This window comes from Mugil cephalus, chromosome 4, assembly GCF_022458985.1.
Source record: "Mugil cephalus isolate CIBA_MC_2020 chromosome 4, CIBA_Mcephalus_1.1, whole genome shotgun sequence".
In the NCBI taxonomy this organism is placed as follows: domain Eukaryota; kingdom Metazoa; phylum Chordata; class Actinopteri; order Mugiliformes; family Mugilidae; genus Mugil; species Mugil cephalus.
Genome location: NC_061773.1, coordinates 4,988,732 through 5,045,020, shown reverse-complemented (window position 1 = coordinate 5,045,020; position 56,289 = coordinate 4,988,732). Strand labels below are relative to the sequence as shown.

Genomic DNA, 56,289 nt, shown 5'->3' with positions numbered 1-56,289 from the left:
AGAAACCAGTCGCATACGCATCCAAAGCACTGAACAAGACAGGAGAAAACTATGCTAGAGCTATGTGCAGTGCTTTTTGGATGCAAACGGTTTCATCAGTACATGTATGGTCGCCAGGTAGTCGTCGAATCGGACCAGATCAGCTCCCCTAAAACTCCACGCGAAGGTATGGACTTACAAGCACTTGTAAGTCCATGTGTTAGTAACGCACCAGTAAGTGACAAAAAAATGGCAGAGATCAGAGCTACCACAGCCCAAGATGAGCAACTCTCAGTGTTGAGACAGGTCATCACCTTGGGGTGGCCAGAGCAAAAAATGTCCACCTGCTATTTCAGCATACTGTAACCACAGGGACAAGATCAGAGAATGTCCTGACACACAGAAGACATCCACAAGCAGCAATGAAACCCTGGACCACGATGAAGCAGTTTCTTACATGGCACAGACAGAATCGTCCCTCAACAAAAAAACAGTCATAATAGTTCTAACAGTTCTGGAAGACACTCCGACGACCGATTCTGCGCCCATGAGGTAGGTGCTTGTTCGCACAAACCCTTAATGATGTCACCCATTGGATACTTGGATACTCCAAATATGGACAAGGAGGTTTTGTGTCAGACATTGAGACCTGTCCACTCACTCTCCACTACCCGTTAGCTCCCTTAATTATGACAAACTTTAAACCTTAAAAAATAAACTAATGAGTTAGGGAAAAAAATCATCCTCTGTACAGTTGTCATGAATAGTGAAATAAACTATTGAGGCCAAAACAGTGTTTTTGTACCAGGCTGTAATATTACTGTAAAGTTTGGCTTCTTAACATGGGGGTCTATGAGGATTTTCTCCCTTTTGGAACCAGCCTCAAGTGGCCACTTAAAGAACTGCAATTTTGCACTTCCACATGGGCTTCATCGCTCCAACTTAGAGGTAGCCGGTAGCTATGAGGACGTTTGAGGAAGTACAAGCAGATGGGAGCAGCACGCTGCAGTTGACCTGAGTTATAAGAGCTGTAGTGTTTTTAGTGTTTCATTGTAAATTTATTTTCGGGTGGTACCATCCATGTTTTATTGCAGTATATCTAGTTTTAATTGGAAGTTCTGTCTCCTGCTTGGTTCTTAACTCTTGTCCCCTGATTTAAAAAAAACAAAAACAAACTATGAGCCTTTTTACAAAGTCCAAGGGCTCTTTTAATTATCCCTAGTGGTATCTGTTTGTTATTATTTTAGAGTGCTGCCTATTGCCTGGCCACAAACATATTCTCTCATGTTTCCAGGTAAATAAAAACATGTACAGTATATTTCATCAAATTATTTTATTAAGCATCCAAGTAACACTTCAGTTAAAATTTCGGATCTGAATGTTTTCAATTGGGTTGTAAAAAATATTGTCGATGCAAACGTAGCCATTGACTGAGACTGCAGTTATGTAAAGCCATTACACTATTCTAAGAACTAGCATGCAAGAAAAATAATGATTTGGAGAGATGTGCAATAAATCTGGAGCTGGTCCAAAGGGCAGAGGGTCTGAGGTACTGCTGCTGTCACACTACAGAGAAGAAACAAAAAGAAATAAATGGACTTCCATTAGTGCCCTCAGTCATTTCATTGATTTGGAGCTGTAATGACATGTTATGTGTTTCTGTTTAACTTCAAGCCACTGTAAATTTCAGCAGACGTTTCACCACCAAGTGAATAATCTCCTTGACTGTTACATCCAGAGAATGAAGCAACTCACCATTTTTGCACTCATAGGTGACAATACTGTAGGTTTCATCATAATCAGCCTGCAAATGATTTATTAAGATGTTAGATGGAAGGAAGAGTGAGGACAGTCTTATCTACAGACAGAATAATTATTGTATGAAGATAAATCTGTCAGTAGAAGCAGGATTACTGAAATCACTGCTTGTTGTGAGACTTACCAAAGATTTCCAGTCATCTAAAAGATAAACAACATCTTTAATAATCACATATAAATAAACAACTGTTATATATTGTGCACTGATAACATAATGTATTTGGATTGGAGTGGAATGATAGCAGTGAATGGAGATGAGCAACATATGTCTTGTTACCTACGACGCTGACTTTTGCTCTAAAGGTAAAAAGAAGGACAGTTTATTAGTAGTCTTGTGTCTTTTAAAAGCACATCTATTGTCCATATTATTTTCCATAGGCATCTATGAATTATGAAGCCTAAAACTCAGACTTTGATTTTTGGTTAACAGTTGTCATTAATATTCAGAATCAGAATTGCTTTATTGATCCCAGGGGGAAATTACTTTTCATTACAGCAGCAGCTCCTACCCAAAGTGCACCAGTGTTAATAACAAGAGCAATGTAGGCAATAAGAATTTTTGTAAAAATATAAGAAATATAAATATGTAACAATATGTACGGGGCCTGAATGAACCATTGTTGTTGCTCATATATATATATATATATATAGAAGTTATTGCTAGTTATTGCACAGTATCAGCATAAATATATTTATAAATATGGATAATTGATGATTGATTATAAGTCCAATAGTATACAAAAAATATGTACTAGTATATAAAATGAAGTGAACATGAGTTAAGATTCTTCTGAAATTAAAATATTTACATTTATGAGAAACTAATTTTCCTTTCATTTAGTCATTAGATGACAGTGTTTGGTTTTGAAGAATGAATGCAAAGCATAGTAATATTCCAAAAGAAGTGGCAAACTAGCACTCATGTATTTAAGATCTAAAAAGCCTTACCCCGTGGAAGCACATTTACCTAAAATAAAATAAAAACAATGATATTTAGAAAACTTCATTAATGCACCATAGAACACAGACTGATAATAATATATATATTAAATATATATATATATTTTATATATATATATATATATATATATATATATATATACATTATATATATATATATACATATATATATATATGTATATATATATATATATACATATATATATATATATATATGTATATATATATATATATATTATATATATATATATATATATATATATATACATATATATACATTAAATATATAGGCTATATATAATGAAGCCTCCAAAAAATGAATTCAGTTTTTTACTCTTACCAATCCTGCTCTGGTGAGAGAGAAGTGCAAATCCAAGAAAGACGACACTCAGGGTGACAACTGTTCCGACCGTCCACACTATCTCACCTGATTAAGAAAAAAGGTCATTGACAAGTTCAGCAGACAGACAGACAGACAGACAGAAAGATAGCAACACAACACAGTAAACAAGACAAAACAAACAAAAACAGTTATAAACAGTAAAACCTTAACTATTAAAACCTTAAAGGATACACAGTAAAATCAGCATACCCAAATTAACACTGTAAGAGTTGATCTTAACACTTGTCTGTATGGGTCCACACCTCAGAGTGTTAATTTAACACTTTTTCGAGTGTTGGTGCCTTTAACTAAGTTAGAGTAAATTTGACTCTTCTCGTAGTAAATTTAACACACTGCTTAACACCAACCAGTGTTAGTTTTTTAATTAACTCTACTGGTGTATGTCTAGTTTAAAACCAAGAATTCAACTCGTCTTGATTTGCTGTGTAACAACTATAAGAATAAGATACAGTTAAAATGTTAAAATAAATAAATACACAGGTAACATGTAGATATGAAGCTAGGTCACAGGGGACTATGGCTTGGAGTTCAGTGGTCTAATGATAGCTGGCATTTAGGACCTCCTGTGGCGCTCTGTCCAGGAGTGGATTGTGAGGAGCCATAGCGGCTGCTGGTCTGCCCCACCAGGACATGGTGGAGGGGATGGTTTGCATTTCCCCTGATGGACAAGAACTTGCTCCTCGTCTGTCTCTCCACCAGACTGATAAAACATGACCAGCATTTCATCAAAAGACCAGAGCCTCTCCAAGAAGAAAAGCCTACTCTGACCCATCTGCAGATGCACCCCCAGGAATTTGTAGGTCTTTACCACCTCAATATCCTCGCCCAGGATGTTAATAGGCAGCAGAGGAGGCTTGGACCTACAGAAGTCGATGACCAGCTCCTTGGTCTTGGCCGTTCTTTTTACTCCAGACACTGAAAGGTCCTATTAGGTCCTTATATCCCCCATCCTGCCCTACCCTCACACACGCCACTATGGATGTGTCGTCAGAGTATTTCTGCATGTGACAGTGATCTGAGTTCAACCAGTTAAATGTCGTATATTAGCAATAGATAGATGAATATCCCTATCTAAGAATCTCAGCAGTTTGATGCAAAGATTAAAAATCTGTTTCTACCTCTTAGTTCATCACCAGATGCTGGATTCTTTGGGTCTGCAGAGGTCAAACTATCTGCAGCAGAGAAAGTTATATCAGTAACAGAAGACAAAAAACATTACAAATGTCAAGTATCTCAAGAATCACAGACAATATGACACAATTACCTTTTGTTGTTTTCACTGATGCTGAGAGGAAAGTAGCTACAGAAGAACGACCAGTGTCATCACTCATGATTGCTAAAAGTAAAATGTTACCATGTAAATAAAAGGAGAGACGGAGAACAGTTTCTCACTTCCTGGATTGTCACCTAATGTTGGCTTCACTGATGTAAGAGAAGCAGAGCGTGGCTTCATAGTCATTCTTGGCCTTCTGAGAGTCAGAGCTAGTGCATGTAAAGAGATGTTAAAAATAACATTTTCAGTAACTGGTTTGGAGTAATGTTATGAATGTTTGTTTAAACGTGTGTCCCACCTGTGGTCATTCTGAAAGATGTGATTGTCTGGGTTGTCATCTCCTGGGTTGTTGTGGATGGACGTGTGCCTGTCAGTTCTACGTGAACACAAGCAAATTAAAATTTGTCCTAATAAGTACAGTAGCAACTTTTCTTTTTCACCAAACCCCAATTCAGAGAATTTGCTGCACTGGTTAAGCTCTCATAAAACATCACAGTCTCCAGCTATGTATCATTGTAACATTTTAAAAAGGATTTTTTCCATTATTTCTGGTTTGCAACATTGACAATACATTGACTTAGTGATACAACCAAGAACATGGTAGCATGGCCACTTACTCAGTATGCTGATGGAGGCTCTGTTACTGTGTGGAGATGGATGTTGTTCTCCTCTACGCTCCACTGTATAATAACATGTTACTTCAACCTCAGCAGGTGAACTCTGCTGTGACATCGACAGAAGCTCAGTTCCTGTCAGTGGCTTCAGACAAGAGACAGCTCTGGACGTGTTTGTTCTCATAAAGAACAAAAAACACTGAGACACAGAAACTGATGATGGAGTCTCACAGATCAATGCCACTGACTCTGTCTCTGTGATCAGCTGTGGAGTCACTGTCAGTTTAGGTGGAAGAACCTCTGAAAAATAAAAGTACATCAGATACAGATTTTAAACTATGAATAATTTCTCAGTAGTTTGGACTCACTGTGTATGGTGATGGTCAACATGTTACTCTCTGGAGATGAAAACATATCAAGGTAAAAACATGTCACTTCAACTGTAGCAGGTGAACGTTGCTGTGTCAGTGACAGAAGTCCAGTTGCTGAAAGTGTCTTCAGACAGGAGAAAGACTTGGCTGGTTTGTCTCTTAAAAACTTGAAATAACACTGAGACACAGAAACAGATGATGGAGTCTGACAGTTGAGAAAGACTGAATCGGTTTCTTCAATCTCCTGTGGATTCACCATCAAATTAGGAGGAGGAAGGTCTGAAATGTTAGAGGTAAATGTATGTTACATTAATTACATTTACTAATGATCCATGATGAGACATGAAAAGTTTTTCAAAATGATTAAAAATACTTTTAAACTGCTCTTCCAATGAAAAGAGAAAACATTAAACTCAGAGACTGACCTTGTGCTTTGAGCTCAAGAAAGAAACCTGGTGGAGGAAATATTAAAAATTGAAAACAGATTCAACAATAGTTCATCAGCAACTCTAATTTGTTATAGTGGTGTAAGACAACACATCAGTAACAGAAGTCAGTGACATGAGTGTCATCACATGGCTGAGTATCCTACATTAAACATTAGGCAACATTAACAAGAAAAGAAGCTGAGAATAAGTTTTAACTCACACATGAGGATGAGTAGCTGCAGGTTCCCAGCCATGATGAAGCTGAACTATGTGATGGACTACACTACTCTATAGTCTGACTACTGTGACCTCCACCTGCATTAAGAGAAGTTGTTCTCAGGAACACCACAAGAACAGAAGCCAGTCACATGAACAAGCCACAGCAGGGCAGACGTTTGTTAAACTCGCTTTTGAGACATGAGCACACAAAGGCGAGGATATCTTTATCGAGTATATTTTGATCAACTCTACCACAGTGAAGTGGTTTGAGATGAGTCAAGAAACTGAGACATACAGGGAACAGTAGCACTCTCATTGAAAATACAAAACATTTACTGAATTATTTTGGTTTAGTGTGAAAATTTGTTATTGTGTTGGTATGAATGGAGAATTTGTTGACGTGTGGAGTTTGTTCCTCCTGACACAGAGTCTTCATCGAGGCTAACACGTCTCTAAGACCAACCAACAACTGGAGACCAGCTGGTCTTTGACTTGAATACTAATAGAGACATGCTAACATGGCCACAGTGACGACACTAACACAGTTACTGAATTTTTGCAGGAACTCTTCTCTTTAGCCAAATGTTTGAAATCCAGTATCTTTTACTCTCACATGTCATTTATACTCTTGTGATGCATTTTGAACCCTCTGGACACCTTTGTGGTAAAAATGTACAGGCATAAAGAAACTGCCATAAAATCCTCATACTTCAATATTTTTTTCTACTTTTTTTCATGAATCATTTAAACAACTTCAGACGTGCTGAAAAGTGCCACAATTTCAATCATTTTCAGGATTTTCATCTTTTAAATGCCACTGAACAAAGTTTTAAATGTTGTTTACAAAAAAAATGAATTATTTTTCATAAAATAACAGGAGATTGATGGGACTTTGGTGGTAATTATAGTCTTGGATATGTCAAAGATTAGCAATAAAATTGATTTCAATTGCATTAGTATTTTTATGTAGTGTCAGATACTCCCTCTGGATACCTTTGTGGCCAAAAATTCCCCATAGACTTCCATCATAACTACAGTTTTTAATCTGACTGCCATTCCAGTATAAAACCATGCATTCTGTGATGTTAACATTTCATTTAGAAGAAAACTATCAATCATTTTCTCATTGTAGGTTGATGCATGAAATTCTTGTAATTTTCCCATTTATTATAATGGAGCCACATGACAACCAAGGACCACAAGTGTGAGTGTGTCTGTGTATGAGTGTGGTTTGTTTACATGTGCAAGGGAGACAGTATGTAGCATGACCTGATGATGTCATTGTTGATAAAGAACATCCTCCTTTGATGGATGTTTTTCATGAGTCTTGCATGAACTTTTATGGTGAAATAACTTTTAAATCAACATCTGATTCATCAATGGACAACATTAAAACAACAACAAAAGAGAACACAACAGAACACATGACCTGGAAACAAAGGTATATGTGATGTACATGTGTGTATTTTAGAGAAACATATTTTTAGCCCATACTCCGCTGGATTGTTAGGGAACGTCTCTATTTGTAGGGGCCTCTAAAGGTACCAGCTTTCTCTCATCCACCTCATGCCGAGACGTTGTGCTATGTTGTGGTCTGTGGCATCAAGCCGGTGGTGCTGAATGCAGACTTGTCCATTTTTTGCTGTCCACTCACTGTTAGGATGGGCAGGATCCACAGTGTCAGAGGAATGGTTCAGAGGAAAGGTCAGAGACACTCTCAGGAGTAAAGGGCTCCAGTGATCTTTCCATGTCAGACTCCCCCTGAAGCTTGTGTCTTATTCAGATAAGTCCTGATAAAGGCTGCGTGACCATTTCTAAGACCTCCTCTGCACTGAAATGCTTCATAATTTTTGCTCCTTCTCTTCACTCCAGGTCATTCTCCGCTCACTAATGAAATGTCCCCCACCATCTCTGCTGATGAGCAGCTGATACCTTCAGAGGCTGCTCCAAATTCAGATAGTACGTTCCCAGCAAGCCAGCTGGAGATGTGAGGATGGCTTGCTAAAAATCAGTTTCTGTAAAATACATACATCACATATCGCATATAACTTTTGATTCCAGGTCATATGTTCTGTTGTGTTCTCTTTTGTTGTTTTCAGTGTTGTTGCAGTTTGCATAATAAATGTTCATATTGATGAATCGGATGTTGATTTAAAAGTTATTTCACCATAAAAGGTGGTAGAAATAAAAGAATTTCACGCAAGACTCATTAAAAACATCCCTCACGGGAGGATGTTCTTGATCAACAAGGAAATGATCTATTCATGCTACACACTGTCTCTCTTGGACATGCACACAAAACCACACACTCACACACAGACACACACAGACAGATAGACAGACACACAAACGCATACAGTGAGAGGGGAGCATTACTGCCAACGACTCAAGGCCGTAACATAGTAGTTGGCCTGATGAGTGCTAAACTTTTTGGAGACATGCTGGATGGTCAACCCCCTCTGCAATGCAGAGCTGGAACCAGCGCCCACTGCACTGGCATCCACCTCAGGTTTGAAATGTTTTGTGAAGTCGGGAGTGGCAAGCACAGTGAGCATGTTGGTTAAGGGATGGACCACGGAGGAGAAGTTAATAGTCGAACACTATGCAGGGCTTTCCTGACAGAGGCGACAGGATATTTTGAACCAGCAGAGACCTTGGCTTCAACCAGGCGCACTTGCCCCAGTCCCACCTGTCAACCTAGATAAGTGACAGTGGGTTCACGAAAGTCACATTTGGCCAGATTGAGGGTGAGGTTGCCGCTAGTAGACACCTGGTTGACAACCTGCACATGCTCTTTCCAGGAGTGAGCACACACAATGTGATCATCCAAATAAGCATGGCAGTTTGACAGACCCGACAACACATGGTTCATAAGGCGCTGGATGGTGGCAGACACGTTGCACATGACAAAAGCCATGACCGTGTACTGAAGGAAATAATGGGGAGAGATGAATACGGATATTCTGGATGCTCTCTCTGTCAATGGTAATTGCCAGTATTCTTTTAACAGGTCTAGTTTAGTAATGTATTTGGTGTAGCCCAAGTTGTCAATGCAGTCTTCCATACGCGGCAGCGTAATCAGTGAGAAACCGCATTGGAACGAAACCAATCTAACATGTTTGTAGCAGACGCGGCACCAGTGGATAAAACCTTCTCCTACAAGGTTTGCAACGGGCCGCGTGGGGTTTGGCAAAGACGAGTTGGGCCAGACTGAACCCTAACGATTCCTGAACAGCATCACAGGCTGCAAAAAAAAACACAAAAGGGACACCGTCATCCTAGCTTCTTTGCTTTTCCAAGTAGTATTTACGCAGCATGGACTTTAACATTTGATGCCACCGTTGTAGGGCAACCTGCGACTCCAGGTATGCACTAGAGACAGCGTGCACCTATTCAAACAGTTTTGACTGAAAGTCAGTCCCTTGGTCAGTACGAATGGTGCGAGGGAGTCCGAATGTGGAGAAGAACTTTGTGAGTGTCTTCACCACCTTCACACCTCCAGTGAAAGAGTCACTTTTCCTCCAGCTATGTCTTTACCCATCAGAAAATCAATGCCTTTGATGGGCAAATCTGGACAGACAGACATGGGGGAAATCACCACAAATTAATTTAGACTGGACATAAACCCGGTGGACAGATCGGAGTATGTACCCCATTTCCACACCGCACAGCACAGAACTGTAACCACATGAAGACCGGTTAGAAAATGGCAGGGCAAAGGAAAGGATTACGGACTTCGAACAACCCAGGATCACAAGCCAGAGACACCAAACCATTGAAAGTGAAGGGTTTAAAACACTCATCGAGGGCGTCGCTGGAACTGAAAGTTTGAGGTGAGTTTTATTAGACAAATTTTAACTGATGAATACTAATATATACATTCTAACGTGCCCACAGTGACGACACTAACACAGTGACATTAAGCAGGTTTATGTTCATTATCTTAGCAGCTGAGCCTGATGGTGTCAGATGTTTGATCATTAACCAAATATGTATTTATGGCAGATTAGACACTGTCAGTGTGTTCGTTAATTCCTCTGGAAAAAACACTATAACAACTTCTTGTTGTTAACCTATTTATTCAAATATATAGAATATAGAAATACATGCACATGGACCTCATCTAATTGTTTCAACAAAATGAATATGTTCGGTTGTCTACAGGTGGGGAGGAGTCGTGTTTTAGACTTAACTTTCCCATCGTTGGTGGATGTGTTGGTCCCGACCCCTGTCCACTTAGGTCCTCCAATCCCCTGGGATGGCACCCTAGAAAGAAAGAAAGTTCCTACCTGATCCTCCCTGACATAGGCCTCACATGCCTCTCTCACATGCTCATCCCCCTCTGCCTGACCCTTGCAGCTGTGTGACTCCCTCCTTTGCAGCTTTTATTACACAGTCCCCCTCCTTAACAACGGGTAAGTACCCAGCCGTTAATGGAAATTTGTGGCACCAGTTTCTGGTTATTACAGAAACAAGTCAAGCAAGTTTCTGATGGCTTTTATCCACAGAGTTTTCCTATTTAAACCTCAACTTTCCACCAGTCTCTCAGAACTGAAGACGCTACTTGTCATTACCTCATAGTCTGCTATGGGAAGCTTTTGACTTCATTAGAGTCCCAGGTAGTATCAAGGGCCTAGTCAAAATCTATTTTTCAGATGTACAGCTCTGCTTTACCACAGCAGAGTACTCTACAGTTGCGGCAGCTGGAGGTAGGCATAACAGCAGGATGTGCAATCTCTCCACAAGCTTTTACAGTGACAATGGAGGTGACTATTAGGGCTTGGAGATGCTGTAGGGAGGTGTTATGACTGTAGTGGTCATAATTTGCATTTTGTTTTGTTCTTTCTGTTGTGTTGTCCCTCCCTGTCCAGGGGGGGAGCTGTGTCCTTGTGTTTTCCAGGATGGGCGCGTGCAGCTGGAGGCCGCTGATTGGAGGAAGTCCGGAGGCCGCGATTTGTAAATATTGTAAATAGTAGTAATAGTTCGCAGTACCATATTAGTAGGGGTGAGTAGCCTTTTACTTTTGACCATCTTTTCTCTTGTTTTGTTGTTAGGGAGTGAGGGTAGAAAACCTGTTGTTTTGTTGAAACCTTTTTCTTTTGGCTAGGCAAGTCAGTTTTCAAACCCAGCTCGTTTTGTTCATTTAAATACACAACAATGCGCTCTGGCAGGCACCTTTTGAACTCCTCTAGAAGCACCAGCTCTCTCAGCTGCACAAAATCCTTCGTCTTGCTGGCGTGACACCACTTATCAAAACGCACGCCTTTTCCACGTGCAAACTCAACATAGAGGACTTTGTCTCCCCCCAATTAGGGCCTACATGGGTGACATGACGACTGCTATGTCAACCACTCCATGTACTTGCAGACTGTTGGATAAGTTAAACAGCAACCTGCAGTGGGCTAGGATGAAAGTGAAGCCAAGTAAATCTAGTATTTCAATAGGTAAAGGAAATGGTGTAGATAAGAGTTTTGTTATAAATGATGAGGTGGTTCCCACAGTGTTAGAGAAGCCAGTGAAGAGTTTAGGAAGATGGTATGATGCAAGTCTCAGTGATAAATTGCAGTTTCAATGGTTGAGGCAAGACATGATTCAAGGCACTTCAAGAATAGGCCAATCAGGGCTCCCAGGAAAGTTAAGGTCATTGCTATTTGGTTTATTGCCCGAGCTAATGTGGCCACAGACAGTGTATGAGATTCCTCTTTCAAAGGTTCAAAGCTAGAAAGTATGATTAATGTATCTATCAGAAAATGGCTTAGTGTCCCACGCTGCAGCACAGCCTTGTATGTGTGATGGGTAGAGCTGCCCCTCCCTTCTCTGCCTGTTCGGCCACACCCCCTCAAATCAGTGTTTCCAAATAGGTGAGGCTATTGTCTCCTGGCAATATATATATATAAATATATATAAATTACGGAGGTAGCAGAGCAGAGCAAGTGATCATGAGCAGATTAAGAATAGGGCACAGTAGATTGAATAACACACTCAATATATTAGGGAAACATCCAGCTGGTCTGTGTAGCTGTGCAGAGAGGGAGACAGTGGAGCATGTGATTGCTGCTTGTCATGGATATGAAAGGGAGAGGGAAGAGATGTATGCAGGGTTGCAGAAGGCAGGAACAGGGAGAATAGTTTTAAGAGTGTAACAGAAAGTGGGAAATCTAAGGAACGGAGGAAAATCATTATGAGATATAATAATATCAATATCTAGTGAGGTTATGCTCTTTGTCTTTTTTTTAAACATACTTCTGGCACATGCACCTAGTACTTCCCTTGCTTCTGTGTAGGACCAGTTAGTCAGTTTAGTTTTCTTTGTTCCCTTCTTCTTATTTTCGTAAATTAACTCTGATCCTCTTAATCCTATTCTGGGGTTCTGTCAGTGCCAGTACAGGTGGGATGGTCATAGGTGTGCAAGTGGTGGCTCACTGGGTGGAGTGTTTCCTCATTTTAGTTTTATTTGCATGTTTAATATTTGTTGAGCCCTAATTTGTGTCTTTTGTTTTGCAGTGTGTGTGTGAACCCCCTTTGGATAGTTGCTAGTGGTGGCTCCTCTCCCCTTCGCTCCCCCACCCCTGTAGGTCTCTCTGACAGTCACCCTGTGCTCGTAAATGTTTCAGTGTAGTGACATTTTGGCATATAGAAATATTTTTGCAATAATATAGCTTTACTTTTAGGCTAAGTCCTCCTACCATTTAGCTGATGTGAGATTTACTTGTAAATAAAAACTGAAAGTTGTTCAATACTAGCAATGCACCTCTCCTTTTTTTTTTTTTTTACATAAGAACCTGTATTCAGTGTGGTATTCTCTGGGTGAAAGTCCCAGAGTGGCATTGTCGCATTGTCAGAGGTGTACAGCTGCCCCGGTTACAAATGGGAAAGGATACTGGAGCTCCCAGTAACTAGACTCTCACTCAGTCAAAGGATCCAGTAGTCAGGTGTTCCACACCCACAGTGATACAGGGAGGAAGTGGAATCTGAAAGGTGCAGTACAGCAAGGACAGGCTGCCCTCAGGCATGGGGATATCATGGGTCATGTACAGCAAGGGTATTGAGGCCTAGAGCTGTGGCGCAAGGCAGAAAGAGAAAGATGATAGTGGAGGAGATTCATCAGCAAGAGGAAGCAGTAAGATGAACTAAGGCTAAGCAAGGACAGTGGCTGAACTGGGAGAGTGTAGAGAAAAGGAAGTTTAAGTGGAGAGAGCTGTGGAGCATGGAGACTAGCAGGATTAGATTTATAATGATGTCCTGACATCTCCCCAGAACCTGGGGAGGATGCTGCCTTTCCACTGTGTTCTTGTGTATGTACACTTAGCCATATTCTGACAGGTTGCAGTCTTTCTCAAGGCTGATATACCTGCCGTCACAACCAGGTTCTGAAATGCTTAGTAGCTGCAATTGGACAAACTATGGACAAATCCATCGTGACCTCACCCATTGGATTTTGAACCTCAACAATGAAGCCTGAAGTGGGTCGCCATGTTGGATGAGCATTGCTCCGCCCACACTCGGATACCAGCTGCTGGCTCAAGCTACAGCCTGTCACTTAAAGCAGGAACATCCTTTATCATGCAAAAATTTGAACTTTAATTAAAAATAAACGAGAGTTAGAAAAAAATCATCCCATGTACAGTTGTCATGAATAGTGAAATACACTATTGAGACCAAAAATGGGGTTTTTAACATGGGGGTTGATGGGGATTTGCTCCCTTCTGGAGCCACCCCAAGTGGCCGCTCGATGAACTGCAGTTTTTTGCACTTGCACATTGGCTTCATCGCTCCGACCTGGAGGTTGCTGCCTGGGAAGAACTGGTATTCCTTTGCTGCTAGAAAGGAGAATAGGCATATTAGCCAGCACCTGTAAAAGAAAACATACAGACAAACGTCACAATGTGTAAATGAGGGAGAAAGGATCAGACATAAGGCAGGACAGCTAAGGGTAGGAGGAGCCTGGGAGTTAGTGTTGCCCCCATGGACGGAGGTACTGTTTTGGACAGCAGTAGCTCAGGAGGTAGAGCGGCCGTCCAATAACCAAAATAAAATGAATAAAGAATGAAACATTAAGTGGATAAAACCTGTTCAGTACAAATTAACAAAGTCAATGACACAGCCTGTTCCTTTAACCAAATGCTACAACATCATTAATTAAGCACAAAAAACAACAACTCCAAATACTTAGTGAACCAAGTCGTGAATTCACAGCCTTATTAAGAGATGCAGATTAGCTTGTTAGCATCTTCAATGTAAAGCAATGTGTCCACTAGTTTAGCATATTAGCATGTTATTGAATGGTCCAATAAATCACACAATACTACTACATAAACTCTGACACTGTTACTTTTATACAAACCAATACTTATATACGACATCAACAACATGGTTATCTTTAAGACTGTGATGTGCATGTGCATTCTGGAGGAACAATAACCCACCTGTCTGATGAAAAAAAAGACACACATGAAGAGCTCACGTTAGTAGCTTCACTGTAGAATTTATTCTGTGGTGCGTAGCTCAGACCTTAACCTCCCTAGTGCAGTGTGTGCGCCCCCTAGCAACAAACATGAGTAGCATTTTGAAGACATTTGTGATGAAATGACATTTACAGTTTTCCTCAATTGCTAAAACACTAGAAGCCATTGGCCGAACAAAGTTCGCAGTTGCCTGAACTCATTTAGCTAATTGTGCAGTCTGTTATCAATACCTTAAATCATTTCACATGATAAAACACAATATTGCAGATCTCACTTAAGACTTTTCAGCAGAACTCTAAACACATTCTCATTCTCAAAACACATTCTGCACTTTAATGCACATGTCATCCGTACTGGTAAACACAAGTGGCAACAATCAAATGCAAATAGAGAACAAATGTTATTGATTAAACACAACCACTCAAAATTGATTTCACTTGTTTCAAATCATGTGACACAACCAATATAGGCCAGGTCAGAGAGCAAACAGGTTGTTGAAGGTGGGAAGGAGAAAGTCGTATGCGAGCGCTCCCAGTGCCTGCGCCCCGGACCTGGCTGCCCGCAGCACCACACGTTACTGTTCCTGAGGAACGTTGTCCACGTTCCTGGGGAGCCGTTTACTCCGGAAGTCCATGTCCCCGATCCTGAGGAGCTGTTGACTCCGACAGACCACGTTCCAGAGCCGGTCGCTGCACCAGCAGCCCACGTATACGTGTCTGTGTCATGTTGTTCCGTCAAGGTTCCACGTCTGTCCATGTCATGTTGTGTTTTCTGTTTTATTTTGTTAAGTTGCTGGATTTCCTGTTTTGTTTCTCCTTGTCTCTTGATTGTTTATTTGTGTCACCTGCGTTGATTGTCATCATGTGTTTCACCTGTGTCTTGTCATCCCTCAGTCCTCATGTGTATAGATAGCCCTGCCTTTCCCTTTGTTCCTTGTCGCGTCGTTTATGTTACCTTTACGTCTCCACGCCATGTTCCATGTTTCCTCGTCCTTGGTCCACGTCATGTCTTTTGTATTTTTGGTTTTCCTGCCGTGCGCAGCGCTTTTTGTTAATTATTAAAAACCTTTTTGTTTGAGATCCTGCTTCATCAGTAGTCCTGCATGTGGATCCTCACCTACAACTACCCCAACTCCAGTGTTTTACATTGATCCTGTGTCGGATTTCCTCTCCTGGTGCAATGATGCATGTCGCTCGCATCGAGCGTCAAAAATAGAACAGAGGCGTAATGCCTGCGTGGTCGAGCATTGAGACGCTTCTGGGACGCGTCTGAAACGGAGCACTACGGAGCCGGTGGAGGTCGATGCATTTACTTTAATGGGCGCGTATTACTCGCGATGACACGACGCTTCCAATACTCAACGCGGACGGACCTGGTGGATTTTAGGGGTAAACCTGAGCCAAAGCATCTTGTTTTAACGTATAGCAATGGTTGGGTTACGGAGAGACAGAAGCTGGGCAAGTGCAATAGACTTTGATTTGCATGGTTTAATGAATAGTGTGTTTTAATTGCATGGAGTGTTCTGCATTTAGTGTTCTTTTATTGTTCTACTGCCCAGCTGAGTCTATTTGACCCATGTTCTGTCAGATCACCTACAGAATGTCCTCTTTGTTACAGGCCGTACCGGGGGTTAGTAAGCCTTGTTAGCCACAGCTACTACAGATATATAAAATAATTTGATAGGATTGTAATTTGATTAACATATTACAGCAATGTCTGGCGCATTAATAGTTTTAAACATCTCACTCAACCTCGGCAGGTGAACTATTTGTACATATTCTGCAGGTTTAAGATACATTAATCTGAAAAAGGCTGGGAGAAAGGTGCTGTTTTTCTATGAGGCGATGATGAGAGAATGGAAAGCGGATTTCCTGGATAATAAACTGACTTGGAGCACTGATTTAATATTATTAGAAATTAATGAAGAATCAGAGCAACATTTATACACACTCTCTATGGCCAGTGTAAATCTTATACATTTTCATCCCTTTATTGTCAGTTTTGCCAACACTCTGTGTCTGTCTGTTCTATCGCATGATAACGTCTTTTATAAATCAGAAATGCCCAGAAGGGTGTGTGCTCACTGGAATGAGGACATAACTGCTGTTTTTTTTTTTTTTTTTTTTTTCTGTCAGCGTTGGTTGTACACAGTCGAACCTCTGATGTCTGATCACTGATGAGGTGCACTAAGGAATTGTCCAGATACAGTAAGCGGCATGCTCAGAGGAAGTTAATGTACAGTATGTATGCCCCACTGTCTTTAACAACATTAAAGTATATGTAACACAGACACAGTCTCTTATATCCCTCAAGGAAACCATGGCTCCCCCTGGCTGTGATATCAGAGAAGAGACAGGTTGAAATACATTAGGTCAGTTTGATGAAAATTACAAAAATGATGACAATTATTTGCAGAGCACTATGCTACACTTTGATGTTGTGCAATTATGACTATTTCTGATTATTTATAAATTACGATACATTGTATATGCAAACCAAGATTCTGAATCTGAAAAGCAGCATAAATCCTTATTTCAAATAAAGTCATCCAGTATAAAGAGCACAAGACTTAATCCTAGATAGATGAATCTAAATGAACCTATACACTCCTGCATAATACAGTATAAATTCATGCGTCGAAAGGAAATGTTTTACATTTATTCAGACCATTTCATTTGTACAGTGCCAAATTAACCATATATAGTGGTTACATTTTGTTAGTTGTCTTACTATTGATTGACAAAACTCAAAATCAAATCAATAATTAATACGTAACATAATAACAATAATATATACACATATCCTCTTAAGTAGCTCTAGTTACTATTTATTAGGATTGGCCTGCATCTTAGCTAAAGAAGGATGCTATTCTGTTACAGCAGCATACAATAAGAATCCTCATGAAACTCCGATCAGTCACAACATTAAAAGCACTGGCAGCAGAAATAACATTGACCATCTGGTGACAATTCAAAGTTCTGCTGGGAAACCTTTGGACCTGGCATTTATGTGGATGTCACTTGGACTTATACCATCCACCTAGAGCAGACCAGACACTCCCACCCAATAACAATGACGCTCGCCTGCAGGATGCAGCCTGATACAGACACACACAGACAAACAGTTTAGGAACAATTAAAAAAAACCTGAAGAACAGCACAAGGTATTAATCTGGCCTCCAAATTCACTAGATCTCAAATTGATCAAGTATCTGTGGGATGATCCACAGAGACCCCTCCCCTCAACCCATAGGACCCAAAGACCCCACTAACAACATCCTGTTACCAGACACAGGACACCCTCAGAAGACACATGTCCATTCTCTGATGAGTCACAACTGTTTTGGAGGCACAAGGGAGACCTACACAGTATTAGGAAGGTGGTCATAATGTTATGTCTGATCACTGTTTCAGTGTGGCTGCAGGAGGCTGTACACTCCATCCTGCTGGGCAGATGGAGCTGGCTCCTCTGAAATGGTCGCATACATATGATATATGTCTGACTGGAAAAGAAAGACAGCAAATGTCAGAGTCTATTAATAAAGTTACATAGCAAAAACTATTTATAATGATGGGCTTTTCCCTCACTTACATGTTCATTCTGAGACTCTTCCCTTTGCAGCTTGTCAGAACCTGCAGGTAAGAAATATAACACACATTGAAACTACAGTAGGATTCGGGTTAAGTACTTGTTTCCGTATTTATTACTGTACTTTATTAAGCTTAAAATAATTATTAACAAGAAACAGAAAGTAATTTCACTTTTTTTGTCATTTTGCAATGAAGTAGCACTGACGATAAACTAAAAATGAGTTGTTGACGATAATATTGAATGAACACCATGAATCCTGTTCTAAATGTGCATCACACTACACTCAGGTCTGGGAAAACAAATGGCTCACCAGCAGTAACACCAGCATCACGTTCTGAGGTGATCTCACTGTAGGTTTCATCATTACCTGCAGGCAACTTAAGGCAACAAAAAGAGAGAGATTAAGAGAGAGAAAGTAATGAATAATAATCTATGACACTCTAATTTCTCTTTATTTGCCTTATTATGTTCATATTTCATCTCAGAGTAGAATATGTTCAATTACCTGTCTTCCATCATAAGTAGTCCTCATGCATATATAGTCTACGAGAGAAAGTAACACAAACCTTAATAAATAAAAATAAATGCAATATAGTGAACTATTTGAATGAACAGCACTTTATACATAATTTATACATTACCTGGTTTAATATTGGCTTGTGATCTGTACAGAAATAAATTAAATGTTTTAATAAAGATAAAGAAATAAAGAAAAGTTTTTCCATCAAAACTGGTGAGTTAGCTGCTGTAATGATTGAATTAGGGCTGTCACATCATCAGATTTTCACTTCTCGATTATCGTGGGCAAAAAAAAATCGATATTATCACGATATCAACAAAAATGCATCCTGAAATCCATCTTCCACTTGATGTAATTTTCTCTCTTTTTGGAGATGAATTGCATTGAAAATAACAATTTTAAAACAATATTGATATTTCATTGGTACTACAATTATTGTCAATACTGGTGCACCGTGACAGCCCTAGATTTAATATAAGACGCATCATATGCAGGTTTGAGAATGAGAGTTTTTTTTTTTCTCATTGGGCAGGAAAACCTACAGGAAACCTCAAATCCACAGTCAGACTGTGAGATCGTTATCACATGGAGGAGATTTAAAACAAACTGTGACAGACAGAGATCAGGAAGGAAGACTAACAAACTGAAAACAGCTGCAGTAATGGTCTGGCAAAGCATTACAATGGCGGAAACCCAGCGTTTGGTGAACCTGAAAGTCTGCTTCAACTTCAACTGCATCTTAGTTGTTTAATATACAGTTAACAAATCCAATATGGTAGCATGTAGTCCAAATCATGAAGACTGTGTCACTCCAAAAATGCCTTGTTGATGTGAGAGGAGATGATGGAAAGGCAACAATAACTCAACAAACTGGTTACAACCAAGGAATGCGGAATATCATCTCTGAACGCACAACATGTCCAGCCCTACCTGAGTATTGTTGCTGACCATGTCCGTCCCTTTATGACCACAGTGGACCCATCTTCTGACGGCTACTTCCAGCAGGATAATGCACCATGTCACAAAGCTCATATCATCTCAAACTGGTTTCTTGAACATGACAATGAGTTCACTGAACTTCAATAACCTCCACAGTCACCAGACCTCAATCTAATGGAGCACCTTTGGGATGTGGTGGAATGGGAGATCGGCATCATAGATGTGCAACCGACAAATCTGCAGCAACTGCGTGATGCTATCATGGGCCTTACTGTATCTCAGAAAAGAAACAGTTCTGTACTGAGTAATGGCCCAAAATCCCTCCAAGCTGCTGTAGACGGCTGAGATTTAGTTGTGTTACTGCTGCACAAGTGGGTCACACCCTCCAAACAAGGGTTGATTTACTTTTGTAACTCACAGATATGTACAAATGATTAGTAAATCAGTAGCAAAGTCAGAAGGACATAAAGTATGTCCTCAGATTCTTTCTTTGACTTGTGTGAGTTTAAAGCCCAGAGATTAATGACAAATTAAGAGCTTCTCCTGAAGCTAAACTTCTGTATGTATGTATATATGTTAGTTTTTTACCTTGTGTGTGAAGACGTCCCTGAAACATGAAATACAAAGTAGAGAGGAGAGATGTCAGACTGAGTAATAAAGTTGTTTTGCTTTACAGTCACAAGGTGCTATATCACAAACACCCAACCACGTTAATGCAGAAGTAAAGCACAGAGATTGTAAAGTGATAATACTTAGTAAAACTAAAACCAGCCCAATAGACAATTATGTGACATTCCCTGATATATAATAAAGACATACAGTGTACATGACATTATATGACACACTGCTCTCACCACTTCTTTCGGTTCCAAGAATTACCAGCACCACTAAGATGACAGTCACAGCCGTTCCAAAACAAGCCACAACTATTATCAACTTCCTAGTCTGTGTTTCTGTTTTGAGTGGTTAATGGAACAAACAGACTCACAATCAAAGCATCTCAGCTTTTTCTTAAAATAATACAAATGTTCCCTACCTGTTTGTACATCACCAGGAGCTGGATTCATAGTGGTTGTGTTAGTTGAGGTCAAAATATCTGGAGTTATGACTAAGTTATATCCGGAAGAGAAAACACAAAAATATCAAAAGTTATTAACATTACAAACTTTCAGAAAACGAAGTGAATCTCTGAGAACGTAACATGTCACCTGTTGTTGGTTTCTCTGATGTGACCGAGACAGAAGAACTATCAGTGTTTTCAGTCTGACCTGATGGAGCAACTGAAGCATATTACAAAATGTGAATACAAAGAAAAAACGACTTGGTTTTACCTGAGTTATTCGTAACATAATGAAAATTCGTACGAGTTGATTTTGTGGATTGCTCTTTACATGTTGTATATAACATAACAGTAATACCTGTGGTCTTATTATTTGTTGTGTGGTTCATGTTATCTATAGTATCTACAAAGAAAGAAGTCAATTTTAAAAAATGAATAAAATATGTCAATTTCATGTAAAAATATAAATAAATAAATAAATAAATAAATAAATAAATAAATAAAATAATAATAATAACCAACCTTTGGGCACTAAACTATTTCCTGTCATATTCAGAGTATACCATTTGTTACCTGATGTAACTTTTGTTACAGTAGTGGAAGCAGTCGAGTCTGAAGAGTAAAAGAAAAAAAAAGAGAGAAGAGTGTAAGACAACAGTTAAACACTATGACCATCTTTTATTATTTGGTTTATTCTTAAACACATCAGCTTTAATTTAAATTGATTCAGGTCAATATGGTGTGCTACGTACTGTCTTTTTAAATCCAGAGTCCTTAAATAAAAGGTTTCAAAAGTAACTGGATGACTCTGCTTCCTTCATTGATGAAGTGACTGAGAAATATCAGCGTGTCAGATAAAACTAGCAGCCGTATGTGGCCAAGACAAAACCGAAGCGCCACCACGTTTGAACGCAGAGGTGAGGTCACAGTGTTCCTTTTTTTGTGTTGAGCTTTTTATTTCTCTTACTTAAGCATGACTACCTGATATCTCGTTGTCAGAGGTGGTAGGAGTGGTTTCTCTTGACATGTTAACAGCTGAACTTTCTGTGTTAATGCAAAACAACAATTTGCAGTCCTTTTACAAAAGTAACAAGTTCAGATGTTCTCGTCTGTTTGGATATTTTCCTACCTGTGGTCATCGTGGTCACACGTCGTCTTTCATTTGATTCTTTTTGGAAAAGTCTACAATAAAGAAAACAGATTTGCATTAAGAATAAACACTGATGATATTTCTGCCCAGACAAACACAGAACATTCAATACAATACAATAGACTTCATTGTCATTGTCCATCTCAACATACAGTGAAATTGGAGAGAGAATCTCCCCTCCAGTGAAATAACACAAACATCCTTACAGTAAAAGAGTAAATAATAGACTAAAAAACTGTGTGACAGTGATATTGTATGTGTATAATATATTGCACTTGGATTGTAGAAAAAATTATTGTTACATGGTCGTGAAATGTGTTCATTCACAACAAGACGACACTAAAGGTTAGTTTGTGACATTTCTCAGCATCTATAGGTGTATTCTGACGTTCATGGTTCCCAGGAAAGTAAAGTTAATGAAGAACTGACCCACTACTGGACGTCTACCCACTACCGGGCGTCTGGTAAGATCGAAACTACCAATGTTGAAGTAGAGTCCAGGATTATTTCGTGAAAAAATAACAAATAAAGGCAGCAGTTAATATGTGGTTATTGAAAAGCTTTAACTTAAGGAATGAATGAAACAATAACATGATAAATCCATGAATTCAGTTTAACAGTGACACAAACTGGAGCTTCTAAACAGCTGATGCAGTCAAAACGTGTCATTGTAAAACTATTTTCAAAACCCTGGTGGTGGTAATATTTGTTGTTAACTATCAACTAACTGGTGTATCAGGAAATTAAAGAAATATGAACAATAATACACAGATACTGTATGAAAACAGTGTCTGTGTAAAGTGTTTCATATGTTGCTGGAGAGAATAAGGCCCTTCCCTGAACATACATGATCACTCAGCCCCCTCTGAGAGTTCATGTTTCTCTGTGTACACAAGTACACAGAGAAACATGACAATAAAAATAATCTGGAATATAGAAATAAATATTTCTCTCAATACTTAACCTGGCCACAAGTAACAATTTTATGAAGATAAAACACTGACTATAATAAATAAAATATTCTAAGTCATGACTCACAGGATACTCTATAAACTATTAACAAGTACATTAAGAGAGAAGCATTTTAGTTCATATTGAACAGACAGTGAGCGAATAAGTAAGAGAGAGACGAGTTTATTTTGACTTCAGCATGTTTGACTGTATGACTGTCTCATTAACATGCAAATAATATGCTTGTTCAATTGATTAGCAGTTGATTTGACATTTGTTTGATAAATTTCAAAGAACATGTGGTCATTTACTGTAAACTAGTATCGTTGACTTACCACTCAGGTTGTATCTATCACTACGAGGAGCCAGAGACAGAGTTGAGTTGGCTTCATATTCCAGTCTGTAGTCACAGCTGACATCCTTTTGTTGAACTGAGCATAGATGCCTCCACAAATAATCAGTCTTAACAGTAAACTGACAGAACAGCTGGTTGGTTTTTGAGCTCCTTGTCTTCCAGGTTTTAGCTGTTACTACTGGACGACTCTCTTCTCCACAGTACAGGTTACATTGTTGTATCATGTTCCACAGATGCAGGCAGAGAACAAGTGAAGATATAATCATCTTCAGTAGGATGAAGACTCAACTCTGGTCTTTGACCTACGTACATGAAGATTATTAGAAGTCAGGAAATATAACATGAATCTGAAGTCAAGTGTAACTGTCTGAATCTGTGTTGACATTCACAGAAGTTCTAGTTTCACACTCATTATATCTTAAAATTAACATTCAACATAGTGATCATAGTGATACGTCTGAGTCATCTTTAATGTTCGAGTTAGACTGTTATGGGAATAATTAATCTGAATGATGTTTTGTTAAACTGACAAAGCTACAAAAACTAAATGCAACACGTTGTCCTTCTAAAGTTTGATTACACAAGAAAGAACTGGAAAGATTATAACTCACAGACTGACCTTGTACTTGAATCTTATGAAAGGAACCTGTTAGAAGTAAAATATATCAGCAATGTAAATCCATGTAATAATAACTCATTATTAAATTATTGAATAAGATTTGGACTGAACAGTGAAGTTCCTTATCACAGTAACAAATACACAATTATAGACAGAATGGACAGTTTGTCTCACTACGGTAATTAGTTTGTGATGACACACCGCACTTCCTCAACAAATGAACACAATAACAGCATGCAAAAAAAATCACCAACCATAAAAAGACCAAATGTGGCTTAACATTTACACAATGCCTGATGTTATGTTAACATATGCTGCTCACTGACTAAATCTAAAGGAAGTTTTCAACTTACACATGAGGATGATGAACAACATGCGTCCAGCCATGATGAAGCTGTTAAAGCAGATAACTGAGTGTGTGACTGCAGACGTTGACCAAGTAGCAGAAACTGTTCACAGGAAAACCACAACAGCTATCAGAAGTGAATCTACAGGCCAGAGAAACATGCATAATGGGAGTGTGTGCGTGTGTAAAGCTCTTCACATTTAAACCCACAAAACTGCTATTCTGACAAGTAAACTGTATTTCTCACGTCTATGTTGAACCCACAAATGTATGTAAAGAGCAGGTACAAGCATATGTTTTGTGTTACACTGTGAACAAGAAACTGAACTTCAACTTTTGTGTTTATAGTTTTTATTTTTTCACTGTAACACAGTAAAAGTATATACTCAGCTACATAGTACATGAGAAATCAGAGCAGATGCCAGAAAAACAACAGCTGAACTTTAACACTGCAAAGCTGTACACTTTATCTCTCAGGGCTGATGCAGCTGTTGTCACTCTATGAGAAGTAAAAACATGAATATGATTTAGATTTATATGTGTAAATGTTCATTTCATAATGCACACATTTCATTATTGAACCAGTAACAACAAGGATGTCTAGTCTTTAGCAGTTTTCAGCAGAATGTGCACCACCAAGTGGCTGATCAGTATTTAATCAGCTCAGTGTGTTTTTCAGTTGTTCCTCTACAACAGTCATTGTATTCAGCATAGTAGTAACATGTCACAACAAAGACAGAAACGTAGAAAAACACAGAGCAAATGAATTCATTGCACTTGTTCACAGTCTGTCTATGAACCCTGGTCTATGTATTCAGAAATAAAACCACGGCTCACCATTTGTGAACTCATAGGTGACAATACTGTAGGTTTCATCAAAGCCAGCCTGCAGATGATTTAATAAGGTGTTAGACTGAAGCGAGAGCGAGTGAGGACAGTTAGTGGAAGGAGTGTCTATCGTTGAGACTTACCAAATACTTTCCATCATCTGAAACAGAAACCAAAGCACAACTTCAGAAATAAATGCAAATTAAACATCCATGTATAAATAAAAGTGATGTAGAGAATAAGCCTGATCAGTCACAAGTGTCAGAAATGCTTACAGCTATGGAAGTAACATTAGTAATTTATTTAAAAATACTTTTAATAATGTTCAGTGTGTATATACTGCACAAATACATTAACACAGGTATTCCCCACTAATTCCTTTGGTCCTTAGTCATGTCAATTCCTTGACATCCCCTCATGTATCTTTTTTCAATGTAATCCCAGCCCAAACTGACAATAAACACTTTGTTATGTTATGAAACATCTGGAACTGTGTGCCTAAGCTACTTACCCTATGAATAAAGCTCTAACGAGGCTATTGTCGATGGGAGCCTGGAGGCTCAAAGTGTGAATGTTGTTGAAACTTCTTGGGGACAGAAGACAAGTCAGGAGGGAAAACACATTAAACAAACCCTCAAAACATGGTGATATTCCAACTGGGCCTTTGTCAAAGGCTCAAGAAGATATCCCAGGAAGGACAGGGAAGAGGAGCACAGCAAAAGGAAACACATCACCATCCCCTACATAGCTGGTGTATCAGAGAAATTGAGGAGAATTTTTGGTAAACACCGCATCCCAGTTTATTTCAAACCTGGAAACACACTAAGACAGAAAAATGGTTTGTTTAATGTGTTTTCCCTCCTTGTCATTGCCCTCCTCTCTGCTGGGTACAGTCTGTGCTCGGTGCTGGAGGGTTCTGATGACTCCTAGTTTGTGTTCCAGAGAGTGGTGTGAATCAAATAACAAGTGTTGATCTGTATGCGTGGGTTTTCTATATACTTCTATGTTGAGGCTTCGGTCTTCTTCAACAAGCACCAAACAGTCCAAAAAGGCCAGACAGTCCCTGCTGATGTCCTCCCTGGTGAACTTAATGTTGCTGTCCACTACATTGATGTGTTTAGTGAAGGATTTCACCTCCTCTCTCTTGATTTTAACCCGGGTGTCGTCCACATATCTGTACCAGTGGGTGGGGGTGGAACCTGCAAAGGTGTCCAGAGCTCTGGTATCTACTTCCTCCATGTAGAGATTGACCACGATCGGTGACACTGGGGACCCCATCGCACAGCCGTGTTTTTGCCTGTAGAAACCTCCATTGAACTGAAAGTAGGTGGTGGTCAGGCGCAGGTCGAGTAACACACAGACTTGTTCCGGGGTGAGGTTGGTTCTTGAGGCCAAGGTGTCATCCTTTTGTAGTCTTTTCCTTACTACATCCGTGGCTTCTCTCGTGGGGATGCAGGTGAACAGTGAGGTGACATCATAGGACAAGATGGTTTCTTCTGGGTCCAGTGTGACGTCCTTGACTTTGTTCACAAAGTCACTGGAGTTTTTCAATGTGGTGTGGGGTGTTGCCTACTAACGGTGCCAGGATGGATGCCAAATGCTTGGCAATGTTGTATGTGACAGAGTTAATACTGCTGACAATGGGTCTGAGTGGGGCTCCCTCCTTGTGTATTTTGGGGAGTCGCTAAATACATGGTGTAGCTTCCCCTGGGTACAAACGTTAAAAGGAAGGAGGAGTCTGTCGATGGCCTTCTCCTTTTCATGCTGTTGTAGATAGTTTATTATTCTGGTTTTGTAGATGTTGGTTGGGTCACGTCTCAGTGTCTCATACGTGTCCTTGTCATTGAGGAGGTTGTCCATTTTTGTGTGGTAGTCCACTGTGTTTAACACCACTGTGCATCTCCCTTTGTCAGCTGACAGGATTGTGATGTCCCGGTCTTTCTGCAGTGACACTAGCGCCTTCCTTTCCTGGGGGGAGATGTTCGACGGTGGTTTTTTTGCACTGGCGAGGGCTGATGTTATTTCCAGTCTGAGTTGTTCGGCTTCTGTGTTTGTCAGTTTATTGTTCTTGATGGCAGACTCTGTGGCAGTGATGAGGTCTACCACTGGAATCTGTTCTGGTGTTATGGCGAAGTTTAGTCCTTTGGCCAGGATCTCATTCTCTGGTTGCATGAGTTCTCTGTGTGATAGGTTCCGGACCCACTTCTCCTGGATGCCCCGCTGTGTGGTGTGGTCATCCTTCTTCCTCCATGTCAGTTCTTCCGACTTGTGTTTTCTGTTGTGTCTAGTTTGCAAAATTTGGAATTTGCGTTTCTGTCGTTCCTTTACATTAAACAAACATTAAACAAACCCTCAACACATGTGGATATCCCAACTGGGCCTTTGTCAAAGGCTCAAGAAGATATCCCAGGAAGGAGAGGGAAGAGGAGCACAGCAAAAGGAAGAACATCACCATCCCCTACATACCTGGTGTATCAGAGAAACTGAGGAGAACCGCATCCCAGCTTATTTCAAACCTGGGAAAACACTAAGACAAAAACTGGTCCACCCCAAAGACAAAACACCTAGACAGAAACAGAGTAATGTAGTGTATGCTGTTCAGTGTAGTGAGGAATGTACAGGCTTTTACATTGGGGAAACAAACCAACCCATCCACAAACGCATGGCCCAACACAGGAGAGCCAGCTCATCAGGAAACGACTCAGGAGTCCACCTCCACCTGAAGGACAAAGGACACTCCTTTGAGGGTACCAACGTCAAAGTCCTGGCCAGAGAGGACAGATGGTTTGAGAGAGGAGTCAAGGAAGCCATCTATGTCAAAGTGGAAAAACCTTCTCTAAACAGAGGAAGTGGACTGAGATTTAATTTACCAACTATTTATAATTCAGTTTTGACTTCTGTCCCCAAGAAGTTTCAACAACATTCACACTTTGAGCCTCGTTAGAGCTCTATTCATAGGGTAAGTTAGCCTAGGCACACAGTTCCCCCCCATTCAAAGACAGGTAAGTACCAACCATTATGGTAATTAGTGACCCCAGTTTCTGCTCAAGCAAGTTTCGGGTGGGTGTTACCCACAGAGTTTATCCCTATTTAAACCTCAATTTCCCATTCGTTTGTCAGAACTGAAGAAGCTAGTCGGATGAGTGGCGAAACGTCTTCAAGAAATTCTACAAGTCCAGCTGACCTTATTCAATGCTTTTTTGGATTACCATGACCTGGATGTCAACAGAGGTGCGCTAGGCAGAGACAGACAGGAAAAGGCAGATTTTCTCCCTCTGCACTGGTCTCACATTTGGGCAAAATGGTAGCTCAGAAACAAACGTAGACCATGAAGACTTTGATATGTTATTTGTCTTTCTAGAGTAAATATTTTGGAGACACGTGCACATTTTGATATATAGCTTGTCCTACATCTCAAAGAGTTATAGTCATTGTAGCTACTTTAAGAGTTGTAGGACAGAAAATGGGACGAAAAAGGGAGGAATGGGGAAAAAAGAATTATCGGTATCGGTGCATTGCCCTGTGGCCCTAATAAATGGACTTCCTTTATTGCCCTCAGTGTTTATGGAAGACCTAAGCTGCCATGCATTCCTACATATTGTTTGCTCCGTTTTCCCTTCATAATAAGTTATTTTCTTCTATTTTCTTGAGATCTTGAGTTATTTGTCTCATTATCTTGGGAAAACAAGCTCTCTTTTCTTGAGGTCTCCAGAAAACAAAACCATATGGGCAATTCACTGAAAGAAACTTCAGTCATTATAGCTATGTTGGAGGAGGATGTTATTGATCTCACATTTCTTTTTATCTTGGCCTGACACAGGCTGAAATACAAAGTTTGATGGTCTGTTATGTGTTGTTGTGTGTCACATGTTACTGAGTTACTATAGCATGTTGATTGGTTATTGTGAATTATGCGTGAAGACATAACAAGATTCCCATTTAGTATTCAGTTTATGGTTGGATGTTGAATAGTGCTCACGGCTCACTGCATGGACATGCTAGCTTGCTGTGTGTGCCTGAGCCAGAGACCACAACCCAACAGAAAAGTGTTTCCTGAAGCTTGTATTCTGTACTTACCAACTGATGTTGAGTAAACGCTGCAAACCTTGTTGTGTGAAGTACTTTCCAGGCATGCACAAAGGATTACAAGACAATGCAGACATTAGTGAGAGGCATCTAAGAAGACAGTTGGCGAGGCTTCAACTTTACTGGCAGCGCAATTTGAATGTGAATCTGATGTTGTCGTCAACTGCATTAAAAATGGTGTCATCTCCATGGATACCAGATGATGACTGAGAGATGCAGATTAGTAGGTTTACAGGCCACAAGAAACCTGGTGTATCTAGAGCGATCCACTTTGGACCCAAAAGATACAATACTGAAAATACAAAAATAATCAGATCTGATCTCGGCACTGAGAATGTGCCTGTCAAAAGATTTCAGTGTTTTGAAGATGACAATGGCACTGTTGATGGACTGTGTGTCCTTCAAGGAAGAAGAACTGCTGTTCACAGGTTTGATAGCTGGTGGGGAAACTATCAGAGACAGAGTTTAGAGTACTGGAGAGTTCCAGTCTGTGGGCATCGTCAGTGGGGACATGGTTGATGAGTGTCTCATTCAATTCTGCTTTCTTGATGTCCTCCGGGTAACTTCTGTCCTTCAGTGACTTGACTGCCTCTCTCTCTCTCTCTCTCTCTCTCTCACTTACACACACACAAATAAATACGCCTTTTACAGGCCTCGATATATCACCATGTGCATGCGATAGAGGCTGGATGACTGAGGATGTTTTCACTTCATGCATTGGTCTAAGCACCTGGGCGTGTTGGTTCCATAGCAATGAATGGAGTGAACCCTCCTGTCAGTCGACTCTCTTTGTCTCAGTGGAGGGTGGACTTGGGGGCCGAGCCGCTAGCATCAAGTTAGCCTCATAAGGAGTAGAAAACTATGGAGGACCAACTCATAATAACACTCATAACTAAAAATAAATTAATAAATAAAAATACCAAAATATATGCCATAATAAATTAATCACTTAATACCTAAACATATATGGCATAAATAATTAAATAAACTAATACCAAAATATATGCCATAAAAGCTAAATTTATTTGTTTATTGAGCATGCACAATGAAATGTAATGCAGATAAGGGTGCTGTCCACACTGGCTGAACTTTTCGCCTATTGGTTGATCGTGAGTGCATGGATCGTCTCCACATGGCTTGCTTTTCACAGCCAGCCAGGTAGTTTGAATTTAAATGGTGCAGCAACGGCAGGCAGGAGCCAAGGCGTGCTGTACAGGTCAGGCTGAATGGTAAGAACAAGATCTGAGCCATCAACATGCACTGCATGAAAAGATCTGCATCTGGGCCTGGATACAGCCACACACTTCTGGTTGTTTCTAAGGGTGTACTAGCATCTCACACCTTGGGCATCTCACGTTTACATGCACATGAAAAAAAAAAATGTTATTGCTTTAATCGGACTATAACAGGAGAACTTAAGTGCATGTAAACACGTTATTCTGATTAAAATCTGAGTTCTCATTGTCCGATTGAGACACCCAGATAATGCGATTGGAATCTGAGTTTTCATCGGATAATGCGTGTGCGCATGCTCCACGCCTGCTGCGCTGGTGTGTGACCCCGGAACAAAAACGTCCAAGAAAGCAGATCGTAGAAGAAAAAGAAGAAGAAGAGCAACGGAGCCGTCTGAGGAATAGCGCGGATCTTACCTGCATCAGAAGTAGCGCGAACATTACGTACACGATTAAAAAATTTACTATTATCCGTCTGGTTGTTGTTTGGAATGCCGGTCCGCCGCATGAACGACTCTAGTTTATTATGTCATGTAATAGGTCAACCCGGATATCGGGCCGTATTAACGTGGTATTAACCCACTGAAAAGATATGTATCGCCACCTAGTGTGGAAGAGGAGAAGAGTTATTCGATGTTCTTACGCTGCGTGTAAACTGGTACCAGGACTGTAGCGAGAAAGTCGAATTTTGAGCATAGCTCGATTAAGCTCTGCATGTAAACGCACTGCATGAGGCACCCATTTTCTAACAAATAAGCCCCCTTGAAGAAAATGGTGATCAGTAGAACTACTTATCTCACTAAGTGGAAGGACTTTGTGAAACAGTGCTTTCACAAACCAACATCAGTAGTTTCCAACCCTGGGGAAGAGGACCATAAGCCCACACCCTCACCAGCAAAACATTGCGCATACCCATTTCAACATGCCCATTCACCAACCCTGAGACAAGACATAGGCTGTGCCTCCGACGAGAAGGGTAAAATAGACTCACGCACAAATGAGTCAAATGAGGCGGTATCACACAGTATCTTTACTGGCACCTGTTCATCACTACCTTGTAAAAAATGGAACTGCTACACTCATTGAGACTGCACCTCCAAACTTCAATTTCTTACATACCACCAGAACTGATAGGAGAGGTGGTGGAATTGCTGCTGTTTTCTCTGATGCTTATGGCTGTAAGGAAGTTCACCCTGGTGAATTCATATCATTTGAATACATTGTCTTGTCAGTACACTGCAAATCTACAGTCTTAAAAATAACTGTTTACCGTCCACCAAAATCCAAATGTGGATTTCTGGAAGATTTGTCTCAGCTATTATCTAAAGTTTCCACTGATTATGACTGTCTTATTATATCTGGTGACTTTAACATTCACATTGACATTTAAACTGATCCAGATGCCATAAGCTTTAATAGTCTGCTGGAGGCATTTGACCTCTCTCAACATGTCCGTGGACCCACCCATAATAAAGGACATACTCTTGACCTTGTCATCTCAAAAGGACTTAACATTACAATGCCTCTTGTTGTGGATGTAGCTTTTTCTGATCACTGTTGCATTTATATTGATGTTTCTGCTTTCCCTGTACAACGTAACAGCTCTCGATTACTCAAAAGACGCATAATTAATGACAATACTATCAAAAGCTTTCAGAAGAATGTAAAAGAGATGTCGCTATCCACAATATCTTCAACTGGGGACCTTGTGGACAACTTCAACTCAAAAATACAAAGTGTCTTTGACAAAATTGCACCACTCAAAACTAAATATGTAAAAAAACAAAAGGCTCTCTGGAGAAATGGAGTGGACATCAGATGCTTAAAGAGAAAGTGTCGTCAGGCAGAGCAACAGTGGAGAAAAACAAGACTTCTGGTTCACAATGACATTTATAAGAATAAACTGAATGACTATAACAAAGCGATCAAACAGGCTAGACAGTCATTCTTTTCTAAAATTATCAATTAAAATATAAATAATAGTAAAGTGCTTTTCTCCACTGTTGATAGACTTGTTAACCCACCATCCACCATTCCCTCTGAAATGATTTCCTCAGAAAAATGTGATCAGTTTGCTTCTTTCTTTAATAACAAAATCATTTCTATTAGACAAAACATTAGTGCCCTTAAATCTAGCACTGAACTCAACATTCCTTTCTTCAGGAACTCCACCTGTGTCATGTCTCACTTTAACTGTCTAGATCTGACAGAACTTGACAATATTGTTGGTCAGCTCAGGTCCTCGACCTGCTGCCTGGATCCTCTCCCAACGCCATTTTTCAAAACTGTCTTTAACTCCCTAGCACCAGAGGTTCTACATATCATTAACTGGTCTCTTCAGTCAGGTATATTTCCCACGTCACTAAAAACAGCTGCCATCAAACCACTTCAGAAGAAGAACAATCTGGATCAAAGTGTCGTTGTAAATTATAGGCCCATCTCCAACTTACCATTCCTTAGCAAAATACTTGAAAAAACAGTTTACATTCAGCTCAAGAATTATCTGGCATCAAATAGCCTTTTAGACACTTATCAGTCTGGTTTTCGTCCCCGCCATAGCACAGAAACGGCACTTATTAAAATTTTAAATGATCTACGTATAAACACAGACTCCAAAAAAATCTCGATTCTTGTTCTACTTGATCTTAGCTCTGCATTTGACACCATTGACCAAAAAATGTTATTGGAAATGCTTGAAAGGTCGGTTGGCTTGTCTGGCCCAGTTCTAAATTGGTTCAGAACCTACCTTTATGATTGGCAATTTTATGTCTCCATTGGTGAATTCAATTCAAACAAAATGAACATTACATGTAGGGTACCTTAAGGGTCAATTCTTGGACCACTGCTATTCAATCTTTACATGCTTCCACTCTCTCATGTCATACGCAAACATAATCTTAGTTACCATAATTATGCAGATGATTCGCAACTTTACATTTCACTGCACCCAGATGACCTATCACCCATAATATCCCTTACTCAGTGTATCAAAGATATTAATCAATGGATGTCAGAAAACTTTTTACAACTAAACAAAGACAAAACAGAAATAATCATCTTTGGTGCACAGGCTCAGAGACTAAAATTCGTAGAACATCTCAACTCTCTCTCTCTTCATAGCAAAACTGAAGCAAGGAATCTGGGCGTAATTATCGACAGCAATCTAAATTTCAGAAATCATATCAATCACATTACAAGATCATCTTTTTATCATCTCAAAAATATCTCCAAATTGAGGAGCTTTCTGTCAAAATCAGACTCGGAAAAATTGATCCACGCATTTATAACAAGTAGATTAGATTACTGTAATGGTTTATTCACTGGACTCCGGAATTCAAGTATTTAGAGGTTACAACTAATTCAAAATGCAGCTGCACGTATTCTGACTGGCACCAAAAAATATCAACACATCACACCTGCTCTTAAATCTTTGCACTGGTTACCTGTTAGAACAAGACCAATTTCAAAATACTGCTCCTGGTTTATAAAGCACTACATGGTCTTGCACCTCAGTACATCACAGATATGCTCATCACTTACACCCCAGCAAAAACAGTTCGGTCAACAGGCAGTGGCAATTTACTCATCCCTCACACCAGATCCAAAGAAGGGAGGCAGCTTTTAGTGTATATGCCCCACAAAAATGGAACACCTTGCCTGACACAGTTAGACATGCCCCATCAGTAGCCATCTTTAAAAACAGATTAAAAACCTATCTTTTTTCAACAGCATTCTGCTGATCTGTGTGTGTGCGTGTGTGCATGTTTAGTTGTGTGGATTTAAGTGTGTATGTGGTGAAAATGGCATACATATGATTGTTTACATTCCAAACAGATTTTTATGTAAATGTTTGTATTGTAACTATGTATACCTCTTGTAAAGCACATTGAGTCTGCCTTGTACATGAAATGTGCTTTATAAATAAAATTTAATTGAATTTAATTGAATTGTAAAGACACAAAACCCTCAAAATGAATAGTCCAAAATACTCTATACTCTTCTGCTGCATGGGTTCAAAATACTGCATGTCAGTTGCAACTGGGATGAGTTGTCAAAGCAGCTGGTCTTACATTCGCATTGAAGAATTTAGTTTTTGCTTTGAGGACTGGACACTCACTCTTCCAATGGCATTCCTGGTCAGGACAAATTGCAACATTAACGGTTGATCACACCCATTTCCTGGACTTAACTGTTTGTTTCGATTTTCTTGCGCTGCATATAAACTGGGACAAGGACTGTACACTGTAAAAAAAAAAATAATATAACGAAATTTTACTGTTTATTTTTACAGATTATTTCTGTATTTAAAAAAGAGAACAGAAACAATCTGGACAATCAACGAAAACGACTGCAATTTTACATGTCAATTGTAAAATAACACGAAATCACTATAACTGTGAAAATACGGATATTTCTGTTCTTTTACAAAAAAAACATTAGAAATACAGATATTTATTGTTGAAATATGTTCACAAATGTATCGTAATTTTACAAACATTTGTCTGTTATTTAATGGAATAAACTGTAAAATTCAACAAAACTTAAAACTTAAAAAAATCATTTATAATTACTGAGAAATTACTAGTAAAATAACTATTTAACACTGTAGGCTATTGTGTGTGTGTATATATATACAATCCAATGTATATCACAATGTCTTGAATTATTTCACAGCATGTCTGAACAAAACACGTGTAGTCAGGAGACATTTTACTGCTGCAACGTCTCCCTGCACAAACACAAAAGACAAAAACGTGAAGATGACATGTCATTGGAGTGCGTGCTTTGAAAAGCTCGGGTCCCGTTTGGATTGGTCGACAGAAACGGTTGGAGAAGAAGAAGAAGAAGAAGAAGAAGACATGCCATTGGCTGTTGGGACACTGAACATCCGTCTTTGACGTTACGCTTAACAAGGTCAACAACCACCACGCAGCTGTTCCCGTTTGGTCACAGAAACTTGGAGCAAACAGCAGCTAATGTCGAGGCTGGAGAAAGGACGAGGGCAGAAGGCAAGTATCAAACTGAAGCTTAGTAGTATTAGCTTTATTTACCACCATGCCTCTGACTTTACTCAGTCGACAAAACCAATCCGCTAGCATGTCGTCAATTGAAATGAACTACGATGACAAAAGTATGCCCAGCGGTGGCGGCGTCTTCACGTGGCGTCTGCCAGTGTTAGTCATAGATATATATCTATGAGTGTTAGCAGTCAGCCAGACCAACCACTTTTTATTTTATTTACGCTAACGTTAGCTTAGCACTTAACACTGAGTCATTACGTTTACTTTTGTGAACTGACACAGGTGGAGAGAAAGAGGAACAACCTTTGTTTAGAGCTGCAACAATGAACAATAATCGATTATTAACCCTCTTCTACATTTTCACTAATTTTTTGGCCATAACTTTTACTGCGTGTCTTGAAATGGCATGATTTCTGGCTAGGATAGGAAGCTGGATTTTATGGAACCTGTCAAAATGTCAAAGTCTTCTTTCCACGCAGACTGCTCCTACTCCTCCACTTGCAGGTGTCGCTAATAAGCCATTTTAAGTGGATTTTCTTCCAAAGAAGAGAGAACAAATGTTTTATAAATGATTCTGACATTTGGTAATGGTTTATTTCAACCAGTTACTCTTTCTTAAAACTAATATTTTCATTTTCCTCTTGCCTCTCACAAATATAGGAGGAGCGACCTACTCTGCCTTTTTCAAGGTTTTTCAAATTTTAATTTTGGTGCAACACTAAACATGAAATTCAAAACAATACTGAAAAATATGGAAAGGATAAGCTAACAATCATCTTCTAGTTTATTGAGGGGAGATCTGCTAACACAGTTTAGGTCGACTTTTTCACAACCAATAGCATTTATTTTGATTTCGGCAAATTTCATGATTCATCATTTTTTTTCTTTCTCTCTGTAGATAAGTGGTGAGAGTTGATTTCATGGCATAAACTGGTGGTTAAGAACTCCTTTCCATGCTGAACTGTACAGTGAAGCAGTGCGCTCCGCTGTAGGAGAAACCTTAGTCAAAGAACCCAATGTTGAGCAGCTACCGAGATGCAGTGGAAAGGCACTCAGTACGAGAAGGGTCTTTCTGTGTTTAAACCAAGGTGAGGTACTTAAATCCAGACAGATTGAGCTCATGCTTGTGATGCAGGACCAGCATGTATACTTTATTGTTACACCTCATGATGTGTCCTATGTGCCAGCATTTGCATTGTATGATGTGAAACAAGCATTAAATGTTGGAAGCCTGAGCAGAAACTAGATTATTACCATTTGCATGTGTACAAGCTTTGTGGGACAAGAGTAATTTCACTTAAGCATAGCATTGTTGACTCAGAGTCATCTGGAGTTTGAAAGATTAAAATCTGACAGTAACGGTATTTTTCATCCCTTCTAGTCCTCCTAGTCATGGATGCAGAGAGTCCGCTTCTGTCTTTCATCAAATCAGTGCCTAAACTGAGAGACCCTGAGCCTTTGCTGGAGCATCTGCAATGTTTAGGAGTTGAGGACCTGAGCTATCTGCAGGAGAGTGACCTCCTTTCTGTCCTCAGACCAGTTGAAGCCAGGAAACGTCTGTCACTGCTCAAAAAGACAAGTATGTGTTTCAGTTTGTACAGAATAAACTTTCACATTAAAAAAATGTGCATAGTTAAAATCTACTTATTAGGTCCACCTGTACTAATCAATGCAGTCCAATACAGCAGTTCTACTATGAATTATACTTCAAAGAATCTTCTCTACATTTTTGTTGATGTTTTGAAAAAGGTGATGACTATACACTACACCTTGTTCATCATTGATTTCATAGTGGGTCTTAGTGGTGGTGTACTGCATTATATTGAGAAAGGAACAGTTTAAAATATATCAATGGCTACTGAGGATAGAATAATGTAACGTAATAATATACCCACATTGAGCTATGTGATGTCTGTGTTTAAATATTACTACTATCTGTCCTTTAATAAGGCCAACAACATGTCTTGGACAGTCCTCCAAGCAGCCAGAGCAACCAACAGTTGAGCAGAGCCAGTACCAGTACAAGTCCAGTAACACAGTCTGACCAGATGCCCCTCTCTGGTGAGTACATGTATCTGTTGCACACAGTTACTCTTTTGGGTTAGATGGGCTGAAAACTAACATAATCTACCTGTAACTTAGTGTAATATAGTACAATCAGCAGCAGTGAATTGACAGTGTGCTTATAAATCAGTATCATCAGTTGGGTCAATCTTCTCTAGATTCTGATTCGGTAGCAAATGACACACAACTAATGATGGGATGGGATTATGGGATGAACACAGGATACTTTATCACAATGTACAGAAAAAAATGACTTTTGTATCCAGCAATAGCAATAGTTCCCCCAACAACAATATGTTGTTCATTTAGTTCCCATGATAGTCAGCCTGGTGTGTATTTTCTTTGTAGTGTGTTATGTTGAGATCTTGCAAGCTTGTCTGTCCCAAAGCAACGGTGTCATCTATAGTGGGACTCGTGTGACTGCTGTGGTGTTGGAAAAGGCTGTATCTTCTTGCACCTTTATCCTGGTCCTGCCTCTTAAACTGTTATTAGCTGTTATTATTTAATAACCGCTAATGTTTTCTGTCTTCTCTTCAGGTGGTTACAGCTCAGAAACTGCAACTTCACTACGATCAACAAGTAGTTCAAGTATTGACACCACACCTCGTCAACTGTATAGAGCAGGGGTCAGCAAAAAGCCGTTCACTTTTTCACGCTAACTAACTACCTCAGAATAGCGACAACTAATCACTCATCAGTGAACGAGCGAGAGTTACACAACAACTGAATGACACTGAATGCCACACCACACTCATGGTTGTAACGTCAACCAAAAAACAGTGAACTCCCACAGTGCTTTGCAGCTCATTTACTAGTTTCTGTCGAGTATTTAATTCAAATGTATTTTTATTTTAGTGCATTCGTTTTTTAAATATAATTCTAAATTTGAATTGATGGTGATCTTTTAACATTAAAATAAAATGTATTTAATTTTTTGTTGCACAAAATATACGCCACAACTGCCGACGTACGACACCCGCCGGCAGGTCCAGCCCACTATTTATTGAACTTTTCGATGCCAGGTAAGCCACGAATGGATAAATTCCCGTTATGTATGCATAATGCAATTTCGTTTTCTCTGTAGCAGTTATTTCATGTCATAAATGCAACACACTATGGGCCTAGCATAGAGGTGAAAACGATATATGCAGTGTTATCTTCATTTTAGATGTCAAAGGGGTTTTGTGGCTCTCTGTGTTTTCTTTCCAAATGGCTCTTTGAGTGTTGAGGGTTGCCGACTCCTATTATAGAGTATGGATTCATTTCCAGTGACATTTCAGCAAGTTTCTAATCAGTGTTGTGGATGTATGGTGACTTGGATGTATGTAAATTGGTAACTCAACTATTTTTCTTTTCTTTTTCTTTTTTTTTAAACATTTTTTCTTTCATTACCAGTTCAGTTGAATTTTGTTTTGGTTTTGTTTCAGAACCAGTCATTTTAGTTGAATAGATTTTTGAATATTGCTGTAATAATGGCTACCTGCTACAGTTGAATTAAAAATACGGAGAATGGGAAATTGTAGCTGTTCTTGTTCAGCTTGGTCTCATTTTTCTCATGTTCTCATGTGTTGAAAAGATCAAATTATTGTTGTATACTGTTATATTACATCTAATCTAATGTTTTCCAAAATTAACAGTAAATTCTTGCAATCTAACCAAATATCTAGTTTTGCAACAGTTTTTTGACATGTTTTGAAAAATTAATCACATTATTTTGTATCATATACTGTTGTATTACATCAAATATAAATTATTATACAATCTCTTCCCATAAAATAATGTCATTAAAACCGATTAATAACAGCACATCAGAAACACACTCCCATTGGTTGTTTGTAGTCACGTGTCTGCCATGGTTACACCGGGCATGTGCATGCAAGCAGGGAGTACTTGCACAGTAACAGAAAAGAAGAAAAGAAAACTTCCTAGTTTCTAAAACAAAACACATATTTGTACCCTAAAATAAGGGTGAGGGCTAGTATGTATAGAAGATGAATTTAAAGTTACGATAGCAAAACATCCTCAAATTTCTCTCAAACTCTAAAGCTATCAAGCTGTTACTGGCTGTAACTTAATCACACTCAATCCACTATGTAATCTTAGTTGACATAAAATTGTGAAGCAAGTTCTAATTCAATTTTCATAGATATCTTTCAATACAACTCTATATGTACATGTTCCAGACAGTGTAATGATCAAAATATTTAAGGCGTTTCACTTTACAATCTTATGAATCCACTTGATATTGGTCCTTCAAAGATTTTATAATTTCGTAACCTCAGTGTGGGCCGTATATTCAAATGTAAAATCAAACATTACTCTACAAACATAGTTAATAATCTGACCCAATGACAAACATGTATCTAATCTTAGGATAAGTTTTTGTAATTCTTATAAGCAGGATCTAATTTAAACTTTTAATGTGAAATTATAACCCTTTTTTTAGGACATTTTTATTTTCACATTGAGGAAATAAATTCATTACCGTAACACATTTTTAATGGAGAAATATGAAACCACAAGACTTCAGTGTGCACAAAGAAAGAAAAATAAGCATTATTAACAAAGAATATTATTTTAATATTAACGATTATTTCATCACCATAACATTAAAAACAGTTTTTTTACATTCATTTTTGTTATGTTTTTGTGTCAAAACATTAAATTGAAAAAAACACATCTATAGTATAAGAGTCTGACACATTTCATGAAGGGATTAAAAATTACCTTGAGTAATTGATTCATCTAACAATACAGTAAATGAGTAGACGGACACATGGCAGGTCTGTCCTGGTTAGCTCTACAAGTTTCTGAATGTTAGCAACTTTCATCTCCAGAGTTGTGGTTTTCTTGTCGAACTCGGTTGCAGTGCAGTTTTTTGGTCCTTAACCTTGTCACCCACTCACTACAAGACACAATGTTGTTTTTTGTTGCAGGATCCACGGCCACAGGGAATGTGAGTTCCTTGCAGGCTTCACATCTGCCATACATGCAATAATTTTTTTTTTTATATATCACAGACGGGTGAAGCCACCAGAATAGTAATAGATATTGATGATTAGGGCCTCGAAATGGGGGGTAGGTGGAGGTCCCTGGCAGCGGAGCGAGGGAGTGGTTGTGGCTACGGAGGAAACACGCTAGCTGGGGAGCATGATAAAGGTAAGGCTAGCTATGTACTGACAATAGGTAGCAGTTGTAGTTAGATTAATCTAATCTGTCGGTTGAAAGGCACACGGTGGCGTGGTGGCTGCATTGAGGGGGGTGACTCCGGGACGCTGGAGCTCACTGTTAAGCCTTCTTGAGGTGTCGTGGGCCTAACCTAACGAAACATCGGTGAAGGGAGGTGCCTACTTGAAAACCCCAATGATGTGCGGCACACTGCACACTGCCTACTGTTGCTAGTTAGGCTCCTTTGCTGGTGTTTTCTTGTCTGTAACTTCTGATCTTGGCAGAGAGGACGAATGTTGTTTGAAGCATAGTTGCATGTCCCATCATTTCTTACTTACTTCTGGCTGCTAGGCTAATTAGCGGGTTTTTTCTAGTGTTTTATTTCTGTGGCTAGGCTAATTGTATCTCGTTTCTGCATAGGCAGAAGGAAGAGATGTCTGGTCGAGTGTGGTCACATTCCCATCATCTCTATTACCTACTGCTGCTGGCTCGGTTAATTAGTAGCTGACCACTGGTCTGCTGCTTGGTTGTCCAGTTGGACCAGGCTTCTAAAGGAGTTTTGCCTTAGATCATGGCACATGGGATTGTAACATCTCATTCTGTGTATTAATGAATATGTATTTATTATCTCAAGCTGGTGCTTGAAAAATTCTCATGAATTTTACAGGCACATGTTTCTCTGTCTGAAACCTTTGGTCTCACTCTCCAGAAGGGCTTCAACTTAAAAAACTGGGTGCGGGACACATTTATGCCTGGGTTCTCTCTGAGGAATACCATTTATTACTGTGGATGTGATAGTATGATTTCATGCGTGGTTAAAGACACGGGATAAAAATTCACCAATAGTTTGAGGTCCCTAATATCTTCTTTACAGTAAACTAATTGATAAGCTTTTAAGAACATGAGATATTACACATTCCGGTAATATTCACCTAAAAAAACATTAACATAGTGAGCATCAAGGCAATGGTCCAGGATGAAACATCGAAAATCCAAGAATACATCAAGAAAATGGCCCCAAATGATGAACTGCTATGAGAACAGAAAACCAATTGTTTCCGTACATAGTGAAACTTCAACAAACAGGCTCCTTGAACTGGCTTACATTGGTTTTCGCACGAGTTGTTGTATTCAAGTTGTGCTTTATTGAGTTTCACTTTTACTGCCTGTGCTTACCATTATGCAAGACATGTGAATCAGTGTAAAATGTGTTTTTGAGGGTGAGAATAGGTCTGCAAGTTTTGTGTCTGCAAAGTTTTGCCAAAAGGTCAGCCAATTTGATAAATGCGTTCAAGGAACTGAGCATTTGGTTCAGACAATACGGTTGTTGTCCATCCACTGTCTTAGCAATTTTAACAATAACGTTCCCACTTTAGGTTGAAAATCATCTGTTTTTGAAATCTCGTAGTAATTCTGAGACTAATGAGGGTTTTGTATTTTTTACAGTGTCAGGTGAACCATGACGTTGTTAGGATGATGAATTACGAAATCCTGACAAACTATGTTTTTCATTTTGGAGACAGTGTTTTGCCAAAAATTTAATTTTCAAGCTCTTGCCAAGCAACAGCAAGCTCATCAAATAATACTCACCCAGGACTGGGTTTAGGACTCAAGAATGCTGCACAAACAACAAGAGAGATTGAACTGGGTTGGATGAATTATCAACATGGTTATTTCAGGCAGGTCAGATGACCAACTGGTAGGGGTAGATCACTGCCAGGAAAGAAGACACTGAACAAAATTCTCAGGGATGGGAAAGATTATTCTTGAAAAGGAAGAGTTGAAGTCTTTGACTTCACATTCTGTGTGATGGGCTCAGAGTCTTTAGCTGGTACAATCACAGTTGGGGAGCTGTACAGTGCAACTCATAATAAATTACTTTGGTTGTACATTTGTTCAAAACAAAGACAAAGTGATGATTCAGATTTAAGTGACTCGTCTGCACAAGCTAAATCACCACAGATACCTTAGACAGCAGAGGTGCCCACCTCGACAGATGTTTCTCCCAAAACTTCCTCCCATATTATGTTGCTGCAGTGCTGTTGGAGCTCTCTGTCATCTTTGTACTCAGATGGGCCTATATCTAGCTACAGCCCTGTCATGAATGCAAGTTCTAATTATACCCAAATTTCTCCAACATATGACCCATTTGTAGCCCAGAATTTTTCCTATGATGGTGAAGTCATTTTCCTTGACGATGATGGAAACATTTCCTAAGATCTTGTCTGTGACACACTGATTTATCAACCACTCCATGCTGAACAGGTATCAGATGATATTGAAGTTCACATGGATTCCAATCCTGCCTCCAGTATCAGAGATTTCAGATTAATCCAGAAACAGACAGAAATGGAGATTCCTGAGCCTGCAACAAATGTAGAAAGTTGCAACCCTGTGCTCACAAACAGTGAATCAGATGCTTCAATTTAGAGTCACCTAAAGAAGTCCTAAATGAAGAAACAGCATCAAACCACAATGCAACAACCATCTGCAAATTATTTGCAAAGTGAATTCTGTTTCTGACATGACTGAGGAACTTACAGATGAGAATATCTTACAGACTTCTTGAGTAACTTCTATTCATAGAAAGGTCATCAAATAATCCTCACCCACGATTGGGTTTGGGACTCAAGAATGCTGCACAAACAATAAGAAACACTGAACTGGGTTGGATGAATTATTATAACATGGTTATTTCAGGCAGATCAGCCTGGTGGGGCACAAGAGAGATCATTCCCAGGAAAGAAAACACTAAACAGCATTCTCAAGGATGGTAAAGAATTATCATTTCCAAAGGAAAAATCTTCAAAAGGAAGGGTTGAGGACTTTGACTTAATATTCAGTGTGATGGGCTCAGAGTCTTCAGCTGGTACAGTCACAGTTGGGGAGTTATACAATGCAACTAATCATAAATTACCTCAGTTGTGCATTGTGTTTCTGACATGACTGAGGCATTTTCAGAAAAGAATATCTTAGATTCCAACATTGGATTTGGGTGTGTACTGCCCCTGTACGGCCTGCCCCCCTGCTTTCTCCCTGGTTGAGTGAATTCCCTATGTGGAGGTTGGGACAGGTCGTCAGGCCAATTTGCCTCACCTGTGGGTGTATAGGGAATAAGGATTTAAGGGTTGCCTAATCTGTGTCTGCTCTCTTGCTGCTTCCAGACTGAGACTTCAGGCTTCGACCTGCCATCTGTACTACAACTAAGTATTATTTCCTCCTGCGTTCAGGACTTCACACAACACACTCCACTCATCCATATACTGCATACTGACTCTCAACATTACATTTCATACCTTTTTTTTGTTTACAAGTTGCAGTTTGCAAGCAGGTTTGTTGGAACAGCCAATAATTATGCCTGTTATGGGAACTTTGGTGTCTGCAGGTTTGTCTGCTGTTCTGATCATCAAAAAGAATTCCAAACAAAATCATGAATAGTATCTACAAGTACAACTTGAAAAAAATGAAGCAGAAAGAATTGGCTTTGGAAGAGATGAAGCAAAGGTCTGAGCTGGCTAGGCGAGATGCAGAATAAAATACTGGGTTTGCCTGATAATGAGAGCCCTGATGGTGTAGCAGTGGCATCTTTTGATATATTCAGTAATTTGCACCTGCTTCCAAAATTCAATGAAAAAGGTCATGATTATTTCTTTTCATTTAATCAAGCAAATAGTTAAGTCCAGGAAATGGGTGTGATCAGGCGCTAATGTTGCAATTTCTCCTGACCAGGAGTGCCATTGGAAGAGTGAGTGTCCAGTCCTCAAAGCAAAAACTAAATTCTTCAATGCAAATGTAAGACCAGCTGCTTTGACAACTCATCCCAGTTGCAATTGACATGCAGTATGTTGAACCCATGCAGCAGAAGAGTATGGAGTATTTTGGACTATTCATTTTGAGGGTTTTGTGTCTTTACAAGGTAGTGATGAACAGGTGCCAGTAAAGATACTGCGTGATACCGCCTCATTTGACTCATTTGTGCGTGAGTCTATTTTACCCTTCTCGTCGGAGGCACAGCCTATGTCTTGTCTCAGGGTTGGTGAATGGGCATGTTGAAATGGGTATGCGCACTGTGTTGCTGGTGAGGGTGTGGGCTTATGGTCCTCTTCCCCAGGGTTGGAAACTACTGATGTTGGTTTGTGAATGCACTGTTTCATAAAGTGCTTCCACTTGGTGAGATAAGTAGTTCTACTTATCACCATTTTCTGCTTATTTGTTAGAAAATGGGTGCCTCATGCAGTACGTTTACATGCAGATCTTAATCGAGCTATGCTCAAAATTCGACTTTCTCGCTACAGTCCTTGCCCCAGTTCACATGCAGCGCAAGAAAATCGAATACCTCTTCTCCTCCTCCACACTAGGTGGCGATACGTATCTTTTCAGCGGGTTAATACCACGTTAATACGGCCCGATATCCGGGTTGACCTATTACATGATATAATAAACTAGAGTCGTTCATGCGGCGGACCAGCATTTCAAACAACAATCAGACGGATAATAGTACATTTTTTAATCTTGTACGTAATGTTCGCGCTATTTCTGGTGCAGGTAAAATCCGCACTATCCCTCAAACGGTTCAGTTTCTCTTCTTCTTCTTCTGTGACCGGCTCTCTTGGACGTTTTTGTTCCGGGGTCACACACCAGTGCAGCGGTGGTGGAGCATGCGCACACGCACTATCCGATTGAAAAGTCCAATTCAATCGCATTATCTGGGTGTCTCAATCGGACAATGAGAACTCAGATTTTAATCGGAATAACGTGTTTACATGCACTTAAGTTCTCCTGTTATAGTCCGATTAAAGCAATAATTCGTTTTTTTCACGAGCATGTAAACGCACTGATGGAGAATCTCTTTTTAGGGAACCTGTTCTTCAGTTTGTAGTGCCGAGAAAGTTTCAGGACTTGATCTTGCTAACTTGCCATGACAATGTAGCTGGGCATCCAGAGGTAAAGAAAACATATGATTGGGTGTTGTGATACTGGTTTTGGCCCTGACTGAAGTGTGACATCAGCATATATGAAAACATGTCACGTGTCAATTAACCAGCAAGCCCAACCAGTCAATCAGACCAGCTCCTCTTTGTCCAATTCCTGTGGATGAGCAGTCGTTTGAGCATTTGATTATTAACTGTGTTGGGCCATTGCCTCGTTCAAAACTGGGTCATAATTTTTTTACACAGTAAAAACACAGTACCAAGTGAGAGAGGGGACCACAGCACCTGACCACAAACAGGTGACAACAAAAAAATTGCAGCTGAATAATGCCATCACACAAACAATGCCAATCTGATGATATTATCATGTCAATAGTGCCACTAAATGTCAGTGCTCAAGATCTCACAATATCAAAAACTCAAGCTCGAAACATCTCATCTCATCTCATCTTCTACATCTTCTCCTGTTATCCTCACTAGGGTTGCGGGGGTGACTGGAGCCTATCAAAGATGTCATTGGGCAAGAGGTGGGGTACACCCTGGACAGGTCGCCAGTCCATCGCAGGGCCAACACAGAGACAAACAACTATTCGCACTCACACTCACAATAGGGGCAATTTAGGGTCACCAATTAGTCTTTGGAGGTGGGAGGAAACCGGAGTACCCGCAGAAAACCCACGCAGAAACAGGGAGAACATGCAAACTCTATCCAGAAAGTCCCAAGCTGGGGTTCGTTTCACAAAGCAGGTTTAGTTCAATTAAATTCAATTCAGTTTTATTTATATAGCGCCAATAACAATACAAAACGTCTCAAGACGCTTCACAAAAACCTGTGGGCAAGCCTGAGGGTGACGGTGGCAAGGAAGAACTCCCTTTTAACAGGAAGAAACCTTGAGCAGAACCCAGCTCATATGGAGGGACCCATCTGCTGAAGGCCAGCTGGTTAGAAACAGAGAAGATAGAGAGAAAAGAAGAGCAGGAGAAACAAGATAAACCAATTTCTGTCATAGATACATACATCAAGCTGAAGGATACATGTAAGGTCTAGTAATATAACACATAGCTGATGATCTGTGACAGTTGGCGAGTATAACCGGAATCTTGGGCAGGTTGGTGAATTGTTCATCTAGGTAGGAGTGGAAAACTGGAGGAAGTCATGAAGACTGGGTCAGATGTAGTTTATGGAGCTCCACAGGTCTGATACACAGCACTCCAGACCATGAAGACTGGGCTGGTTGATGAGGCCATGGCAGCAGATGTAGCTTAGAACTCCACAGGTCAGATATTCAGTACTCCAGACCAGAGACCCTCACAAGAAGATAGAGGAGGAGGGGATGGGAAGGGAAATGGTGAGACACAGTGGTTAGTAATAGAAAATAAATTAGAAGAGATAGAGAATAAAATGATAAGATATTAGTGGACAGGAGCCAGAGAGGAAAGAGGAGAGGACATGTCCTCAGTGCATCGTCCCCTTGCAGCCTAGGCCTATAGCAGCATAACTAAGGGATGGTTAAGCCACCCCTAACTATAGGCTTTGTCAAAAAGCAAAGTGTTAAGCCTGACTTTAAACGTAGAGACTGTGTCTGCCTCCCAAACCCAAACTGGGAGCTGGTTCCACAGGAGAGGAGTCTGATAGCTGAAGGCTCCACCTCCCATTCTACTTTTAGAAACTCTAGGAACCACAATTAGACCTGCACTTTGAGATCGTAGTGATCTGTTGGGACAGTATGGTTCTATGAGGTCTTTCAGATATGATGGAGCTAGGCCTTTCAAGGCCTTGTATGTAAGGAGGAGGATTTTAAATTCAATTCTAGATTTTACAGGGAGCCAATGAAGAGAAGCTAAAACTGGAGTAATATGATCTCTCTTGCTAATTCCTGTCAGTGCTCTTGCTGCAGCGTTTTGAATCAATTGGAGGATTTTTAAAGAGCTATTTGGACAGCCAGACAGTAACGAGTTACAATAATCCAGCCTGGAAGACACAAATGGATGAACTAGTTTTTCCGCATCACTCTGAGAAAGGATGTTTCTAATTTTGATGATATTATGAAGGTGAAAGAAAGCAGTCCTGGTCACCTGCTTTATGTGAGAATTAAAGGATATATCCTGGTCAAACATAACACCGTGGTTTTTCACAGTAGTACTGGAGGCCAAGGTAATGCCATCCAAAGAAAGCAGGTGATTAGATAATGAATCTCTGACATGTTTAGAGCTAAATACAATTACTTCTGTTTTGTCTGAGTTTAAAAGTAGAAAATTACAGGTCATCCAAGCCTTTATGTCTTTAAGGCATGCTTGGAGTTTAACCAGCTGATTAGTTTCATCTGGTTTCATGGATAAATATAGCTCGGTATCATCTGCATAGCAATGGACGTTAATGCCGTGCTTTCTAATAATATTGCCTAAGGGAAGCATGTATAATGTGAATAATATTGGTCCTAGCACAGAACCCTGAGGAACTCCATAGGTTACTTTGATATATAGCCCTTACATACTGTTTGGGTCAAATTTGACCCGTTTTGACTTTTGACAGCAGTAAAAATACCCTAAACATCATTATTTTAGCCTGAAATTTGATGACTTTTCCTGAAGTGACCCAAAATATATACAAATAAAAATATTTTGTTAATTTATACTTTTATATAGGTGCTACAAATTTTTGCACACTGAGGCTGTTACGGGTCAGATTTGACCCGTATCTATTCAGATGGATTGTAGGTCTACCAGTGTGGGTCAAATAAGGGAAAATTGTGGTTTTATGGAATCTTCAAATTGTAAGAATGCACATGTCATGTTTGTGTGCATTTTATATGTAAAAGAGGTGACAGAGTTCAAGGGAAGGGGACCTCACCACAGTCACGAGAACTGTCTGTGTTCCCGAACATTTGCCCAGGTTCCCGCAGACAAAGACACCTGCTGGTCTTTGTGAGGGCAGGGGAATACCAAAATATTGAAATACCAACAAACAACATGGGAGTGATCGTATATGGGAACAGAAGAGAACAGAAGTTATCCGGAGGTCAGACAGTGCCTTCACACAGACACAAGATGTGCACCTGCACCTGCACCTGCACCTGCACCTGCGATGTAATAAAATAATGTAGAAAGTAACAAATTAGAATCTGGGAATCTTGGGTTGGGAGGGAGGTGGTGGGGGTCATAACATTATAAAGTTAGGTATGGGCTGCCATTTTAGTGATGGACATCATGGCGGCAAGACTGAATGTCCAACAGGCCCTGGATCTACTCTTCCAAGAGTGTGATTCTGATTTAGAGGACGTGTCAGAGCAGAAAGACAACGTAGAAGAAAAGTCATCATCCCTCTGATGAAAAGGTGCCGACAGCAGGGCAGTCAAAAAAATAGTGCTATCTGTTCGTCATCACTTCCACATTTTGTTGCAGACAGGATGGCAGCAGAAAATGTCATTCGAAAGACTCCAGGACCCTCAAGACTGACCATCTCCCATGCAGATGACATTTTGTCAGCATTTCAGCTCTTCCTTTTCTCCAGACATTGAAAAAAATCACCATTGAAATAACAAACTTGCAGGGAGTTAATCGTTATGGCCAGGAATGGAAGACCATGGATGTAATTGACCTACATGCCTGCACGGGGCTTCTTATACTGGCTGGAGTGTACAGATCAGGAGGTGAGGCTGCTTCCAGTCTCTGGGATGCCGAGGCATGAAGACTGATTTTTTTGAGTGGTAAACACATGTGCAAGATCCACACATGGAAAGTGTTCCACCTCTGCTTTGAATGCAGAGACTAGTTCAGGATAAGCACTTTATCTCGTGATATAGCAGTGAGGACAGTGTTCAGTGGTTGTATTATGAAGTTCCAAAATGTTCATGTAATTTTCAGGGTCAATAAAATATATTCAATATATAATATATTCATTATAGTTTTTATATTTTTTATTTTTACTTCTTACAAATATTACATGACATTATACTGTGTAATAGATAATTTTCACCAAAAACGAGTGGTGTAAAACTTAAAAAATACACTTTCCCTGCTCTTTGAAACATTTATGAAGGTTTAATCATTAATTTTTTTAAGTGGGATAATCTATTTAAACATTCTGAATAGGTTTGTAGTTGAATATTTTGTAAAAAATACTTGCTACAAGGGAATTATTGGTCCGGGTCAATTTTGACCCGGACCATACTATGAAGGTACAGAATTTGAACAGTATGTAAGGGATAGAAGAGTAGAGTATATAGAAGAATTGATGTTTACATGGACAAACTGGAATCTGTCTGATAGATATGATTCAAACCAGTTCCTGTAATCTTGATCACACTTTCAAGTCTCTGTAGTAGAATACTGTGATCAATAGTGTCAAATGCAGCACTAAGATCTAGCAGAACAACTATAGACGGCTATGGCTACCTACTGAGCGGCTATGGCTCAGTAGGTAGAGCGGATTGTCCATGAACCGAAGGGTTAGCGGTTCGATCCCCTGAGTGTGCCATATGCCGAAGTGTCCTTGCTCCCAGTGCAACTGGCGCTGGTGTGTGAATGTGTGTGCTTGTGTGAGCGAATGGGTGGATGTGTCTCTGACAGTAAAAGCGACTTGAGTACCTTTGAGTAGGTAGAAAAGCGCTATTGGGAATAAGACCATTTACCATTTACAAGTCTGAAGCCATGAGGAGATCATTGTAACTTTAACCAGAGCCGTTTCTGTACTATGATGAACTCTAAAACCTGACTCAGAGACCAAGACAAAGGGGGAGACCACACATGTTCAAAGTAATTTAATTGAAAATGTATTTCGAAATACAACTCAAATCATCATAATAACGATATCTGTAATCTGTGAGGTCAGTAATGTATGCAACGTATGTAAATGAAATGTGTTGATGTTTACAACAAAGAAACACAAACCAAGCAGGCGGCAAGTGAGCCCCAAATTAACGCCAGGGCCTCTTTCTCAAAAACAGAATAGTTCATCTGGTAATAATTTAACTTTTTTGAGAAGAACCCAACTGGTCTCTCTACCCCCATAGCATCAGACTGCAACAGGACCGCTCCAGCCCCCAGGTGACTGGCATCGACCTGCAATATAAACAGCTTATCAAACTGCGGCGCTGTCAACACACGAGAGGCACAGAGGAGAGCTTTAACATTTTGAAATGCATCTTGAGCCTTATCTGACCAGACAAACTTCACATTTGACTTCAGAAGATCTGTAAGGGGTGCAACAACTGATGAGAAGTCCTTACAGAAACTTCTATAGTACCCCACCATGCCCAAGAAACGCATCAAGTCTTTCTTTGTTCCCGGAGGCGGAAAATTCTTAATGGCTTCCACTTTAGCCTCAACAGGGCGAACCTCTCCTTGCCCCACCACTTTACCTCAATAGGTAACTGTGACCCTTGCAAAATCACATTTGGCCAAATTTTACAGTTAACTGCGCTCATACCAGTCTGTCAAACAATGCAGTGATCCTCCACTGATGGTCCTGTATCACTGTACACGACAACATCATCAAGCTACACAGCACAACCAACCAGCCCACCTACCACAATATTCATTAGCCGTTGGAAAGTGGCTGGGGCATTACGTAACCCAAATGCCATGACCTTATAGGAATACAAACCAGTAGAAGTTACAAACACAGTTATCTCCTGGGCCCAGGGAGACAGTGGGATCTGGCAGTATCCTTTTAACGGGTCAAATTTACTCACATATTTGGCTGCACCTACTTGGTCAACACAGTCCTCCATTCGTGGTAACGGGAAAGAATCTGGTTTTGTGACACTGTTTACTTTCCTGAAATCAGTGCATCGTCGAAAAGTCGAATCAGGTTTTTTCACCAGTAAACACGGAGATGCTCAGCTAGAGTTGGAGAGCCCTGCAAGATTATTATCTAGCATGTACTGAATCTATTTGTCCAGTTGTTTTTTCTTGTCTGGCAAAACATGATAAAAGCGCTGTTTAATTGGTTGAGCCTCACCAACATATATATCATATATATATATAATATATATAATATATCATATTCAATAAGATGTGTTTACGAGGGCGTATCTGAAAACAGGGCTGAGTGCCTATTTATCAATGAAACCAGTTCATTACGCTTACCCTCATCCAAGTGACCAAGTACTGATGGCAAAGACTTTAAGGTCTCAGAGTTTTTTAAATGTACCTGTAGTATTCCTTCATGTGTCGGCTATTCCCCTCCCCCATAGCTGCCCCCCCAGTAGAAGACATCTCCGTGTCTACACACAAGGCAGGTTTCACTGATGGGGCCTCCTGGGAGCCAGACGATAACATACGGGCATAATAAGGCTTCAACAAATTTACATGACACAATCTAGATTTTCCAGTTGGCATATTATTTATATTATATATATATATATTATATTTTTTGTCACTTGCTTTGTAATTGTAAATGGGCCAGCGAACCTGGCCTGAAATGGCGAACCCACAACCGGCAGCAGAAACATGACCTGTTCCCCAGGACTGAACTGTCGTAGTTTTGCCTTACGGTCAAACAGTGATTTCATATTTTTCTGTGATTTTTCTAGCCTTTGTTTAGCCATTTTCCCTGCCACATATAGTCTGTGTCGAAAACCGTTAACATAGTCAGTCAAGTTTGATGGTGGCTCTGACATTTGGCAACCACTCTGAAACTCTTCAAACAAACCATTCCTGTTTAAATGATCAACCAACTGATTGACAACAACCCTTTCTAAAACCTTAGAGATAAAAGGAAGGTTGGAAATCAGCCTATAGTTCGCTAAAACATCTGGGTCAAGAGTCCTCAGGTCGATGTGGTCCCTTTTATCTCCAACTTCTGCTCAACTGGTGAAGTCCTGAATCTCATACTAGCCAGGTAGTCAACTTGATTCATCATGCAACAAATAAATGAAACACGTTACTTTACGACATTAGCCGAACTAGCAAGACCTGTGCAGTCCCCGCCCCTTTTTTCAAATCAGCCAATGAGAAGTGCTCTGAGGGTCTGAACTTCAGGCCCACTACCCAGACTGAACTGTGTGCTGTACATGCACATTCACAAGTCCACAAGCGGAAACAGAGACACAGCATCAGGCACAATAAACTATTCACACACAACTACACTACAAAAAGCGTCTACAGAGGAAATTGCGTTCATCAAATGCAGACATTATACTGGGGAGTTTATTTATTATGAAGTTTATTACTTATTAACGCAACAACATTTTTGACACAGGAAAACTTACAATAGCTGATAATACTCTGGGGGGGCAGTGCCCCACTGGCCCCTAATGTGAAGACACCAGAAGAGAAGAGAAGAGAAGAGAAGAGAAGAGAAGAGAAGAGAAGAGAAGAGAAGAGAAGAGAAGAGAAGAGAAGAGAAGAGAAGAGAAGAGAAGAGAAGAGAAGAGAAGAGAAGAGAAGAGAAGAGAAGAGAAGAGAACTAATTATGATACAAACCACAGTACTGATGTGATAAGGTATACAATGATCAGACATAACATTATGACCTCCAAAACAGTTGTGGCTCACCAGAGGAGTGTCATTGCTATGGGGTGGGGTGTCTGGTCTGGTCCATGTGGGTGGTACATGTCTAAGTAACATCCACATGAATACAAGGTACATTATATTGTCACAAGATTGTCAATGTTATTTATGTCACCTGTCAATGGTCATAATGTTGTGGTGTATCCGTGTATACTTACAAGCACGTAAACATTTTCTAAATAATGGTAAAAATCTGTGTGTATGTACACAATATATACATAAACTCATATTCATTATATAAAAACATGAATGTTGTTAATGTTACTGTACACAAGGCTTAATGTCCAAAGACCACATTTACTGCTTGGATAATTACTGACAACATTTGTTTCTGACAGGATAAAGCTGTGGACCAGTGGACATGCAAGGCTCAGGTTCAACAGCAGAGGGCAGGATATGTGTTCTGTATCTGCATGATGTACTAGGCTCTGTATGAAGCCTTTACAAACATACTAACCAGGTTGCAGATATTTGTGGAAACAGAAACTTTCCTCCAAAAAAAGAAAATAATAATAGAAAATCGCCCTGATACTAATCCTGCAGGTCTTCCAGTGTTTACTAGTGTTTCATTACAGTGCTGTAGGCATTACTGTCCAGAGCTATGGTCAACATGTTACTCTCTGGAGACTGAAGCCCTTCAAGGTAAAAACATGTCACTTCAACTGTAGCAGGTGAACGTTGCTGTGTCAGTGACAGAAGTCCAGTTGTTGAAAGTGTCTCCTGACAGGACAAAAGTTTGGCTGGTTTGTCTCTTAAGAACTTGAAATAACACTGAGACACAGAAACAGATGATGGAGTCTGACAGTTGAGAAAGACTGAGTCTGTTTCTTCAATCTCCGTTTGATTCACCATCAAATTAGGAGGAAGAAGGTCTGAAATGTTAGAGGTAAATGGATGTTACATGAATTACATGATGAACCAATGGCTTTTCATAATATACTAAAAAAATACATTGAAGTCAAACTGCTCAAATTAAACATTAAAAGAGAAAACATTAAACTCAGAGACTGACCTTGTGCTTTGAGCTCAAGAAAGAAACCTGGTGGAGGAAATATTAAAAAATCGAAACAGATTCAACAATAGTTCATCAGCAACTCTAATTTGTTGTAGTGGTGTAAGACGACACGTCAGTAACAGAAGTCAGTGACATGAGTGTCATCACATGGCTGAGTATCCTACATTAAACATTAGGCAACATTACCAAGAAAAGAAGCTGATAATACGTTTTAACTCACACATGAGGATGAGTAGCTGCAGGTTCCCAGCCATGATGAAGCTGAACTATGTGATGGACTACACTACTCTGTAGTCTGACTACTGTGACCTCCACCTGCATTAAGAGAAGTTGTTCTCAGGAAAACCACAAGATCAGAGCCAGTCACATGAACGAGCCACAGCAGGGCAGACGTTTGTTAAACTCACTTTTAACACAAAATGAAACGCTGAATAGATCTTTATCGAATATATTTTGATCAACTCTACCACAAGGAAGGAAAAACTGATACATACAGGCCATAGTGGCACTCTCACTGAAAATACAAAACATTAATTGAGAGGTTTTTTTTTTTTTGGTATGAATGGATAATTTGCATTTTTGTTTTTATTTTTTATTTGTTAATGTGTGGTGATTATTATTTTGATATTTAGAACGTGGTGTCTGTTTCCACCTGTTTCCAATTTTTGTGCGAAGCCTACAGCTGCTGACTGCGACTTCATATCAACCATGGAAACACAGCGCACACAGAACTAATCCTTTATAACAACAATGCAAAGTCCTTCCTACACAGTTAAACGTTTTTATACTTTAACTGACAAGAGTCAATTTAAGAGTCAATTTACTCCAGGGCTCAGGTTTAATTATCTCATCTCATCTCATCTCATCTCATCTCATCTCATCTCATCTCATCTCATCTCATCTCAATCACTGTGGACAATTATTTCAGTATACAGGCATCAAGAAGATACTGGATAGAGACATAGTGGGTACCTTTATGTATTTAGAGACTCAAATAATTGAGACAAATAATAGAAGAGGGTAAACATGTAATGCACAAATAGGAAGTGAGTTCAGACCATAGTAAAAGGGAAGTGGTTGAATGCAATAGACCACAAGTTGGTCTTTTAAGTTGACATTTCATTCGCATGTTAAAATGTACAGAGTTTACAATAATTTTTTTCCATTTTGCTTTTTATTTCATTTTCCACTTTAATAATTTCTTGTTTTTATTTCAGTGTAATAAAACACTTTTTTTTTTTTTTACACTTTTTTTATTTGAAAGGCTGGAAACGCATCTGTTATCTGCAGTGATGGGACTTATAACGCCGTTTCTGTTACTGAAAATTAAAGGAGTTACTTGGTTCTCAGCCACGGGAGCCGCGAAACTGTTTTTTGCGAGGAGAGGAGGGAGGGGCGAAACAACCGCGTAAGTGATGATTGGCTAAGGTGGAGTAGGCTTTCACGATAAGCCAATCACAGACAGTGTTCAGTTTACACACAAAGTACACCCACACCCAAGCAGCAGAGATAAGCGGCAGCAATGCTGAATGTGGAGGAAAAGTTGCGAGACGTCACTGGTTGGACCGGGTTTTTCTCTCTGACTCATACATCTGCCTGTTATAATTCAAGACTCGATGCCTGACAGACTGTATCATTTTAGAAGCTTCAGCTCAAAAACAAGTTTTGTTCTACTCCCAAGACTGATCTCTCAAGGGCAGAGATTGTTGTTCCTTTTTTTTTTTTTTTTTTTCAATCAAACAAATCAAATGTGTTGTTGCACGATCTTTAATGGAAGCGCATAGGTGAACGGCGACTGTGTTTATATACAGCTTGCATAGCGATATCTCCCACACTTTAACGATCATGGCAGCGCTCTGCATCCAAGAAAATGGGGGATTTATCGGGCTCTGTACAGGACACAGTGATGTATTCTAATATCAGCAGCCTTTTGGAAGAGCGGGGGTTTGACGGGTCCATTCTTCAGGTCATCAACAACTGTAACTTTACCTTCAATGTACGCGATGATGTATGAGGGAGGAAAAAACAGACACGCAGCTCTCACAGCGGGGGGTCCGACCGGATACTTTTGCTGATGTGAAAGCGGTGTATGTCTACCAGTTGGGGTCTGAGGTGCAATAAATATTAAAAGTTCTGTGTAAGTACGTGTCTATGCAATTTTATTCTATGCAACTGGGTTGTGAAACCTGCTAAGAAAAATACAAATTATTAAACACAATTTAAGAAAGGGAAGAGTAACGCAATTGTTACTTTCCCTGGTAACTAGTTACTTTTATAGTGAAGTAATTCAGTTACTAACTCAGTTACTTTTTGGGAGAAGTAACTAGTAACTATAACTAATTACTTTTTAAAAGTAACGTGCCCAACA

General features: G+C 39.7%; 1 protein-coding gene and 3 long non-coding RNA genes across 4 annotated transcripts; all 4 read right to left on the bottom strand.

Annotated features, from left to right (window-relative positions):
• Nucleotides 1-1,301: 1,301 nt before the first annotated feature.
• LOC125006379 lies at nucleotides 1,302-5,441 on the bottom strand. Its single transcript, XM_047582359.1, has 12 exons — nucleotides 5,416-5,441; nucleotides 5,051-5,347; nucleotides 4,732-4,809; nucleotides 4,568-4,642; nucleotides 4,425-4,496; nucleotides 4,279-4,332; nucleotides 3,098-3,184; nucleotides 2,746-2,764; nucleotides 2,075-2,094; nucleotides 1,922-1,938; nucleotides 1,735-1,783; nucleotides 1,302-1,545 (listed from the first exon to the last, which is right to left on the bottom strand). Exons 1-12 carry the CDS (start codon nucleotides 5,435-5,437, stop codon nucleotides 1,541-1,543), a joined length of 795 nt encoding a protein of 264 aa, XP_047438315.1. The 5' UTR covers nucleotides 5,438-5,441; the 3' UTR covers nucleotides 1,302-1,540.
• A 15,185-nt stretch (nucleotides 5,442-20,626) lies between these two features.
• Nucleotides 20,627-21,083, bottom strand: LOC125006391. Its single transcript, XR_007112574.1, has 3 exons — nucleotides 20,999-21,083; nucleotides 20,789-20,860; nucleotides 20,627-20,688 (listed from the first exon to the last, which is right to left on the bottom strand). It is a non-coding gene; the product is annotated as an uncharacterized LOC125006391 (long non-coding RNA).
• Nucleotides 21,084-21,214: 131 nt separating this feature from the next.
• LOC125006390 lies at nucleotides 21,215-23,264 on the bottom strand. Its single transcript, XR_007112573.1, has 4 exons — nucleotides 23,077-23,264; nucleotides 21,770-21,822; nucleotides 21,622-21,684; nucleotides 21,215-21,252 (listed from the first exon to the last, which is right to left on the bottom strand). It is a non-coding gene; the product is annotated as an uncharacterized LOC125006390 (long non-coding RNA).
• A 1,144-nt stretch (nucleotides 23,265-24,408) lies between these two features.
• Nucleotides 24,409-25,051, bottom strand: LOC125006394. The gene is made up of 3 exons (XR_007112577.1): nucleotides 25,033-25,051; nucleotides 24,899-24,947; nucleotides 24,409-24,560 (listed from the first exon to the last, which is right to left on the bottom strand). It is a non-coding gene; the product is annotated as an uncharacterized LOC125006394 (long non-coding RNA).
• Nucleotides 25,052-56,289: the final 31,238 nt, after the last annotated feature.

What these genes read in the sequence shown, in the direction of transcription:
- LOC125006379 (XM_047582359.1), bottom strand. Translation starts at nt 5,437, where the DNA reads ATGTTGACCATCACCATACACA. An exon ending in AGCCTCCATCAGCATACTGA is followed by an intron (nt 4,810 to 5,050) that starts GTAAGTGGCCAT and finishes GTGTTCACGTAG; the next exon opens with AACTGACAGGCACACGTCCA. An exon ending in ATCAGTGAAGCCAACATTAG is followed by an intron (nt 4,497 to 4,567) that starts GTGACAATCCAG and finishes TTTTACTTTTAG; the next exon opens with CAATCATGAGTGATGACACT.